The sequence below is a fragment of the Eucyclogobius newberryi genome, unplaced genomic scaffold (genome assembly GCF_026437365.1).
Source record: "Eucyclogobius newberryi isolate DKJ021-1_F unplaced genomic scaffold, fEucNew1.0.hap1 SCAF_1, whole genome shotgun sequence".
Taxonomy (NCBI): Eukaryota; Metazoa; Chordata; class Actinopteri; order Gobiiformes; family Gobiidae; genus Eucyclogobius; species Eucyclogobius newberryi.
The window spans coordinates 27,455,926-27,526,938 of record NW_027315723.1 but is presented as its reverse complement, the minus strand read 5'-3'; the positions used below and the strand labels follow the sequence as shown (position 1 = coordinate 27,526,938).

The following is a 71,013-nucleotide window of genomic DNA, read 5'->3' as shown; positions in this document are numbered from 1 at the left end:
GCCAGCGAGCGATCAGAAGCGAGCAAGTGGCTGGAGCAATATCCGTCCAAAACCAGATTCAAAGTATTTGTACTGCTTCTTTTGGTCCTCGGGTGAGTTTAGGTGTGACAGGTGGCCACGGTGACACGAGGCGAAAAGAACAAAACACATGCGATGACTTGAAACATCTGTATGCGATAATAAAGTAATAAAGTAATGAAGCTAAATGTTTTTTCCCTTTTCAGGTATATTGTAAAAGCAGATGTTCGGGTGAAAAAGAGACCGCTGTGTGCTGTCTGCATCTTTATTATTATCTTATTTTATGATTATTTAGGAAGTGCACTGTTAGCATGCTCATGTTTGTTAGCTTTACTGCAACGGCAAAGCTCATTCTGGACTCAGAGGTGTGGAAAGTGCTTAGAAACTCATCAATAATATACACGTGGAGCTGAAGATTCAGGCACAGCACCTTTAATGACCAAAAACAATAAAATAACTGTTTGACTGACTACATATTGCATCATGTCATTACTCAATACTCTTAATGCAGCCGAATGTCCACTAAGCTACTCCAATAACTCCACTTCAGATGTTTCACAAAGACATTTGATCTCTTTGCAAAGCCTGTGAATGAAGTAAATGGCACGTTTGCATCATTATCGAAAAAAAATTAAAAAAAAGTCTACTAAGCTACTCCAATAACTCCAATTCAGATGTTTTCAATAATGATGCAAACGTGCCTTTTACTTAATTCACAGGCTTTGTAAAGTGATAAAATGTCTATGTGAAAATAAAACATTGATTAATCTCAACTAATCAGTTATTGAATTCATCGTTAACTAATTTAGTAATGGAATAAAGGTTAACAGGGCTATACACGGGTTCCAAAACATGTCATGAGCTGAGAAAATACGTTTTATGACTCAAATTGAGCCGCACTTCAAGGAAAATGACACTGGAAACGTGTAAATTGAGTGCATCTGACGAAAACACTCTATTGAACATAAACGTGCTCCACCAGGATCCTCAACCGGCTTCATCTGGCTCAACTTGAGTCAAAATCCAAAACATTGTTGTTTTCTGACACGCTGCTATCAACACTGGGGATGTCGTGGATGTTGTTGGAGATGTAAAAGTGCCGCGCAGGGCAAAGGGAAATAAAAGCTTTTCTCTCTGTGATCCAGCTGTTCGGTGCGTCCCGGGCCTGGAATGTGCTGCCATGAGAAGAAGACATTCATTTGAGGATTAGGGCGCAGACTTTGGACACTTGAATGAGGAGCAGCTGACAAGAGAAGAATAAAAAGCTCCAAACCGCAGCGCGAAGAGATGTGGGCGGTGTGCGCGGTATCAAAACAAAGAGGAAAAACTCCCCTCGTTGCATGCAGGCTGACGCAACACAAAAGGTTTTCAGGTGTAAAGACGGCTCAGATCAAAGAGGCCGTGACGTTCTCGAGTGTTTTTGCAACGAGCGACAAACACGTGGAGCCAGATGCAAAAGTTCACCAAAGTTTCCAGACGGTTTTTGAGTTGCAATGACGTGTAATTAGTTGAGCAAAGAAGAAAAAGACAGAATAAATACCAAATTCTGCGTTGTTTCTATGGTTGTTGTAGGGATGGTCAGGGCACGGGCACAATTGTGACTGTTGTTGTGAGGGTTTTGAGGGAAAGTACCGTATTTTCTGGACTATATGTCGCAACCGCAAAACAATGCATAATAGAGAAGAAAAAACATATGTAAGTTGCACTGGAGTGTGAAATGCAGTTGCAAGTGTGGAAATAACAAATAATATCACATATAAGTCGCTCCAGAGTATAAGTATATGAGTACAGATATAAGTATAAGTCGCACCCCGGCCAAAACTGTGAAAAAAGGTGCAACTTATAGTCCAGAAAATACGGTACGCAGTTTTGAGACAGTCTAATCGATGGTCCTCCTTTCACTCACTTCAGAACCAATGAATAAGTGGATATAAGAGTTAGAGATTATTATTATTATTAGAGATCTCACGCAACAAGTGTCGAGCCCGCGTAGAATAATCTTTTGATCTAGATAATAATATTCAGACGATATTATGTCGAAATGTGTTAAAACGTGTCTTTAAACATTTTTGTTGAGGTTTAATTATCAGACAAATGTGAGCTCTCTGTAAAATAAATCACAACAAACGTGCAGAAATATCACTTTTCTAACATAACGTTTTCAAACAGCACTTTTTGTGGCATTTTTTACAATAAATGATGTACTTGATATACAAATCTTGCATATAAAAACAATATTCTCGATATTTTCTAAATTATAAAATATTGCCCACCTAAAGAGTGCAAAACTCTAATAACACTTTTGTTGTTAAGAAGGTTATGATATGATAATGATCAATAAAAAGTCATCTATTATAAATGATATCAGGCAAAATACTGTCTTGTTCTTGTGGCCCACATCTTGTATCTAATCTCATCTTATGGAATGTGTGTCTCGTCCCAACACTATTAACTAACATTGTGTACATTGCAGCTAATGGAACAAAAATAGCACTGACCTAGACATGGCTAACGATTTAAGTATCACATGTTCATCATTGCTCACTACGACCAGCGCCTGAGACGAAAGAAGTCAAAGCGTTCCCATTTATTCTATTTTTTTTCGCACATTTCGCACGTTTATCCTCGGTCCTTGGCTCACCGCTTCTCGCGTAAACCTCCATGATTTCCACGGACCCGTACACAGAGCTGCAGCGATGGCATTTGACCAACGGCTTCAATAGCAAGTAACGTTTGGCACATTTGCAGAGAAAAAAGGAATCTTCAAAATCCATAAAGTGGCAGTATGTGTGGTCTGCTGCTGAAGGAGGGACGAGGGCCGGTGGATTTCCCGGAGCTCGCGCACGCACACACACACACACACACACACACACACGCGCATGACACACACACACGCACGCACGCGCACACGCGCATGACACACACACACGCACGTGCACACGCACGCGCACACGCACGCGCGCACGCGCGCACGCACGCACGCACGCACGTACACACACACACACACACACACACGCACGCGCGCACACACACACACAAACACACACACACACACGCACGTGCGCACACACACACACACACAAACACACACACACACACACACACAAACACACACACACACACACACAAACACACACACACACACAAACACACACACACACACACACAAACACACACACGCACACACACAGTACAGTACACTGACAGCAGGCAGACATGGCAAACTGGACTCCCCTTGTTCTCACACTCGGTGCCAAATTGGGGGAAATTCTTCCAGTGGCAAGTATCAATTACTCACTTAAAACAAACACCCACGGCTTTTGAATATCAACAGGGTGCGTGCGTGTCTCCGCTGCGTGGCATCTGATACAAGGGAGGACCACACACGCGCCGCTACCTCCGCCGCATCACTTCTTTCCACTTGTTATGATTTAAAGCTCGACGTACGGAGCGGTTCGGGGTTTTCGCTTCGAACCACAGCGGGGACTGTCTTACGCCCGTGTTTAAAAGAGAGTGACTTTGCTTATTTTGAGTTTACAGCTCGTATTGAAGTGAACACCGGCTCCTCGAGCTTTAGAATCCTCAACTGACCAAAACAACGGTAAACAAGGAGCCTATCGGGATGTTTTAAGTCTTGAACAATACCTTTTATTTACTGGTACTTCAAAACCGCTTGACTTAATTTCTACTTATTGCAATTATAATGTCAACAGCTGGAATAGAGGCACACTTACTATATGCCCTGAAACTAGAGGGTTGCCGGTTTGAAAAAAACCCTCATTCATTCCATTCAGTACATTCAGTCTGATAACTAGAATAGACAAATTACATAATAATGAGATCTGTTCACATATTCAAAATAAATGCGATTGACAAAAACATCTGGCGGTATGTTTCAGTTAATAAGTGGGTGTTTAACTGCTGTAGCAATGTGGTTTTTAAAATAACTCATCTTTCATATTTTCATTTGTGTCTTTGGTGTATTATTTTTGCCCTTTTTTGCATAATGTTCCTTGTCAAAACCTGTGCAGTGTGAAAAATCAGATTACTCCCATCAGACGTAACTGTACGTGACATTCCAATAATCCGATTACCCCAGAAATAAGATAATGATCCGATTTTTGGTGCGAGCCTCTGTTGTGTACTTGGATAACAAGTGGTGACGGCCCCACAACAGGAGGACAAGCAAACGTAATAAAAACACATGTATTTTTCTTCATTATTTTGATTCCATTACAACATGTAGGTATGAAACAACATTCTAGACAAAGTGATGCAGCAGAAAATGCCAATATGTTTTTAATTGGACCCATAAAAGTGATTAAAATGAATTGGTAAAACATTGATGAACAGATTTGGGACCTCGATCAAACAGAAGCGACACATTCCTCGTGCCAAAAATATGATAAAATATTGGCACTTACGGATCAATGAATGAATAAACAAATCGATTCTTGTTTTACGTGTGGTTTAATGTGTAGATCGCTGGCACAGATGATAATATAGAGCTGTGGAGGAGACGATCAGTGTTGACGTGCTACAGTTTTGTGTTGAAGTAACATTCAAACACAAACCGCTCCAGCTCCACCTCATTCATTCTGTTTGCTTTGATTATTACCCTCGTGTTGTTTGTTATAAAACTATAAATAACATTCATCAACATGATTCGTTGAGCGTTTCCATAACTGCTTTGAATGTCCATAGCTCAGGCATGTCCAAACTACGGCCCGGCGGCCAAATGCGGCCCTCAGACTTCCTGCTAAGTTGGTCCAAACAACAAAAAGAAACAATGTCAAATGAAACATTTCGAATGATTCACTTTGTAATTCAACAAATTCAACATTGTCGGGTTGTCTGTGGCCTTCTGCTCTGAACAAGCCACAGCTGATCTTGTTTTTCGGTCGACAAGTGTATACTATAAACGATGCAAATTCTGAACTAAAGCCTTCCATTCCAACATGCGCTTGTACACTTTGATTTTTCAGCATTTAAATTTGAAAGGTGAAATTGGCCTAACCTGAGCTTGTGATTACGCTGGTGGCCATATAACCCCCAAGAAACTATAGGTTAATGTGATGTAAACTACTTGTGGAGCCTCCGGACCACACATTCAAAGTAACTGAATATGCGAAAAATATGATGAAAGTTCCTTTGCTTTGAGAAGAACAGCATACAATTGTGGGCTGTTTTGGAGACACTTACAGTTAAACACCCCTTTCTGCTTTTATGCAACTTCACAACATGGCCTCTGAAGAGTTCTGAAGAGCCAAAATCCAGTTGTTGTTCCGTTCGGCCCTTTCTGGCTTCGCTGGTCGACAATCATTCCAGCCAAATGAGATACAACTCTGTCCTTGGAAGCGTTCTGCCAGTTTGAGCTCCAAGTGTCCATAAAAAACGCCTTCATCCCTCGTCCCGTACGTACATGACTGCGCATTTTCAGACAAGACAACATGATAGCAGGCGATGATTGGTTTCAGATCGCCGTAGAGCTCAAAAGTGCGAGAAAACCCACCGGCAATATGGGCGTATAGTGGAACCGACGCGCACGTCGGCAGCTCTGCAAGCTTTAACAAGAAGCTTGACGTCTCGAAGTGGGAAGAGAATTGTGCGCAGGAGTCAAAAGGCTAACTGCAAATCGAAAACATGAGGGCCTTGAAGATGTGGAAGGGAAGAAGGCACTTTGATTTGTCGGTGTGTTGACAGAGCAAGGACACTTTATCAAAACTCTTCCTCCCACTGGCTCCTGATGCAGCTCCCAACGAGACACAAACTGAGGACACGCACTTTATGGAGAGAGAGAAAAGTTACAAACGGGGGAGAAATACTGTGCTGGACAAAAGGTGAATGAAAGAACGAAAACAAGAAGAAGCATATTCACTCATGCACTGTCTGGTGGCACGCTCACAGCTGCCCTGGGGCTGACTGACAAAGATGTGGCTGCCATTTTGCACCAAGACTCTTTCTGTTCACCCCCATTCACTACAGATCTTTTAGTGCATGGGTAAATGCTCTTACAAAGCTGAAGTACCTATCTTAAATCTTTTTGAATGAGTAAATTCAGTGCATCCCCCAGTAAGTGTGTTGTAAAAGCAGTGTAGACTTCACTACACCCTGTCGTTGTCTAATTAGGAAACATTCCATCGATTGCAAACTGTATGACGTTTGGGGATGAGAGCTGTGGAAGACCCGTCCACCTTGCTTTACTTTTCCGTCTGAAAAAGCTGTTCTAAAACTGTACTAGTGGCCAAAAAAACAGGCAATGTGAACTCCAGCGCTGAGTCAAAGGGTTTGTGAGAGCGAAGTTAGACAGATTTAAACATCTACTTCCTCCTTTCACTTAAAAAAAAAAACAGCTTTAAAAATGTATATGATGTAGACAGATTTCCCCTCTGTGGGACAATAACGTATACCTTACCTTACCTTAAGAAGTATACTGTGAAACCAGATGTCAAAATGATACAGTCGCACTGCTATAACTAATCTCTGGACCCATAGTACTACATTTTTAACACCAAAGATAAACAATTCTGTATTTGTCCAGTGAGAGCATTCTGCACAGTACATTAGTCCATTTCTGCTCATATAAAAGAAAACTCTTCTCTATAACCCTCCATTTTCTATTGCAATTAGAGTGTTGAAATCACATCCAGGTGTCACATAATGACCACAGCAGCCTTTAGCTGAACCTCACTCCCGACATACATCCAAAGCAAATAAGAGCTCTTGCGGTCGCTTGGTCAGGGACTGATTTGCAAACAGGACCAATGGGAGGTTAAAGAAATCACAGCGAGGCTTTTAAGCATGAGAATAAAGACGCAGCCGGGGTTTTCATATCAACATAACCAGAGTCAGATGGAGAGGCCGAGGCATCAGTAGCACACGCAGGGGACCAGCGAGAGCTCAGGACACCAGGGTCTCCCAACGCTTTTACTCATGCTTTTTTCACATCAATATTAACCGTTTTTTAAGGCATATGTGTTACTAAACCGGGGCTGCAAGTCTTAGCAAAGTCAGTACATTAGTAGTAGTTATAGCAGTAGAAGTAGTAATTTAAGTAATTCAAGTTAAAGTTGGGGTACATGATTTTCAAACCGCAAAAGGAGGAAGCATGTATTTAATTCTAACTTGTTTCCAGCCCTCACAAAACCTCGTTAATATAGATATAAATACATTTTCTGGTATGTACATGGCTTTAGAACTGCTTTTTCAAATAGCAAAGTGAAGCTGGGGCTCAGCCAATCAGAGTGCTGCTTTACGGGTCTTATGTTTACGGGTTGGCAAAAGATGAGATACTTTATTATTAGATGCAGAGAAAGATACTATTACAGGGGGGATAAACAAACTGTCCTCATTTACAAGAAAAGGGGCCCCTCAGCTCTATAAATAGTACAAAGGTGACAGTGAACAGCAGTTGCTCATCAGAAGTGAATGAGAATTAGAATCTGGCCCACAGTGACAACACAAACAGCTACCTCCCCTGGACCTCTGCTCTTCCAATTAAACAGCATTCAGATCACTTTTCACTGGGAACCCTCTCGCCGAAGGGCCCCATAGGCTTCAAGCAAAACTCTAATTTCCTCACAAATCCCGTGCAACAATATTAGTTTAAAACCAGAAAAGCACTTTACGTCACCCCCAGAGAAGCCAGGACGGCCGTGAGTGACGGAAATCCTGGAGAAAAGGAATTCAACACTTAATCCTGGAGGCAGGGGAAGGAGCGTAGAGTTTAATGCGGACAAACTTCCACATCTTAAACGTGCAGGATAAGAAAGAGGAATGAGGGGGTCAAACAGCAACTAAACACACACTAAAATACAGTTGATAGGAAACAAAATGCAGTGTTGTCATGGTGCCAGTTCTATACCAGGTTAATCACATTTGCACCAGCGTGAAACCAATGCCTGATCAATATGCAAATCACGGCAGATCGAGAAAATGGAAAACTTTAGGGGGAAATCCAAAGGAAAAGAAGGGAAAATGTTACTTTGTTCTTGATGTTTAGCTGACAAGGGAGAAATGTTTCCCAAGTGGGCCACAAAACTTGAATATTAGTCTGTGATTGTGATTTTAGTGGGCTCAGCATTGACCACTCACTGATCCAGAAGCTCTTACAATAAAATGCATCGTCTTTCACTGTGAACCAGTCTGTTGCATCACTTTGCCGTTTCGTAATCACTAATGTAAAGGAGCCAAAAACTTGCAGAGGCTAATTAGTGGCTGGGAAAATATAATACGAGAAGTGCACATAAATGTCGACAACAAAAAGGATACATGGGGAGTTACGGCCAATGTAACCTTCTGAACCGATTCCTATTGTAGGTTAAAATACACGTGAATACACGTGAAACCAAAGGAAAATCTCCTGATGTGAGAGCTTACTGTATGTAAATGCAGGGTGTGGAAGAAAACTGTCTTTTTGATGAATTTTTACAGTCAAACTTGGGCTTCAGAGGCGCCGAGTTCAGTAGTTGACCAAACCAAGCCTTACTATGCTCTCGTAAGCTTTGTAAAACGATCATAATTCACTTAGCTGGCCAATTCAATGACTGATGCAACTTCCCTTTTTTACCTCATGACTCATTTTAACTCGGAGCAGCCACTCGACAGATCTGAAATACTTTGCACACACTTGCACAATAACCAAAATCAAAAATTGGGAGTAAACGGGGAACAAAACCTGGACTAGACCCGGATTAAACCAGGACTGAAGAACTGAACCGAACCAAATCTGCATTAGGACTCAAAGTGGGCCAGAACCAGGCTCAAACCAGGACGTGGAGTCGGGATGTCGCAGTATCGAATGTCAGCGTTGCGGTTTATGTGAGCAGAGACCTCAAACAAACAAACAAATCATCATGAGCAAACAAATCTGAAATCGGCTTTCTTTCACAAGTCTAATGTTGTGACATAAACAGCCAGATTACAAAGTACTTAACATGCAATTTGACTTTGTTGCAGTATAAATTGAAGTGAAATGACTCAGTGTTGCAGTTTACGATTCACACAATTCACACTTTGAGACCTGAATAATTGCGATTAATCGAATATTCTTGAGATTCTCAGCGTGACCGTATCCTTAGAATTTAAAAATACAACTGACTATAATCCTGTATTTCTGAAACTGTGGTATTATTATACTTAGAACATATTTAATCAACAGAACGTCAGATTTGAAAGCCTGGTACTGTTCCATACGACGACTCCAATGCATTTTCTATGACAGAATTACTTCTATTTACACACAATACGGGTGCAGGTTAGCGATATAAAAAACTATAAAATTCCGGGTCAATATCAATCAAACTGCTAACAAACCGTACATGAAAACCCAAACTACGCGTTCACTTTTACTGTAGTAATTTTGCTGACCTCACAATGAAGGGGTCCTGAGTTCAAAGCAGAGAAGTCCAGACTCTTTTCACCAGAACTGTGTGTGTTATTGTACCAGGCCTGTGTGTGTTATTGGGCCAGGCCTGTGTGTGTTATTGTGCCAGGCCTGTGTGTGTTATTGTACCAGGCCTGTGTGTTATTGTGCCAGGCCTGTGTGTTATTGTGCCAGGTCTGTGTGTGTTATTGTACCAGGTCTGTGTGTGTTGTTGTACCAGCCCTGTGTGTTATTGTACCAGGCCTGTGTGTGTTATTGTACCAGGCCTGTGTGTGTTATTGTACCAGGCCTGTGTGTGTTATTGTACCAGGCCTGTGTGTTATTGTGCTAGGTCTGTGTGTGTTATTGTACCAGGCCTGTGTGTTATTGTGCTAGGTCTGTGTGTGTTATTGTGCCAGGCCTGTGTGTTATTGTGCCAGGCCTGTGTGTGTTATTGTGCCAGGCCTGTGTGTGTTATTGTACCAGGCCTGTGTGTTATTGTGCCAGGCCTGTGTGTTGTTGTGCCAGGTCTGTGTGTTATTGTGCCAGGCCTGTGTGTTATTGTGCCAGGCCTGTGTGTGTTATTGTACCAGGCCTGTGTGTTATTGTGCCAGGCCTGTGTGTTATTGTGCCAGGTCTGTGTGTTATTGTGCCAGGCCTGTGTGTTATTGTGCCAGGCCTGTGTGTTATTGTGCCAGGCCTGTGTGTGTTATTGTACCAGGCCTGTGTGTTATTGTGCCAGGCCTGTGTGTTATTGTGCCAGGCCTGTGTGTGTTATTGTACCAGGCCTGTGTGTTATTGTGCCAGCCCTGTGTGTTATTGTGCCAGGTCTGTGTGTTATTGTGCCAGGCCTGTGTGTTATTGTGCCAGGCCTGTGTGTTATTGTGCCAGGCCTGTGTGTTATTGTACCAGGCCTTTGTGCAGCAGAGTCGTACCTTCGCTTCAGTGTCACACATGGTCAAATGCCTGAGACCCGTCTGCAGCAGCTGAATGTACTCTGAAGTCACAAACAGGGCGTGTGTGAGAAATTCTACTTTTATCTTGGTCCAGACACAGACTGTTGGCTTAAGGAATACATTTTTCTTGTGACCTCAGAGCGGGGTTTTGGTGGATCAAAGTGGACCGGACGAAATGTCTCTACAATGACAGAAAATTGTGAAAATGAATGTTTGGAAAAGTACTTGGAACACTACAAATGAACAGCTCTCGGGGCTTAATCCAAATCTATATTGTCATAAAGTAAGCTTGTTGTGAGTTATAATGCTGACAGACATTCATAAAGACACACATTTTCAATCGATACATTCTAGTCATTGAGCAAACTGCTGCAGCCTTTGTAATCCTGCCAATGCTAATGGAGGAGGCAGGCTTTTGCTACGACACTTCCAGTCTGTTTATTTATTGTCTGATTAACAAGTCACAATCAAACATCCAAAGCTGAGTATTAAAAGGTTTATAACACATTTCAGAAGATGGGTTAAAAGCTGTGACAAAGTTTAGGATCAAAACGATTGATTGTGGGCACCTCTCAGTAAGAAAGAGTGTGAGGTGGTGATTAAAGCCAGGCCTGCTGCTTGGACACCTCTGGACTGGATTTTCCAAGAGCAAGTGACTTGGCGCCGAGGATCCTGGGTATTTTCCTGCTCCTTCTCGGCTCTGGCACAGGCCTAAATAATAAAACTCTTTTTACTGAGCGACCCTGGGTTCTGTGTGTACAAATACAAGGCCTTCATGTGTGTACTTTTACATGACCAGTCGCTGTAGGGTTAACCAGCAGCAGACCCACTGACCTTCCTCTGAAACATAGGCCTACTGTAGGATCATGTTTAGCTTGAAAATACACAAAAGCAGCACTTGCTCCTTTTGTTTTTTATTTAGCTTCAGTTGAACAGAATTTATTCAACGCATTCACTTTTGAAGGAGTAATGGTATTCTTGTATGTATTATCATGGTACAATTTTGTTGGGAGGATTAGTCGGTGGTTCTAGTGTTTAATGACAAAAATGTACAAAAATGTAGCTTATAGTTAGTGACATCAGAACCCACTCAATAACATAACAATAATAATAAACTGAACAGCCGAATTCCACATCAAATTTTAAATCTACATCAAGGGCCGGACTGAAATTATAAATGTATTAAAAATACAAAAAAAAAAATTGACAAATTTGACAGACTTTGGATTAAATTGGAAAGTTACGCTGGACCACATTTTTAGGACTATTTGCAGATGTTTAGATGTTTCTCTCCCTGTATCTTGTTTCTGTTCTGTTCGTTTGTGTTACATATAAAAACTGGAAAATATATACCTATAAAGTTAGTTTGACAGTTACAGCAAAGCAAAGTACTTTTCAACAAAGATTTCATGTCAGAATATATTACGAAACTGTAAAATAATGTATAAGTTATGTATAAGAGTACTTTAGTCAATACATCTCTAATATATCTCCTTAATGTTTTCACTAGGTTTTGATTGGAGTTTAAAGGGACATTTGGAGATGTGTGAAAGTCGAAGTCATGACAAGGCAGCAACAATGAGCCATTTCACTCTAAAACACATAAAAAGTCAAATTATGTGTAAAGTACTTGTTAATCTGGCTGTTTATGTGACCTTTTCATTCAGAAAGTTTGATTTCTTAACGCTGGACTCGTGAAAGAAAGAAATTAAGGATTTACATGCTGTTAAGTCATTGTAAATATTCATAAAGTCATGATGTTTCTTCTCACAATAATTGTAGCACTAAAATGTGACATGGTGACATCCTTAAGCACGAGTAAATGCATGAGGGTTCTTCATGGGTGAATAGCTCCAGCACTGCACATGTGATTGTGTGTGTTTTTCTAATTGCATCATAGAGTGCGGCGGGAGTGCGGCTTGAGAAGCTGGTGAAACGTCCATTGATGGCGAGTGTGTGTGGAAGTGTGTTTATTTAACTACCGAGCAGGTTAATCTGGAGCTCACAGCTGGTGCCAAGGCCCACAAACCTCCTTCTGATCCTGCTGCCAGCTCCCGAAACCAGAACACCTCCATCTCCAGCCCGGGGCGCTCCTCCGACTAAAGGTAAATCAAAGACTGCACTTGTCATAAAACACAGTAAAATGTTCCATATGGGCCTGTACTCATTATAATGTGTCCGTGACAGGAAACAGTGGCCCTCTCACCTCCAAACGCCCGGACACTTTTACGGCCGCCGAGGTGTGGAGCTGTGCTGCAAAAGCCAAAACAGTAGCTGAAGAAAATGAAGTGATTTTTCCATTTTAATACCAGGTTAAACCATTTTCCTCTGAACAATAAAAGCCAAAACAATAGAGGAAATGAGTCCAGGATGGCTGTAGCTAACCAACGCAACCGCAACACAACATAACACAATCTGAGGGCTAATGCAGCCACAGATCACAGTAAAATAACAGTTAACAACAATGAACGGTGCACAATAAGATCAGAATGTAATTGTGTAGTGTACATTGTATACAACATAAACCAACAATCATGATCAGGCCACACCATTAGAGTTTTATGCATACAACACAGATTGTTTTCAGAAGACCAATGATGAAAAGTCTCAGGATTACAAAGTTAATCGATCAATATATATTCCTCTATTCATAAATATGATAAATGTTAATAACTACATTTGTAGGTTGTTGTCAGTGCATAGGCCTTTTAGGTAAAATGTACTTTTATGAGCTTTTAAAAATGTTTTAAACAGTTTTCCCTCATTGATTTCTCAAAGATGTATTTTGAGTAATCTTGATTTGTCCTGCATCTGAGTCTTGAGTGCTCAGAAAATTTCCATTTTCACCTACCCCCTATCCCCCCCACTGCTCTGTACTCACTTTATATCATTCAAAAGATTCAGACGTGATACGTGGAGGGTTTAAAAACAGTCACACACACCACTTTTCAGAAATAAAAACATGTAAATGACAATCTGGTGCGTGTAGTGAAACGTTATTGAGAAGAGGCGGAGCTTATCAATATGGGCGGCGCTTCTCAGGACGTCAAAGCACCTGTTTCTATTATTAAGCCATTTTAAATCAATGTTGTGGTTTATAATGCAGAAAATGTAAAACATGATTTGATACAAAAGACGATTCGATTCATGCGATAATCAATATGATCTGCAATATATCACACATTTTTAACAAACATAACAACTGCATTTCTTTGATGAACCACTAACTTAATATGATCCATTTCATAAAACAACAGTGAATATATCAAATGTACTGCATAAACATGTTTTAAACAAAATTGTAGCACTGTCACAAAACAATTTAGTAAAATACTACTACTACTACTACTACTACTACTACTAGTAATAACTACTACTACTACTACTAATACTACCACTACTACTACTACTACTACTACTACTACTACTCTTTAAATCACTTTGCCCAACAGGTGTTATGGTTGATCAAATATCACGTTATATGTGTTTGCACGTCGTTGTTTAAACTTTTCGACTTGTTACTGCTGCACTAAGCAACTCGAGCTTGACAACTACAACTTTGACACAATTTGGTGTTGTTGACCACCATCCACAAACTGCGGTGCGTGCCCGGGTTGTCAAACTAAATATAGTGCTGGTGAGGCGGCTCTGCGGCTGCTCTACGGCTCCTCTATGGGTGCTGCTGCTCTGTTGCTGCTCTGTGGCTGCTCTGCGGCTGCTCTGTTGCTGCTCTGCTGCTGCTCTGCTGCTCTGTGGCTGCTCTGCTGCTGCTCTGCGGCTGCTCTGCGGCTGCTCTGCGGCTGCTCTGCGGCTGCTCTGCTGCTGCTCTGCTGCTGCTCTGCGGCTTCTCTGCGGCTGCTCTGTGGCTGCTCTGCTGCTGCTCTGTTGCTGCTCTGCGGCTGCTCTGTTGCTGCTCTGTGGCTGCTCTACGGCTCCTCTATGGCTGCGGCTGCTCTGCTGCTCTGCGGCTGCTCTGCGGCTGCTCTGTGGCTGCTCTGTTGCTGCTCTGTTGCTGCTCTGCTGCTCTGCGGCTGCTCTGTTGCTGCTCTGCTGCTGCTCTGCTGCTCTGTGGCTGCTCTGCTGCTCTGTTGCTGCTCTGCTGCTGCTCTGCGGCTGCTCTGCGGCTGCTCTGCGGCTGCTCTGCTGCTGCTCTGCGGCTTCTCTGCGGCTGCTCTGTGGCTGCTCTGCTGCTGCTCTGTTGCTGCTCTGCGGCTGCTCTGCGGCTGCTCTGTTGCTGCTCTGCGGCTGCTCTGCGGCTGCTCTGCGGCTGCTCTGCGGCTGCTCTGCTGCTGCTCTGCGGCTTCTCTGCGGCTGCTCTGTGGCTGCTCTGCGGCTGCTCTGTTGCTGCTCTGCGGCTGCTCTGCGGCTGCTCTGCGGCTGCTCTGTTGCTGCTCTGTTGCTGCTCTGGGGCTAATCTGCGGCTGCTCTGCTGCTGCTCTGTTGCTGCTCTGCGGCTGCTCTGCGGCTGCTCTGTTGCTGCTCTGTTGCTGCTCTGTGGCTGCTCTGCTGCTGCTCTGCGGCTGCTCTACGGCTGCTCTGTTGCTGCTCTGCGGCTGCTCTGCGGCTGCTCTGCGGCTGCTCTGTTGCTGCTCTGCGGCTTCTCTGCGGCTGCTCTGCTGCTGCTCTGCTGCTCTGTGGCTGCTCTGCGGCTGCTCTGCGGCTGCTCTGCGGCTGCTCTGCGGATGCTCTGTGGCTGCTCTGCTGCTCTGCGGCTGCTCTGTTGCTGCTCTGTTGCTGCTCTGCGGCTGCTCTGCTGCTCTGTGGCTGCTCTGCTGCTGCTCTGTTGCTGCTCTGCGGCTGCTCTGCGGCTGCTCTGCGGCTGCTCTGTTGCTGCTCTGTGGCTGCTCTGCTGCTCTGTGGCTGCTCTGCTGCTGCTCTGCGGCTGCTCTGCGGCTGCTCTGTGGCTGCTCTGTTGCTGCTCTGCGGCTGCTCTGCGGCTGCTCTGCGGCTGCTCTGCGGCTGCTCTGTTGCTGCTCTGCGGCTGCTCTGCTGCTCTGTTGCTGCTCTGTTGCTGCTCTGCTGCTGCTCTGCTGCTCTGTGGCTGCTCTGCTGCTCTGTGGCTGCTCTGTTGCTGCTCTGCGGCTTCTCTGCGGCTGCTCTGTGGCTGCTCTGCTGCTGCTCTGTTGCTGCTCTGCGGCTGCTCTGCGGCTGCTCTGTTGCTGCTCTGCGGCTGCTCTGCGGCTGCTCTGTTGCTGCTCTGCGGCTGCTCTGCGGCTGCTCTGCGGCTGCTCTGCGGCTGCTCTGTTGCTGCTCTGCTGCTGCTCTGCGGTTGCTCTGCGGCTGCTCTGCGGCTGCTCTGCGGCTGCTCTGTTGCTGCTCTGTTGCTGCTCTGCTGCTGCTCTGCTGCTCTGTGGCTGCTCTGTGGCTGCTCTGCTGCTCTGTGGCTGCTCTGCTGCTGCTCTGCGGCTGCTCTACGGCTGCTCTGTTGCTGCTCTGCGGCTGCTCTGCGGCTTCTCTGCGGCTGCTCTGCTGCTGCTCTGCTGCTCTGTGGCTGCTCTGCGGCTGCTCTGTTGCTGCTCTGCTGCTGCTCTGCTGCTCTGTGGCTGCTCTGCTGCTCTGCGGCTGCTCTGCGGCTGCTCTGCGGCTGCTCTGTTGCTGCTCTGTTGCTGCTCTGTTGCTGCTCTGCGGCTGCTCTGCGGCTGCTCTGTTGCTGCTCTGTTGCTGCTCTGCGGCTGCTCTGCGGCTGCTCTGCGGCTGCTCTGTTGCTGCTCTGCTGCTGCTCTGCTGCTCTGCGGCTGCTCTGCGGCTGCTCTGCGGCTGCTCTGCGGCTGCTCTGTTGCTGCTCTGCGGCTGCTCTGCTGCTCTGCGGCTGCTCTGCTGCTGCTCTGCGGCTGCTCTGCGGCTGCTCTGTTGCTGCTCTGCGGCTGCTCTGCGGCTGCTCTGCGGCTGCTCTGTTGCTGCTCTGCGGCTTCTCTGCGGCTGCTCTGTGGCTGCTCTGCTGCTGCTCTGTTGCTGCTCTGCGGCTGCTCTGTTGCTGCTCTGCGGCTGCTCTGCTGCTGCTCTGTTGCTGCTCTGCTGCTGCTCTGTTGCTGCTCTGCTGCTGCTCTGTTGCTGCTCTGTTGCTGCTCTGCGGCTGCTCTGTTGCTGCTCTGCGGCTGCTCTGCGGCTGCTCTGTTGCTGCTCTGTTGCTGCTCTGCGGCTGCTCTGCGGCTGCTCTGTTGCTGCTCAGCGGCTGCTCTGCGGCTGCTCTGCGGCTGCTCTACGGCTGCTCTGTTGCTGCTCTGCGGCTGCTCTGTTGCTGCTCTGTTGCTGCTCTGTTGCTGCTCTGCGGCTGCTCTGCGGCTGCTCTGTTGCTGCTCTGTTGCTGCTCTGTTGCTGCTCTGCGGCTGCTCTGCGGCTGCTCTGTTGCTGCTCTGTTGCTGCTCTGTTGCTGCTCTGCGGCTGCTCTGCGGCTGCTCTGCGGCTGCTCTGTTGCTGCTCTGCGGCTGCTCTGCGGCTGCTCTGCTGCTGCTCTGCGGCTGCTCTGCGGCTGCTCTGTTGCTGCTTTGCGGCTGCTCTGCGGCTGCTCTGCGGCTGCTCTGCGGCTGCTCTGTTGCTGCTCTGTTGCTGCTCTGCGGCTGCTCTGCGGCTGCTCTGCGGCTGCTCTGTTGCTGCTCTGTTGCTGCTCTGTTGCTGCTCTGCGGCTGCTCTGCGGCTGCTCTGTTGCTGCTCTGTTGCTGCTCTGTTGCTGCTCTGCTGCTGCTCTGCGGCTGCTCTGCGGCTGCTCTGCGGCTGCTCTGCGGCTGCTCTGTTGCTGCTCTGTTGCTGCTCTGCGGCTGCTCTGCGGCTGCTCTGCGGCTGCTCTGTTGCTGCTCTGCGGCTGCTCTGCGGCTGCTCTGTTGCTGCTCTGCGGCTGCTCTGCGGCTGCTCTGTTGCTGCTCTGCGGCTGCTCTGCGGCTGCTCTGCGGCTGCTCTGTTGCTGCTCTGTTGCTGCTCTGTTGCTGCTCTGCGGCTGCTCTGTTGCTGCTCTGTTGCTGCTCTGTTGCTGCTCTGCTGCTGCTCTGCGGCTGCTCTGCGGCTGCTCTGCGGCTGCTCTGCGGCTGCTCTGCGGCTGCTCTGCTGCTGCTCTGCGGCTTCTCTGCGGCTGCTCTGTGGCTGCTCTGCTGCTGCTCTGTTGCTGCTCTGCGGCTGCTCTGCGGCTGCTCTGTTGCTGCTCTGCGGCTGCTCTGCGGCTGCTCTGCTGCTGCTCTGCGGCTGCTCTGCGGCTGCTCTGCGGCTGCTCTGTTGCTGCTCTGTTGCTGCTCTGGGGCTAATCTGCGGCTGCTCTGCTGCTGCTCTGTTGCTGCTCTGCGGCTGCTCTGCGGCTGCTCTGTTGCTGCTCTGTTGCTGCTCTGTGGCTGCTCTGCTGCTGCTCTGCGGCTGCTCTACGGCTGCTCTGTTGCTGCTCTGCGGCTGCTCTGCGGCTGCTCTGTTGCTGCTCTGCGGCTTCTCTGCGGCTGCTCTGCTGCTGCTCTGCTGCTCTGCGGCTGCTCTGCGGCTGCTCTGCGGCTGCTCTGCGGCTGCTCTGCGGCTGCTCTGCGGCTGCTCTGCGGATGCTCTGTGGCTGCTCTGCTGCTCTGCGGCTGCTCTGTTGCTGCTCTGTTGCTGCTCTGCGGCTGCTCTGCTGCTCTGTGGCTGCTCTGCTGCTGCTCTGTTGCTGCTCTGCTGCTGCTCTGCGGCTGCTCTGCGGCTGCTCTGCGGCTGCTCTGCGGCTGCTCTGTTGCTGCTCTGTGGCTGCTCTGCTGCTCTGTGGCTGCTCTGCTGCTGCTCTGCGGCTGCTCTGCGGCTGCTCTGTGGCTGCTCTGTTGCTGCTCTGCGGCTGCTCTGCGGCTGCTCTGCGGCTGCTCTGCGGCTGCTCTGTTGCTGCTCTGTTGCTGCTCTGCTGCTGCTCTGCTGCTCTGTGGCTGCTCTGCTGCTGCTCTGCTGCTGCTCTGCTGCTCTGTGGCTGCTCTGCTGCTCTGTGGCTGCTCTGTTGCTGCTCTGCGGCTTCTCTGCGGCTGCTCTGTTGCTGCTCTGCGGCTGCTCTGCGGCTGCTCTGTTGCTGCTCTGCGGCTGCTCTGCGGCTGCTCTGCGGCTGCTCTGCGGCTGCTCTGCGGCTGCTCTGTTGCTGCTCTGCTGCTGCTCTGCGGCTGCTCTGCGGCTGCTCTGCGGCTGCTCTGCGGCTGCTCTGTTGCTGCTCTGTTGCTGCTCTGCTGCTGCTCTGCTGCTCTGTGGCTGCTCTGCGGCTGCTCTGTTGCTCTGTGGCTGCTCTGTGGCTGCTCTGCTGCTCTGTGGCTGCTCTGCTGCTGCTCTGCGGCTGCTCTGCGGCTTCTCTGCGGCTGCTCTGCTGCTGCTCTGCTGCTCTGTGGCTGCTCTGCGGCTGCTCTGTTGCTGCTCTGCTGCTGCTCTGCTGCTCTGTGGCTGCTCTGCTGCTCTGCGGCTGCTCTGCGGCTGCTCTGCGGCTGCTCTGTTGCTGCTCTGTTGCTGCTCTGCGGCTGCTCTGCGGCTGCTCTGTTGCTGCTCTGTTGCTGCTCTGCGGCTGCTCTGCGGCTGCTCTGCGGCTGCTCTGCGGCTGCTCTGCGGCTGCTCTGTTGCTGCTCTGCTGCTGCTCTGCTGCTCTGCGGCTGCTCTGCGGCTGCTCTGCGGCTGCTCTGTTGCTGCTCTGCGGCTGCTCTGCTGCTCTGCGGCTGCTCTGCTGCTGCTCTGCGGCTGCTCTGCGGCTGCTCTGTTGCTGCTCTGCGGCTGCTCTGCGGCTGCTCTGCGGCTGCTCTGCTGCTGCTCTGCGGCTTCTCTGCGGCTGCTCTGTGGCTGCTCTGCTGCTGCTCTGTTGCTGCTCTGCGGCTGCTCTGTTGCTGCTCTGCGGCTGCTCTGCTGCTGCTCTGTTGCTGCTCTGCTGCTGCTCTGTTGCTGCTCTGTTGCTGCTCTGCGGCTGCTCTGTTGCTGCTCTGCGGCTGCTCTGCGGCTGCTCTGCGGCTGCTCTGCGGCTGCTCTGTTGCTGCTCTGCGGCTGCTCTGCGGCTTCTCTGCGGCTGCTCTGCTGCTGCTCTGCTGCTGCTCTGCTGCTCTGTGGCTGCTCTGCTGCTCTGCGGCTGCTCTGCGGCTGCTCTGCGGCTGCTCTGTTGCTGCTCTGTTGCTGCTCTGCGGCTGCTCTGCGGCTGCTCTGTTGCTGCTCTGTTGCTGCTCTGCGGCTGCTCTGTGGCTGCTCTGCGGCTGCTCTGTTGCTGCTCTGCGGCTGCTCTGCGGCTGCTCTGTTGCTGCTCTGTTGCTGCTCTGCGGCTGCTCTGCGGCTGCTCTGTTGCTGCTCTGCGGCTGCTCTGCGGCTGCTCTGCGGCTGCTCTACGGCTGCTCTGTTGCTGCTCTGCGGCTGCTCTGTTGCTGCTCTGTTGCTGCTCTGTTGCTGCTCTGCGGCTGCTCTGCGGCTGCTCTGTTGCTGCTCTGTTGCTGCTCTGCGGCTGCTCTGCGGCTGCTCTGTTGCTGCTCTGTTGCTGCTCTGTTGCTGCTCTGCGGCTGCTCTGCGGCTGCTCTGTTGCTGCTCTGTTGCTGCTCTGTTGCTGCTCTGCGGCTGCTCTGTTGCTGCTCTGCGGCTGCTCTGTGGCTGCTCTGTTGCTGCTCTGCGGCTGCTCTGCGGCTGCTCTGTTGCTGCTCTGCGGCTGCTCTGCGGCTGCTCTGCGGCTGCTCTGCGGCTGCTCTGCGGCTGCTCTGTTGCTGCTCTGTTGCTGCTCTGTTGCTGCTCTGCGGCTGCTCTGCGGCTGCTCTGCGGCTGCTCTGTTGCTGCTCTGTTGCTGCTCTGCTGCTGCTCTGCGGCTGCTCTGCGGCTGCTCTGCGGCTGCTCTGCGGCTGCTCTGCGGCTGCTCTGTTGCTGCTCTGTTGCTGCTCTGCGGCTGCTCTGCGGCTGCTCTGTTGCTGCTCTGCGGCTGCTCTGTTGCTGCTCTGCGGCTGCTCTGCGGCTGCTCTGCTGCTGCTCTGCGGCTGCTCTGCGGCTGCTCTGTTGCTGCTCTGCGGCTGCTCTGCGGCTGCTCTGCGGCTGCTCTGCGGCTGCTCTGTTGCTGCTCTGTTGCTGCTCTGTTGCTGCTCTGCGGCTGCTCTGCGGCTGCTCTGTTGCTGCTCTGTTGCTGCTCTGTTGCTGCTCTGCGGCTGCTCTGCGGCTGCTCTGCGGCTGCTCTGCGGCTGCTCTGTTGCTGCTCTGCGGCTGCTCTGTTGCTGCTCTGCGGCTGCTCTGCGGCTGCTCTGCTGCTGCTCTGCGGCTGCTCTGCGGCTGCTCTGTTGCTGCTCTGCGGCTGCTCTGCGGCTGCTCTGCGGCTGCTCTGCGGCTGCTCTGCGGCTGCTCTGTTGCTGCTCTGTTGCTGCTCTGTTGCTGCTCTGCGGCTGCTCTGCGGCTGCTCTGCGGCTGCTCTGTTGCTGCTCTGCGGCTGCTCTGCGGCTGCTCTGTTGCTGCTCTGCGGCTGCTCTGCGGCTGCTCTGTTGCTGCTCTGCGGCTGCTCTGCGGCTGCTCTGCGGCTGCTCTGCGGCTGCTCTGCGGCTGCTCTGTTGCTGCTCTGTTGCTGCTCTGTTGCTGCTCTGCGGCTGCTCTGCGGCTGCTCTGCGGCTGCTCTGCGGCTGCTCTGCGGCTGCTCTGTTGCTGCTCTGTTGCTGCTCTGCTGCTGCTCTGCGGCTGCTCTGCGGCTGCTCTGCGGCTGCTCTGTTGCTGCTCTGTTGCTGCTCTGTTGCTGCTCTGCGGCTGCTCTGCGGCTGCTCTGTTGCTGCTCTGCGGCTGCTCTGTTGCTGCTCTGTTGCTGCTCTGCGGCTGCTCTGCGGCTGCTCTGCTGCTGCTCTGCGGCTGCTCTGCGGCTGCTCTGTTGCTGCTCTGCGGCTGCTCTGCGGCTGCTCTGCGGCTGCTCTGCGGCTGCTCTGTTGCTGCTCTGTTGCTGCTCTGTTGCTGCTCTGCGGCTGCTCTGCGGCTGCTCTGCGGCTGCTCTGTTGCTGCTCTGTTGCTGCTCTGTTGCTGCTCTGCGGCTGCTCTGCGGCTGCTCTGTTGCTGCTCTGTTGCTGCTCTGCGGCTGCTCTGCGGCTGCTCTGCGGCTGCTCTGCGGCTGCTCTGTTGCTGCTCTGCGGCTGCTCTGTTGCTGCTCTGCGGCTGCTCTGCGGCTGCTCTGCTGCTGCTCTGCGGCTGCTCTGCGGCTGCTCTGCGGCTGCTCTGCGGCTGCTCTGCGGCTGCTCTGCGGCTGCTCTGTTGCTGCTCTGTTGCTGCTCTGTTGCTGCTCTGCGGCTGCTCTGCGGCTGCTCTGTGGCTGCTCTGCGGCTGCTCTGTTGCTGCTCTGTTGCTGCTCTGTTGCTGCTCTGCGGCTGCTCTGCGGCTGCTCTGTTGCTGCTCTGTTGCTGCTCTGTTGCTGCTCTGCGGCTGCTCTGCGGCTGCTCTGCGGCTGCTCTGTTGCTGCTCTGTTGCTGCTCTGTTGCTGCTCTGCGGCTGCTCTGCGGCTGCTCTGCGGCTGCTCTGTTGCTGCTCTGTTGCTGCTCTGCGGCTGCTCTGCGGCTGCTCTGTGGCGGAGGATGGATCAGTGGGAGATAGGATCGGTCGCACTAAGAGAAATGACGCACTTCACTGTAATGTAGTGACCGAGCCAGCACATTAAGAACTCTGATCCGCAGGCAAAATCAGTGCTGCTCATGGGCTCGTTCAGCAAAAAAATACATCTCACGTGATTACACAAGAGACAGTGAGAAGTTATTAATCCAAAAATGACTGGGCCAACATGAAGAAGGTGTCTGAATGCAGCCAAAACACTGTTACTCGTAAACAGTGGAGGAAAGAGACTGTGTGTGAGGAAGGCCTGGGCTGCAAAAGGACGTATCGAACCCTCGTTTTTACTGAGTTTGCACCTTTATTTGAGACATGTGAATAATGACACTTAATGGAAATGTGTCCAGAAGTGTAGATAAGAAATGGCAATGAGACAAATATGGATTGAGGCGATGTGGATGCAGAATGCTTTTAACAGCCAATTTGTACTGGAGTAAAAGCACTTTAGATGGACAATAATGTACACCATTACAAGTGCAAGTACTGCTGCCATAACTGCACTGAAGTCAAAAGTACACATGCAAAATATAGTATTACTTTTTAATGCATTTTGGATCAATATTTTCAACTAAATTAGAGAAAATAGCCAACTGACAATTGAACGTTGTTGCTGCATTATTCTCTGAACTATGACCAATCAGAGCAGGCGATGCAGTGTGTGTGTGTGTGTGTGTGTTTGTGTTTGTGTGTGTTTGTGTGTATGTGTGTGTGTGTGTATGTGTGTGTGTGTGTGTGTGTGTGTATGTGTGTGTGTGTGTATGTGTGTGTGTGTTTGTGTGTGTGTGTGTATGTGTGTGTGTGTTTGTGTGTGTGTGTGTGTGTGTTTGTGTGTGTGTTTGTGTGTGTGTGTGTGTGTGTGTATGTGTGTGTGTGTTTGTAAAAAGAAGCAGATACAGCCGTGAGATAACCGTGCACAGGATTTTAAATGTAACCTAGTACAATTACGTGGCTGGAATTAGATAAGATAAGATATTCCTTTATTGTCCCACATGGGGAAATTTCATTGATTGAATTATCCTCCTATACAGCTAAAAGTCCAATGAAAGTATAATGAATTTGAAAAAAAAAACAGTAACTTACTTACTTTCCACTTCTGCTCCGAGGTTAAAGAGTAGAACAAGTTCAAAGAAAGCTCGTCTTTAGATGCTTTCATTTTTGGCAAGTTGGGATATTTAAATCAGTCATCCAAGGGTTAACACAAGCACATTAAAATCCTATAAGGATAAATAAATAAAATGGCAACAGTAGGAATAAGAATATAACTCACTAACAGCATCTTACTTACTGCACCTGAGGCTGGAAACAACTGATGGTAAGAAAACCACACACATAAATCAAGAAGGAGGTCAAACAAATGCTATTGTTATTGTGTTTTTTCAGTCATATGGGAAGTCTGCCTCTGCAACATAATCCTAAACTTTGCATTACCTGAGTTTACAGTCGCGCACAGATTGATGGCTGATCCCAAATGTCAGAGAACCAAGAAAATGCTAAATATGAAGTGGGCCACTAGCGGTGGACTTAGTGCTCAGATCAGTCATTGTGGCGGCAGAAAACAATGAGCTCATCAAAGAGTGTGTCAGATGGGAAATGCTCAGAATACTGGAGCGGGACCAGCGTGAGCTCAGCGCACAGGCCTCCAGTGCGTTCAGCGTTTATCTTTGCGCCAACGGAGACAATCAAGAGCGCGACTGACGCAATCCACGCGCTTTGTCCAAGAAGGAGAAACTAACTATGATCAACTGGAGCTGCGCTTATTCAGGTTATTCTGTGTGTGGCGCAATGTCTCCCCCGTGTGGTCAAAGAGGGCATTACAAGCGTGGCCACCATGGTGTATGCATTTCACATACATAAGGACATGTATATATTACAAAGAAACACTAGTTTGATGGTAAGAAAACACTTTAATTACTAGTAAATCGCTAGTAAATGTGATTAGTGTTAACAGCTATTTTACATAATTACAAGTGTTGCAGGTTAAAACTTTATGAACAGTGCTGGGGCCTTTCTGTGTGGAGTTTGCATGTTCTCCCTGTGTCTTCGTAGGTTTCCTCCGGGTGCCCTGGTTTCCCCCAACTTTAAAAACAAGTGTGCTACAATATGCTCCTCCTTCAGTGGGACTTAATCAGCCTGGCCAGGGACGACAAGTGGAAATGAGCATTTGAGCCATAATCTGGTCTCTCCTGATACAGTCAATGTATTCAGCACTGTCCCTGTCTCAATTAACTTTAACTCATAAGTAATCATTATAATCAAATGTATAATTATTAATCTTTCCAGTTCAAATATACATTTATAACTACAAATATTTCACAGATTTGGTCCAGATTTCTGGCAAATCCAAATACTTACACTGTTAGTAAAAAAAAATAAAACACAAATGCCAGATTGAAAAAAAGGTGAAAGTGATTGCACTGTTGTTGTAACAGAGAGCATCATTGGAGCTTTTCATTTACATCTTTTCTTCTTGGAGGATTATTGGGGAGGGCGTGCTGCTGTTTAGGCAATCAGGAGTTTCCTATGATGAAAAAAGATAGTTCATTTAATCTGAAGGCTGCAAATATTACGCACGCCAATATGACATAACACTGAAGTGAAATGAATAACAAGGATAATTCATCTATGATGAGCTTTTTAACTCTCTATCAAACCCAAGCACATTTCTGTGGGTTTAGTTTTAGTACAAATTTAGTAGCATGCATTTTACTGTTAGCAAAAAAGCCGGGGGATGTTAATGGCAACAATTTTGCAGTTTATGATTTATTTTCATAGTTAATATTTTGTTAAGTCACATTTCAATTGGTCTTAAAAATACAAGGATGGATAACAATGTGTCAATGATGAGGATTCAACAATCATGCAAAGAAAAAAGCAACATTTGATTGACAGAAGCAGTGCGCCTACCTTTACACAGCAGCGAATCGCGCAAAGATTTGAGTGGATTTGTGTTTTTTGGAAGCAGAGAGGTTTAGACTATTCTTGCGAGAGAGGAGGGGGTGGAGTCTGCTTCTGCTCTGTGATTAGGGTCGTGGCTCCATAGTCCTGTCCATAGGCCATCTGTCCCGCCGCCTAAAATAACACCTACTGATCACTAAGAGGCCGTGTGGCTCTGGAGGGGCGGACCAGAGTCCAGTGGTTAGACAGACACCGAGTGTCAAGTGTTAGCAAACAGTTTTTAATCAACTCAGGGTTTGATTCATGATTGTAATGTGATTGTAATTTTAGAACAATCAGTCAAGTTAAATGAAATATGTAGTTCAGTTCAAAAAGTGAATCACATCTACATATTCTGCAGAGCCAGGATTAAATGTTTGTGTTTTACTGTGACACTGATGTCCACAGTTAATCTGTGCAAACCCAAGACTCCTTTTAAAACAATCCGATCCTTTCAAGGAGTCATTCCTCTCAAAAACAAAGTAATTCCTCTGTGAAAAATATAAAATATTCTTTATTACATATGACATAATCATAAACATTACAGAATAACTGCATTCCTACAGAGGCTTGAAATAGTACAAAATGTGTCAGTATTTTGAATTGAACTACAGAAATATCATCAATACAACATTTATTAAGTATCAAATTTGACATTTCATTCATGAAACATATTTACTAAAGTGAATCAAACTGAATAGTGCTTCATAAAGATAATGAAATAAAAGCATACTTACTGCAGCTTTGGCCGTCCTGTTTGCATTTTGTCTGCGAAGATCGGACTTGATAAAACCTATAAAGATCAGATTAATCTATAAAAGATCAGGAGCAAAAGAGACAAAAGTATCTTGCTACTAAGCCTCACCCTGACTGAATAGTAACACAGATCCAAATGTTAGTAACCCACCTGAATTTATGGCAACTAAAAATTTTCTCTGGAGTAACAAAGGTCGACCAACAGATGGCGCTGTTGTGTAAATAAATACTTCCTTCTTGTTTGTGCTTCCTCTATTAATATTGTGTTAATAAAGAATGTTAGTTCATTTTCAACAGCCCATTTCAACTGACTAAATTAAGATGCTTTGGTTATTTCATAACCAGATGGAATCTGTGCCTTCAATCTCATTGTTTTAGAGTCTTGAATGTAGAAACTCCCCGCTGGTGTCTTTGAGCTGAATAACGAGAACAGTGAGTCAATTCAATGACCTTTGTCACCACAAAAGCCTCATAAAAGCTTGTATTTCTTTGAGAACAGAGTTAAGCGCTTCAGTGACTAATGGACATTTAAAAAGTTAAAGATTGGACATAATGGGTTCAAGTGGTTTTCTATCCTCAGCTAATGCCCTAATTAATATCCTAATATCAACTAAAGGTCAGATGATGTAGAGGCTGCTCTCACATTCAATAAGATGTACGTGTACGCAAGCGACAAAGTAAACATTATTAATCAGCTTCAACATGTAACTAAGAAAGATTACATAATGGCCCGCTGCATTAGTCAGAAGAGGAAATACATATACTTTAAAAAGGTTTACAGTTTGGGTCTCACCCGTCATTACTGTACCAATCAGAAGAAACACGCAGAGGAAGATGTTTCCTGCCAGTGTGCCATAGGTGTCGATGATCTTACCCTGGCTTATGGTGAAAATAATGCCAAATACCTGGATGTGAAAAGCATGTGGTTAGTGAAGTCCAACAAACCCCGCTGACAACTGGCTCAATTCATTCCTAAATATCTAGCTATCTTATTTAGTTATAGACAGTGTTCTCATACGTGTCATATTCATCCACTTCAGTCAGTTCCAAATACATAGTTTATAGTAGTACCTGAGCAGAGCAGTTGAGGAGGCCTGAGGATGTGCCCTCACACTCTGGGTATGTCAGTTCCACCGCAAACTCAAAGCCCAGAGGCAGGTAACCCGTCATGAAGAAACTGGAAAAACAAAAGAGTTTAATAACATGGGCGTCTTAAACACACATAATAACACTGCAAACAAAGATTAAGTCACAGTGCATATTCAAGATTGACCCGCCATTCCAGTTCAAACAAAACACAAACCGGTTTTAAGGATGTCCTTAATAACACAACCAAAACTGGGCCAATCTAATAGTTGTAAAATAGAAGCATATAAATAGAAACTATAAGCATTTATTCACTTGTATTCACTTTGTAACTACACATTTTACGCTTTACACAAATGTGTAAAGCGTAAAATGTCTAGGTAAAATTTGATTTTAAAAATGTATATCCAAAGTGTATGATATTAGATTATGGAATAATTTTACCGTCCTTCACCCGGGGCCCCTGAGGCAACCACTGGTCAGGAGCAGTGGTCGATATGAAATTAGACATTGGTAATAGGGAGTGTCTACAGAGCCGCGGTGCGCGGCCGAAACTGCTAGGCTATTTGACCACGCCGGGTTAGGGTTAAGGTTAGGGTCAGGGTTAGTGTTAGGGTCAGGGTTAATGTTAGGGTTAAGGTTAGGGTTAGGGTTAAGGTTAGGGTCAGGGTTAGCCATGATGCTATATGGCCGTGCCGCGGCTCCTGAAACTGCTGGGCTATTTGACCGCGGCTCTGTAGCCACGGCCTTGGTAATAATATGCAGTAATGACAAACATGCATTGACGGAAGGATCTCTGTCCCAGTGACCATCCCCTACAGTGAAGTTTGTTTGTGAACAGCCCACACCACACAGAGACAGAAACAGCCCAATATCTTTATACATGAAAATCGTTTTGAATACATAAGGTATTCATTAGACACAAACTCATTTCTATAAAACATTCCATTTCTCTAAAAGACACTTTTTCAAAGGGTAATATCTCGTTATTGCACATAAGATCATGTATGGGCTGATTTCTTACATTTATTGATCACTTAGGCTGTTCACACACAGGATAAAAGACAGTAAGTTTAATAGTAATGCAGACAGTACCCAAGGGCTCCAGCGGTGACGAAGACCACCCAAAGGTGCCCCAGGTTGAGGGTGGCAGCGTAGACAATCATCCCAACCAGAGACATGAAGTACACGGCGAGCGTCGTCTGCCTAAAATCACACACCAAACAAACTAGTACAACAGATTTAGCGTGTACGTGTATTCAAAGCTAACCATAAACTTTAATCCAAGTAAGAAACAAACTAAGACGCCATAGACCACAACAATTTATGTCCTGGTTAACTGCTAAAGTGAGGTCTTACTACAAAAAGTGTGTTTGTGCGGCATCTGGGCAAAGAAATGACAGGCTGAATAAGAGTATTTGATCCCTTTTCACTAAAACATAAATACACAATTACGTTTTGTCATTACTTTATATGTATCCTGTCACTTATTCGTTATTACGTATTTTCCGGACTATAAGTTGCACCAACCAAAAAATGCCTAATAGAGAAGAAAAAAACATATAAGTTGCACTGGAGTATGAAATGCAGTTGCAAGTGAGAAAATAACAAATAATATCACATATAAGTCGCTCCGGAGTATAAGTATATAAGTATAAATATAAGTATAAGTCGCACCCCGGCCAGAACTATGAAAAAAGATGCAACTTATAGTCCGGAAAATACGGTATATGCATTTCACAACACATAAAAGACAGAGCATCAGCGACGTACAGTTAAGCAGAAAGAAGAGCAATCTTACAGTATCCACCCTCTCTTTCAATGCACACTTGACACTGACCGTTCAATATATTACATTGAAGTCTAATTAAAGTGCAATGTGCCGGGTGATGTGTAGAAACAATGTACAGTAAACACGCTTTCATCCACTGCAATGGACGCCCCGGGGGACACCAGAACAATAAAGAGGTCAGCCGGGTCACGACTCCCGGCACCTGACAAAACAATGGCCGGTCCCTGGAGCAAACATGGAACTGCAGTGACGGTAAACAGAGTGTGTGGTTCCCAGGTGCAGCTGCAGCGAGCGCGTCGTACTTGTACGTCTTGGTCCGGTCCAGCCACACGCCGCAGATGAGCGACCCCACCATTCCCGCGATGACTATAGTTAGGCCTATTCTCCCGGCGTTCACCTCTTCCCCCTGGAGGTCGAATAACACAGAGCGGTCAGGACCCGGTGCAACGTGGCGATAGCGACGAGTGCAAGAACTCACGGGGTAATGCTCGATGATCATTCGGTTCAGCAGGGTGCCCACAGCATAGAAACAACCCACATTCAAGCCTGGGAATAAATGCGTAAAAACAGCTTTAGAATAGTTGTAGTGTTATGCAATGTTAAACAATGCGAGTCGGGGTTAGATGAGTCCTCAGCTGATTGGAGTTGGGTCGACTCAACCTTCAGGCCGACTTTCCAAAACAAAAAACCCAAGGACTTCTATAAAAAGGATCGGGCTGAGCTAAATACCTTTTCACAGTGTTACTTAAAGAGTTATGCTGCAGGGCTTAAAGCAGCACAGCCCAAACAATGTGGGTCAACAGAGAGAAACACTCACAGCTGCTCTGAAGTGAATACATATTTCATCTTGTTTCGTTTTTTTTTTTTTTTTTAAGATTACGGTAAAACCTGAGAAATGTACTTGGGTGATAGTTTCTTCATCTGTCCTGGCACTAAACAGCAGGTCTGGAGTGTGGCGCTGGGATGTGGAACGATTGCGTGTAAATCGTCCCGTGTTTGGAGACTAAAGGTCGGCTTCTGAACACGTGAAAACAAAAAGTAACATAATCTAGAAAAGATGTATGCAAGTATTGATTGAACAGATGTCGGCTTTATTAGGCCACACGTGAACTTTGGACCCTTCTATGACACATGCACTTATGTTTTTGTTGTCGTGTATGCATTATACTGTTTTTATAGCGTTATACTGGGGAACTTCCTTGATTATGGTTGATATGCAGTGTATACATGATAGTGACCATAGGTGATGATGAGCAGGATGAAGGGCTTGTTGCGCAGCAGTCTCAGGATGGAGGCGGTGTAGGAGTACTCCTCTGGGGGGATGCTCCGGGCCACGGCCTGGGCTTGTGTGGGGGGCAGTTTGGGACGCTCCTGGAAAACTGGGAAAGGAAGAAGGACAGTTTTCAGCAAGACTCACAGGCAGAAATGTCACAAAACAGTTTTTATTTGAAACCAAGTTAATGATAAAACGCATTTGTGTCTGTGTTTTGACTCCACTGACAGGGAGCAAAGTTCTTAAAGGCATTTTTTCCACTCAGAACTGACTGTGTGACTGGATTTGTAAAGTAAGAATGTCCTGAGATCTCAATCGGTGAATACTTGATCTGATGTTCCACAAACTTGATCAAATAATCTGGCAAAACACCAATGAGAGCCCTATAAATAAGCAAAAAGGCATCCAATGATGGCCATCCTACTTCAGAGTATAAGTGACCGTGGTGAGATCTGTTTCCTTCTCCTGTAATGAACCTTCATGCTGATGATGAGTTCAGAGGTTTTAAGTCATAAACATAATTGTCATTCATTAACATTTGAGTAATCACTATATCACAACTGTTGATGCTGCAGTAGCATAACTGCATTTCCAGTTGAAAGGTATGGCAATTTTTTTTTGTTTTTTGACCAAGATTACACAAGTTATCCTAATGTATAACACCCTGGGAACTGTGCTAGAACTGTATTCAGAACAATTGTGACCAGTTGACAATTAAATAATTGCATCATTTTCTGGACAATACAGACTCTAAAACAGACGCCAAAAGACCTTTTACAAACAAAGACTTAGTGACTTTATCAGATCAAAATTATTATTATTTTCATTTTCTTCAATCTGAATCTTAAAATGTCAATGCTCCACAGGAATAGTGTGTTTAGCAGTCGACTATTAAATGAATTATTAGTGGCTATTAGAGTTATTAGAACTGTAAATGCCACAAAGAGTCGGGGTGAAGAACAATGAACCAATTGTTGTTGAAAGGTTATCATTTTCACCAAAAAAAATGTTTATGATTATCTCACAAGACATTTGTGATTTTAAAACAGCAAAGAGCTCACTTAGCATGAGATTCTTACATTTACAACTCGACTGTTTCAACAGTCTTAATCTATGTGAGACTGGTTCAGGTCTGGATCCTGAGTGAAAAGGATGGTTCACTGCTGGTGGTACATGGACTATTTTCCTGCTACTTTATACTGTATTAAGATGAGTGCGCAGGTCTGCATCATGTTTAGTTCTACATCTCTTAAGTTCTGGTTTAATGCGTAAACTAGAACTCAGCCCCTAGAACTATAACACATTTAGTTTAAACTTGGATTGAATTATTAGGGTGAAAGCTCTACAAACTGCTATTGATTGTTGGTTACATAATGTGATTACAGTTACATACTGTGATTGCTTGTTACATGGACTGTGTAAAGGGCAGCAGCCACAGTACTTTTTGCACACAGTGGGACTCTGTCTGCCCTGTTGACTCATAGGTCTGTAGCACAGATGGGCCGGCCAGCAGGACAACCCTCACACATGGCACCTGGCATGAGCGTGTCCGAGGGTGTGTGCTGCGAGTGGATGTGTCATAGCATCAAACTACTGCTGCCAAGAGGTGTAAAGCACTGCACGCGCTCTGCACAAGAGCATATCTTTCACAACAAGGTTCTCATTTCTACAGCATAATGGTGGACTCAGTGACTGATAAACGCCGAGCTGACAGTGTGAATGGTGCCACGGCCTTACTACGGAATGCCCTCACAAGCTTCCTTTTGTAATTCTGAATGCATAACTTTTAGCCCTTGAACCCTCCCCCACAGCACAACAGCTTTTTATTAAGCTGTTTTGGACTGACCTGACCAACTACATTTCTCCTACTAAACCAAACATGGTGTTTGTTGTACTTTGCTGATGAAGTCTTTTATGTCACCGCAACAGCAAGACAATAATTCTGCTGAATTATGCTGATTCCTTATCCTTATCTTGTGACCAGTTTCCCGTCTTGCACAATAGCGGTCTTTCTGTCATTCTTGGACTGTGTTAGTGACTTGTTCAAGATCCAGTTCAGGTCAGCACTTTTGCTTTTGCCAGTCCACTCAAAGGGACCATTTTGTTGTGTTCATATCTGATGTAAACTAAAACCAAGCTGAACTCTCCAAACTTCCATTTGTTGCGACCTCAAAAAGGTTGTGATAATGGACATTGAAAACATGTTGACAGAAGCAAGGGTCATTTCACGGTGTGTCTTCATGAGCAGGAACAAGCCTGGATTAGTTCTTGATCTCAAACCAAAACACCTTCCACTGTGTACACGATTTAGGCCGCAGTTATTTTATTACTTGGTTTACGGATTTTTTAATGAAATATATTGGACAGGCAGACGGAATATAAATATAAACATAATTTCAATTTCAAAAGATGTTTTCTTCCGGGTTTACCCAAAACGCACCACGAGACGAGGGGGGGGGCTCTTGTCTTTTGACTTAATACCGCTTTTTACATTTCATTTCATGCTATTTTGCTTTGTCGGCGGTACTTTATAAAAAAAAGAAATTATATTTATTTTATTTATATTGTATAAATCAATAATCTAAGTGCGGCGGATCCGTAAACCAAGTAATAAAATAACTAAGGCCTTAGCTATAATAAAAAATAATCAATTGTGACTGTAAACTGTGTTGTAACATAGACTAATTGCTTAATATGGAATACTGTATGTTTTCCCATAATCTTTTATTTGAATTGGGACACTGCAGTATTTGAATGGCACAGGCAAATGTTATTTTTGTAGAAAATAAAGTTAATTAGTTCTTAAACTCATACCAAAGATGACCAGTACAAAGAGTAGAGTGGCCACGCCTGCCGTGATGTAGAACATGATGCTGATGTAATACGCCAGCTCCGTCTTGTCTTCAACGTTTGGGACGAGAATGGGAGGCACCAGGAATCCAATGGCGATCCCCAGCTGTAGAACAACATATATCGAATTAAAACACAATAATAGCCAACTTACAGTTTAATTATGTTTACCGTATTTTCCGGACTATCCCCGGCCAAATCTATGTAAAACGGTGCGACTTATACTCCAGAGCGACTTATAGTGATTTTATTTGTTATTTTCACATTGGCAACCACAAGAGGGCGCTCTAGGCTCTAAGCGACGCAGAAGAAGAATCTGCACTTCCTCTTCCTCTGGAGTTTGTGGAGTTGTTTAGAAGTGACACAGAGGAGGAAGAATTCAGTGGATTTAGTGATTTGGGGTAAAACTGATGCTTTGGTAAACTTGTTAGCATGTTCTTTATGCTATAGTTATCTGAATAACTGTTAATATGTTACGTTAACATACCAGACACTTACCACAGTTCTGTCTGTGCCTCATGTAGCTGAAGGTGTTAGCGTTAGCATACGTACACCTATTCACCATGTTCTCTCATCTGTTATTATTTTTAATTGCATTTCAAGATTAAATGTCTGTTCTTAGTCATGGATTTTATCAAATAAATTTCCCCCAAAAATGCGACTTATACTCCAGTGCGACTTATATACGTTTGTTTCTTTTCTATTATGCATTTTTTGGCAGACTTATATACTCCGGTGCGCCTTATAGTCTGGAAAATACGGTATATGATGAATTATTATTTAAAAAACAAAACCTATACTGAAGTTCTTATTAACTATTTTAAAAGGAACATGCTATTGTAAATTACTTTCCAGGGCCCAGACAGAACAGAAGTGTAGCAGTACAGTACACGCTGTAAGTAGCAGCAGTTACTTGTACATTACATGTACAAGGGACATAAAAGTGTGCAGTATCCTCGTGCATGGACTTTTTGATCTGCTCAAAATTCAACCTATTGTTTATTGTTCTTAGATTTCAAATATGAACAGACTTCTTAAACCGATTATAGGTTTCAGTCCAGGGGTAATGCAATCCTTTTGTTCTTTCACACCAGGACACAGGAATCTCTATAGGACCGAGCCTCAAAAAAGCTCCGACCAGCCAGTTCAAAGATCCCTGCATGAGCCCCGGCGTAGATATACAAACCTAACGCTGATATGCATCGGACATTACCGTGAACACACCTGATTTCCAAGAACTCCAATACAACAGGCAGTGGAAACTTCCTCGTCTCCAAACCAGACTGACGCGATGTACGAAGGGATACCGAGAATGAACACCGTGGCAACCGAGCAAACGAACTGCCCAAAAAAGGCGACGGGGAAGAAGTCTGGACCGGCGCTGGCAACTTTGATCCACGCGCCGATGCAGTTGAACGCGGCGCCGAGAAGGACGACTTCCCGCACCCCCCGGCTGTCCAAAAGCCAGAGGACGGGTAGAATGAGGGGCACGTAGGTGAGGAGGTAAAGGAGAGACAGCCAGTCGAGAGCGAGCGCGTCGACACTGTAAAAGCGCATGAAAATATTGCTGATGATGCTATACTCGTGCCGCATGAAGCTATTGCTGGCAGACAGGGAGGCAAAAAGGAAAAGCATGACCCAGCGCCGATGATAGAGTTTAGTTTTAGCCTTGGGCATGAGCTGGGTCAAGTCACCGTTAATAGTCTGAATATCCAAACAAGAGCCAATGGAGATGCCGAACGGTCCGGGGCTCCACTGAAGAGAAGCAAGACCAGGAGCGATGTCCTCAACTGCCTTGGACCTCCGTTCTTTTTCGCCGCGTTGGGGATTTGCACGGTTGTCCTTCAAGTTATTGTTCCGTGGCATTTTGAGCTGTCCAAAAGCGAAGCTGGAGGATTGGAAGAGGAGCAAAGAGGAAGCCTGAGCGTAGTCGCAGCGGCGTGGTCCGAGCTGCTCTTCCAGGGAAGTAACAAAAGGCTGATGTTACATTCCCATGTGATGCCACTGAGACTCCACTCTGACTCTGAGATCCACTGATTATAATCTGCAGCAGCGTGAGGTGTTAATAAAGAAGAAAGTACTGAACGAGTGAACGTTAATGTGTGTCAGGTGAAATGCTGACTTAATAAGACGGTGAGACACTAGTTTGGGTTCGTGGTGGTCGATAAGTCTAGAAAATTAGGACAAATGTTGGAAGTCAATGATGATGTCAATATGTAGTGAAACTTCCCTCTCTTTGGCTTTGTTTTGTTTTCGAAATACTTTGTTTTATAGCCTAATAAAAGAGCAATGTGTCATGATGACCGTGTTTATGATCATGAATGAAACTTTCCCTTAGAATGACACACTTTAACATTAATCGCATGAGTGGACTTGGTTGATACTTGGTTCTGAGTCGTTCAACAGTGACATATTAAAGCATTAAGCAGTAACAGGGGACATTTTGTGCCACATTTTATCTTAATTCTAGATACAGTAAATAATAGGAGAGCACATAGTGACAACATGGAAGTACATTTACCATATTAAATACCACTGTTTCTAAAAAGTACAAACAAAAAATGTTTCCACCATAAAAGGCGTAGAATGTGTCATGATTGACCAAATAATTGAATGATGCTAAATTGTTAAAGAAAAAGAAATAGGAACTGTGCTCATTAGTTTTGTTTATTGCAGTTTACTTTCTTCTATTGTTGTATCTATCTTTTAAGTTATGCTTCAAATAGAACCAGCAAGGGCTTAATTTTGAAGGGTTTTTATCCTAGTAACAGGGTGGACATCTCTGGGACACTTTAATTTAAAATGAAAAACGTTTTGATACATAAAACATAACATTAGGTGAGGAATATTATGTTAATGACTATGCAATACCAGGGAAATTAGTATGGTTTTTTTACTTTAATAAGTTATATTTCTAACTGAACTGGCTCAAACATGAATGGGGACATGCATGCATCTTACATCCTCTGAAATCATTATTTAAGAGGGTATTTAAAAGTAAGTACTTCTGTTCATGTGTTATAGTTATAGTAGGAGTTTGAGTAAATCAAATATACCAGTCGTCTTTTCTAAGGACCATTCAAGAGTACACACCTCTCAAATGCTATAGAATATACATTGATCCCAGGCAGGTGACAACACACAGCATGTTGAATAATATAGTTTAAACCAGAGAAAGCTCGTGCGTAATTACGCAGACGCGCCTCTCGGGCGCACCACGTGACCACGGCTGTCAATGGAGTTACAAATACACTTCCAGGGTAAATAAGTGATGCACTGGATGGATATTTAACATGCCCCACTGACACCCCCTGTTACCTGGTTCCCAAACACCCCGATGGAGCAGGCGGTGGACACCTCCTCCGACCCGAACCACACGGACGCGATCCTGGAGGGCATCCCCAGAATGAACACCTGGGCCAGGGAGCAGCAGAACTGTCCGAAGAAGGTGACCGCGAACAGGTCGGGCTTGGCGCTCAGGACCTTCACCCAGGTCCCGGCACAGTTCAGGGCCGTGGCCGCGAGCGCCACGACCCGCAGGCCCTTCTTGTCCAGGAGCCAGGCGACGGGGAAGATGAAGGGGATGTATGTGAGCATGTAGATCATGGACATCCAGTCTATCGTGAAGGCGTCCACGCTGTAGAAGTGCATGAAGATGTTGTTGATGATGCCGTACTGGATCCATTGGAAGGAGTTGCAGAGGGAGTAGCTGCTGAAGAGGAAGACTATGAGCCAGCGCCGCTTGTACAGCCGCGTCTGGGGCCCCTGGTCCCGCCGCTGCTCCGCGTCCTGGAGACACGCCACTTCTGCCTCTTTGGGACGGTCCTCTTCATTCTTGGCGCCGTTCACTTTGGTGTCCGCATGCGCCTCCTTTTCACTCATAATCCCGTCACGCCGCGTCTTCTTCTTCTTCTCTGGATCAACACGTTTGCGCCACAGTTGCGGTGGGAACTTTAGAACGCATTAGCGCGCGTGGACGCAGTCGCCTCCTCTTATTGAACCGCTCGCGCGCGCTGGACTTCAAACGCGTCTGATGGTGTTTTAAGTTCCACTTGAAGTTCCCCGCGTGCTCCGGGCCTTCACTCCGCGCGTTCCTGTCCGATCTTTCCGGTCATGAAGCAGAAGTTTGCAGCAACAGTCTTTTTGTGCATTTCTTTGAGCGTCTTTTCTCTGTCTCTCTCTTGCAGATCGTAAGGACACGTGTGCCGCGCTGTCCCGTGTCCCCCCCTAAAGCTCTGGACAAGTCGGGCCAACGGATCGAGGAGGTCCCAGGGCGGAGTTTAAAAGAGGGAACTGCGCCTGCAAGTCTTTCGTAAGCTGCTGTCTGCACACGCGAGACTGCAGGCGTTTTACAGGCGTTTTACAAGCGTTTTACAAGCGTTTTACAGGCGTTTTACAGGCGTTTTACAGGCATGGCAGGGAGAAAAGTGATAGTTTGTGATCAAAAATGTAGTTTGTTTTATGCATGAGCTGGTAACGATATAATATTTTGTCAATGCAACAGGAATGAGTTAGAATATCTGTAAAATGACTCACAAAAGAGCAGAAATATCACCTTTTATACCCTTATCTGAAACACTTTTTTATTTTCATTTTTATATTTAATTAATCAGCTCTTTTTGAAACTTTTTGTCACTCTAAACAATAAAGACTCCAACAAAACATTCACAATATTAGCTATTTTTCGATATCATATCCATTTCGATTTAGAGGTAACATTATGCATCTAAAATGACACTTGTTTGGACATTAAAAAACACACAATTGTAACAGTTTGGGGAGTTTGACGTAAGAATAAGGAAAAAATAAGCCTCCATCATCACTGTAAACATGACTTTTTATTATTATTCGCAGGTTAAATCCATCATGTTCAAGCACAGTACTTATAATTCAACATAATACAATTCGGTGTGATCCCTCATTCGTGTTCCAGCGTAAGAAAAGGGTTTAGGTGTAGTCATCTGGACACTTAAATCTCTTTTTCTCCCACGAACATAACAATAAAAATCTGTAATATAATCAACTATTTAAAAAGGGGGGAAAAAAGTAGGCATTTTGCTGTGCTTATCAACACTGCCCCCTAGAGCCTGCACACAGATAACATCTACAACAGTTGCACTCTTTTTATCGAACGCGCGCAGAGGAGCCCACCCCGTCTACTACTGGGGACTAGAAAGTACACGTGAAAGTACACAAGATCGGGCGCGAGGCTTCACATTCAATAAATAGGCAATAACGCATCTTCTCGTACAGTAACTTCAAAACGTCAGCGCTCCCCGGCTTCGGTCGCGTCTCAACCTTTGTACATTCTGCTCGTCGAAAACAATCAAATCTGTCAGTGGCTCCTGAGCAAAAAATACAACAACAACACATAAAAATGACACAAACTAGACAGCGTTAGAAAAAGTTGTGCGACACTAGTGAATCGCTTACAAAAATACTCTCTTCATACAATAAATGTCTCGCATCTCCCTTTGTAAACATAAGACTGGCGCCCGCTCGATACAATCACGGATCAATGACACGGATAAGCAGAACACATTTGCGTTTCACCCGGTTACAGTTTGCGTGTGTGTGTCTGGCGCTTGTCGCTCCGCTGAGGTCATCTGTTGGGGGTGGTCGGAGTGGGAAGGTCAGTGCTGGTAGTGTGAGACGGCGATGTGCTGGTGGTAGGAGCCGTGGTGGGCGGGGTAGATGAGGTCCGGGGTGGTGGGGGTCAGGCCCGTGCACAGCGGCTCGTGGCTGCTCAGCACGGACGACAGGTACTTGGCCTCTTCGGTCAGCTGCTTCACCTCCTTCCTCAGCGCGTCGTTTTCCTTCTCCAAGTTCTCGCTCTCCTGGAAGAAAGTTGAGGGAGAGGAGAGGATTAGGGTTATCGCGATGTCAGCGGTACGATTATTGGGAGAAAAAACATCACGATTTAACGATTATTCGCGATTGTTGAGACTGTGTGACGAAACGATGGGGAAATCTATCATTTTCATTCATTCCCGTGGTCTGACGTGTTACTGTTTCTCAGGTTTGTGACTGGCTTTACAAAACTGAACGTTCTGAAAGACAAAATAAAATGTGACAAAAACAGACCCTTTTTCATAGTTTTGGCCGGGGTGCGACTTATACTCCAGAGCGACTTATACAGTATGTGATATTATTCATTATTTTCACATTGGCAACCACAAGAGGGCGCTCTAGGCTCTAAGAATCTGCACTTCCTCGACCTCCGGAGTTTGTGGAGTTGTTTAGAAGTGACACAGAGGAGGAAGAATTCAATGGATTTAGTGATTTGGGGTAAAACTGATGCTTTGGTAAACTTGTTAGCATGTTCTTTATGCTATAGTTATCTGAATAACTGTTAATATGTTACATTAACATACCAAACACTTACGACAGTTCTGTCTGTGCCTCATGTAGCTGAAGGTGTTAGCGTTAGCATACGTACACCTATTCACCATGTTTTCTCATCTGTTATTATTTGAAGTTGCATTTCAAGATGAAATGTCTGTTCTTGGTCCTGGATCAAATAAATTTCCCCCAAAAAATGCGAATTATACTCCGGTGCGACTTATGTATGTTTTTTTTCTTCTCTATTATGCCTTTTTTGGCTGGTGCGACTTATAATCTGGAAAATACGGTATTTGTTAGGCTGTATATTGAATAAAAATACATAATTTTGCCTTACGATTACATTGTGACCTGAATAATTATGATTAACCTAATATTCTTGATATCCCTTGTTAGGAATTACATTTTATTTTTATTATATATATATATATATATTTTTAACAATATAGAGCAAGTGAGTGCAAAAGTTTTTCCTCAAGGGTATGAAAGCTAAGTATACAGCTACAGACCATGTGAACCATTCAGATTCAAAGTATCTGAAATGTTAAAGATCCAGCAAGCTTAATATCAGGTCTGTCTCACGCCAACAAGTTAGTTAGTGAGTGTATAACGGTTGAAGAAGCCTGAGGGCCAAGAAAAATTGGTCTGAGGGCCAGATTTGTCCTGTCCAATGTGCAAATCTGAGCGCTTCAGAAAGACTTTTGTCCAATGTTTAATGCTGACTAAATGTTTATTGCACTTTTCTGTTTTTTGACTGTTTGGATGAATTAATGTAAAGTAAGATAATAAAGGGGAATTTATGAACACTGACAGTGTGGAGTGACTAAAACAGGCCAGGAAAACAGAAAGAAACTGAACATCTGATAACAAAATCTGACGTGTGATATATTTCTGCAGAAAAAAATCACGATAAACAATGATTGAAACTACCCTAAAATAGAATAATCCTTGTAAACCTTTTTCCAAATGTACAATATCATCAGAAAACATGAGCTGCAATAAATAAACAGGACAATCAAACCCTGAAGTACTTAGTGTCTGTAGTGAGCTCTGTAAGTTCAACTCTCTGCAGCTAAAATCTTATTGTATACAAAAAAAAATAACATGAAATTTGTCACAAGTGCAACAAGAATGTACACCAGATAAATATTGAGCCCTAAAATACATTGTTCAGTCTTTCATTTGCTGATATATAGTAATTATCGATGGTCTAAACGTTCGTAAACTCAAATGCGGCGAACGTCTCTTCACAATAATCATTAATATCGCGGGGTTCTGTCACACGATTAGCACCTGTGAACGCGTCTTCGTGTTCTTCCCCACCTTTTCTTTTTGAAACAATCTCTTTGCAAACATTCCACTGTCTCGGGCGACGCAAAGGTCACAACACTCCGCGAAACAGACGGGCCTTTACGGTCACAGAGGCTCTGGGTAAACCCCAAGCGCTCGTGCGTCACTCGGCCAAACGCAGCCCACTTGCTCGCCGCGCGTTTACAAGAAGTGACTGCCGCATTTCTCCCCTCGCTCGGCCCACGGCGCACAACTCGAGCCCTCACCAGAAAACTACTACTGAGGAAACAGGAAGCCGGTCTGGTGCCACCGCAAGGGAAGACAAAAAAAAAGAAAGCCTTCCTGTTTATCGCGCAGCACGATTAGAGCAAAGCCGCAGTGTGATGACTTTAAAGCGCGGCACGGGAAGACGTCTTGTGTACTTCCCACCGCACTCGGCGTTTTCACGTCGATCTTACCGAGCTACGAGGAACAGCAGCTCTGAAGGAAACGCACCGACGAAACTAAATCAGGCCACAGTCAATGCGTTACAGGCATTTTAATAAGCAGCTGTGCCGATATCTGAACAAAGTGCTAGTTGATGCATTGTAAAAGTTGTAGTCATCATCGCCTCGCTGCGTCTCTGGCGTGCCGAGGAGGGATGCCCACACGTGCTAATTTATTCCTGTAGCTCACTGACTTCGACCGGCATCCAAGTGACAGCAGAAGCCATGACACATTGCCACATGGTCAGGTAGCGCAGAGTAATTATAGTGCGGTCCTATTCCGAGTGGTTTGACGGTTGTAACGTAATGTATTTAAAGTGGTGGCGCGTTTTGTTGTTGTTCTTCTTCTTACCAAATGTAGGCTGTCTGCTTTCTGAGTTTGTCTCATCCTGCTTTTCTGCGCAGCAATTCGGTTCTTCTCTCGCCGCATCACTTTTTTAACGTCATCCGAGGAGCCCTGGAGCGACAAACAACAAACAAAAAAAGAGCTTTATTTAGACGGTTGCATTTTGGTTGGTCGTTTCGTGACAGGTGCACGTTCGCATCACCTCAGTTTTACATGGAAGGGCCGGGTCAGGGAGTGGTTGAGTCACGGCTTATAACGAACCTATCGCTTCCTAACCGTTTGATTATGGTACAGTAATAAGTAATCCATTCGACAATGCTGTGTCGGTTATGTGCATCGAAGACAAATATGGAGGTCAAAGGGAAACTGCAGCAAGACAAAAAAGCGCCCTAAATGAATGAAGTTAGGAGAAACTGTAATGTAATCTTGAGCGGCGGAGTCATTACTGTACGCACGTGCAAGTCCGACACACTGTGTTCCTGACACTTGCCCAGTCATTCACAGTTTGCCCCCTCAAAAGAGACAATAGCTTCGCTCTGGCTCGGCGTGAGATCAATCGTGCAACTCACAAAAGACTACACATTGGGGTTGAATAATAACTACGGCCCATGTAAGCATTTAAAAACGCTCGCTAACGTGTGAAAAGTAATGGAAATGTACAACCGAATGTGTGCGTGTTGAAGTGAAAACAGTACATCAAATGCGTGTTGAAATAGTGGACAGCACGGACTCACCGCTCGACTTGCAGGTGATGGAGACTTGTAGCTTGTGTCGTTGCTATCGGAGCCCTGTGCCATCGCCAACCTGCCCGCAAGCGCTCGGTCGTTCCTCGCACTTCTGCTTTGTGCCCGTGTGTGAGAGAGAAAGTAAAGCCCTGAAGGTTTTGCCTGGGCTCACCACATGAATGACTCTCTTAAGTCTCCTCTCTGTCTTTCTGCGCCTCCTCCTCCTCCTCTCTCGCTCTCGCTCTCATGCTACCTATCTCTCTCCATCTGTCTGCGTTTGCCAAATAAGTTTTGATGCAACTTCTGGTAAAAGGAAAGAAGAAAAAAAAGACTTGCGTTACCTTGGAAGTCACATGTTTAGTGGAAAGTCTGTAATCTGGCAAATTCTGCTGAAATAACGCATTGGTTAACAGGTATTGTGAGGGCTTGTTAGTAAAAAGTTATCTTCATTTAATTTCATCATTTTGACCGAGTAACTTGGGGATTCCCTCTTCCTCTTTCTCAACTCGAGTCAAGTCAAGTATGTTTCGGCCTAATCCCCGAGAGACAAGTTGCCATCCCAAAACTCCACATATTCAACATCACTGTTTAGAAACGCTTACGGTAATTTCCAGAAAGCGTAGTAGGTTTTTCAGTTTGGCAACAAAAACAAAAAAAATGTTTTTAATTTCGAAAAAAAATCCCACGCTTTCAGCTATTTAGAAGACTACATCTGATTTTAGAGCTCGTAGAGTTTGTTTGTCCCCATCGCGAGGTAGCATTTGGTGTTGCAAGATTATCGCATAAAAAAAAAATAAAAAAAATGGACCAAAACAGCTTTGCTTGGCTGAACAACCCACCCACACAAAAACATGTTCTTCCATTGCAGGAATTTTGAAAGGCAAGGGCAGGCGGTTCTAAGACTTGGCATTTACCAGCGTCCAAAGCGAGTTGATACTGTAAAGAGAGCGACGGAGAGAGAGAGAGCGCTGGAGATAAAAGACACGACAAAACAAAAGAAAGAAAACGGTCACAAATAAAGTGTTGCTATATTATTCTTCTGGTGGATCACTTGGCATAAACATAAGTGAGTAAGTATGTTCCCCTGATACTGCTGCTGTGGGCCAAGCAGTGACACAGCTTTCACTTTTCAGGTCCCAATGTTTAGTCCAGGCAAATCCATCAAAAGGACTTTAATGTTTATGGAGAAATTAAATCAAACTGCGCGTGAGTTCTCAACTTGTGACTGGATCTCTGTGGTGGAAGGTAACGTAACTAAATAAAAAAGTAAAAGTACTGTATTGTACCATTTTTAGTGATCTGTACTTTGTAAAGTAAATTTGACAGGGGAAACTGTTTCATGACATTTCAGTCCAAACTGAACAGAAATAGGCTCTAAAATTGAGCAGGAAAGTTGCTGCTAATGACCAAAAAATCTGGACAATCAAGATTACAATTTGACGCGTTAATAATTCTTAAAATCTGTGTGAATTAATTCTGAACATGCATGTAATAGTGTACCTTTACACTTACAGTACATTTTGTATATGATAATAAGTCTTCTTCCACCACTGCTGATCTACATGAGCTTGGAGCCTGACGCACATCTGCTGAATCCCAGAGGCTGTCACAACCTATGAACACACCAAAAACAAAAACAAGGCCATCAGTCTTCAGATTCACAGTGGTGTCTGGTGAGGTTGTACCAGTCTCTCCCAGCACCAAAGTAACATCTCTGACATGTTAGTGATATGAAACATCTTGTGGGGGCAGCATAATATTCAAATAACACCACATACTGAACTCTCTTTAAACAATCTATGAACTAACAAGTAAGCATGAATTAACATTATTGACTACATTTACTGTATATTAGCATTAGGTTCAGAAGCCCCTTATGACGAGTGCTACAGCAAGGCCAGTTACGTCGCCAGGATTGGCGGTAGCGGGCCCCCATCCTAGAGCTAGGCCTGGGGTAGGTGCTCGACGGCGAGCGTCTGGTGGCTGGGCCTTTCCCCACGAGGCCTGGCAGGGCGCAGCCCGAACGAGTAACGTGGGGCCATCCTCTCGTGGACCCACCATCTGCAGGAGGATCCGTAAGGGGCCGGTGCAGAGATATTTAGGCGATAGTCGACGGCAGGGGACTCGACGACCAGATCTCCGGACACTTAAGCTAACTCTGGGGACATGGAACATCACCTTGCTGGGGGAAAGAGCCTGAGCTTGTGCGGGAGGTTGAGCGATACCGACTAGATATAGTCGGCCTCACCTCCACGCACATTTCGGGCTCTGGAACCCATCTCCTCGAGAGGAGCTGGACACTCGGGCTGGTGTGGGCTTGCTTAAAGCCCAACAGCTCAGCCGCTACGTGTTGGAGTTCACCCCAGTGAACGTTGCATCCCTACGCCTTCGTAGGTCTTTCCAGTCACTGGACAGTGCACTGACCGGGGACGTCGTTCTACTGGGGGACTTCTACGCCCACGTGGGCAATGACAGTGACAACTGGGGAGGTGATCGCGAAGAAAGAACTCCCCGATTCTGAACCCAAGCAGTGTTTAGGTATTGGTAAAAAAAGTGTCTTGCACCGCCTATCCATAATAAAAATCATGTTCAAGCACAAGGGTGTCCGACAGTGCACGTGACACTAGGACACCCTAGGCCGGATCAATGATCAACTTTGTGGTTGTGTGATCTGACCTCCGGACGGGAGCGCTTCTCCCATATCCCGGGGGAGGCTGGGGACAATGAGGGCCATGTTCTCGACATCGATTGTCAATAAGGGTAAGTAAGGGATGCCATCAGGCTGAAGAAGGAGGCCTATCTGACTGACAGAGGACTCGGAGGCTGACTCGTCCATGACTAAAGCTGAAGTCACTGAGGTTGGTGGCAGGACTACGGGGGGGATGAGATCTGCTCTTAGTACCTTAAGTCTCTGGATGTTGCAGGACTGTCCTGGTTGACACGTCTCTGCAACATCGCATGGCAGTCAGGGACAGTACGTCTGGACTGGCAGACCAGGGTGGTCCCTCTGTTCAAGAAGGGAGACCGGGGGGAGTGTCTATTCCAGGGAACTGGAGAGGAGAAAACGATTGATAGTCGAACCTCGGATTCAGGAGGAGCAGAGAGGTTTTCGTCCAAGGTTCATGGTAGTTTGCTCAACCAGTCCACATGTATTTGTGGATCTGGGGAAGGCTTTTGACCATGTCCCTCTGGGTGTCCTTTGCGTGGTGCTCCGGGAGTACAAGGTCGGGGGCCCTTTACTCAGGGCTGTCCAGTCCCTGTATGACCGGAGCAGGAGCTGTGTTTGCATTGCCGGCAGTAAGTCAGACCTGTTCCCAGTGCATGTTGGACTCCGCCAGGGCTGCCCTTTGTCACCGGTTCTGTTCTTAGTTTTTATGGACAGAATTTTTAGGTGCAGTCAAGGGTCGGAGGGTGTCCGGTTAACAGGAGCTCGGCTGTTTGCAGACGATGTTGTCCTGATGGCTCCATCAAACCCGGACCGGCAACATGCACTGGGACGGTTTGCAGCAAATCCGTTCCAAATCCGAGGCCATGGTTCTCAACAGAAAAAAGGTGGCTTGCCCTCTCCAGGTGGGTGGGGTGTCCTTGCCCCAAGGGGAGGAGTTCAAGTATCTCGGGGTCTTGTTCACGAGTGAGGGAAGGATGGAGCGTGAGATCGACAGGCAGATCGGTGCAACGGCTGCAGTGATGCAGTCGCTGCATCGGACCGTTGTGGTGAAGAAAGAGCTGAGTCGAAAGGCAAAGCTCTCGATTTACCGATCGGTCTACGTTCCTCCCCTCACCTATGGTCATGAGCTTTGGGTAATGACCAAAAGGACAAGATTGCGGATACAAGCGGTCAAAATGATTTTCCTCCACAGGATGGCTGGGCACTCCCTTAGAGCTCAGTCACACTGGAGGTTCTCGGAGTAGAGCCGCTGCTCCTCCACGTCGAGAGGAGCCAGCTGAGGTGGCTCGGGCATCTGTTGCGGATGCCTCCGGGGCGTATCCCACTGTAAGAGGCCCCGGGGAAGACCCAGGACACGCTGGAGAGACACCTCGAGATCCCCCCGAAGGAGTTAGAGGAAGTGTCTGGGGAGGGGGAAGTCTGGGAGTCCCTGCTTAGACTGCTGCCCCCGCGACCCAGCCCATATGGATGGATGTATTAGCTTAAGTATTAATGAATGGATGTATTAGCTTAAGTATTAATCTAAGCTAATACACATAAGTATTAGCTTGAATACAAAAGCACTTTTATTAACATTTAGATTTCCTCAGGTGAAGTATTTACATGGTAACTAAAATATAGCAGCAAGTGGAGCTCCAAATTTTTTAAGGCAACCGGAACTAGCCGGTTGGTTTTGTGAAAAGGGCCAAGTTCATCCACTCATCGTGCTATTTATGGTCTATGGTTCATCCATGTTAAAGTTACACCCCCAGTTAGTACACCACATCCTGACACTCACATCTGTATTTTTGTATGTATAAAATGTAAACTGTGTGAATGCGTGTACGGTGCTGTAGAGTGTGGTACAAGGAGACAAACTTACAAACTGCAAAAATGGTAAGATTGGGTTTGCAGAAGAGGCAGAACAATTGCCAGGTAAGAGTTGAGAGGAGCATCGGTATATGACTTATATGACACTGCAATATCTATGGTCACCTATGCAATGCAAAACATCATACTTTAATCTCTATCTTAATGTAAAGTTGTAAATTTAATGTGATGTTTTATAGCTGGGATTTATTGCAGTCGTCAAATACAGAGTTAGTTCATGTAACTTCTAAGGACCTTCAGAGGACTGTTTATATTTGACTAAGTAAGGCCAACAAAACAAAACTAAAGAGATTAGAACATCTAATAAATATATAGATTATATATAGATTATGACAATGTGTACATGTGTTATTTTTCTATTAGTCCACAGAGAGGTGCTGTAGTGCTGCTGAGCCAGGTGTAGGAGGGGTCGAAATTGGCACATTTATATAAAATATTGACCCAGTTGTCATGTGTATTTTAATCACTATGAAATAAAATGGAAGATTTAACAATGTAATAGGCCAATGGATTGATTGATTGATTGATTGAATCATAGGCCTGTGGTGGCCTATGATCCCTTCTCTTCAATCTCTCACTCTTTGGCCTATGGCCTAAACATCCCATAAGAACATGAACACAAAGTTCAAATTAATATAAGTTTTGAGTGTAAACATGTTTGTAATTCAACTTTTTATTGTGTTTATGGAAAATTATGTCAAGAGGTCATACTCACTTTGTCAAAGAACATAATTTTAAACGTATCCTAAATGGGAATAAACACTTCGCTGCCAAAATCTCATAGGCTTTTAGGTGCCTTGGACCTTTAATGACTGCATTTTGCACCAGTCCACACCTTTGTTAGTTTGTTTGTTTGTTTGTTAAAATTACTCTTTAAACGTTTTGAACATAAGTTTTCTCACCTGGTTCTAGCGTGACCTCTGCAACCTCAAAACTTTAGCCCGTGTCAAACTCCTCTTTGTGCTATGATCAAAACATGATAAATTAACAAAATATTTAGCTTTATGATAATTATGTAGGCTTTGAATTGATGGCTAAAGTAATGAGTATTGCTTGTTAAATACCCATGTCAGGCCATACAATTTTAAATGAAGTGTATGCATGTCAAACTTACATAGTGAATGGGGTAAAACAGAACTAAGGGAGAGTTGTTTGGACTGTCAGCCTCTCACCTGGTTCCTCTTCCATCAGAGTACATCTGTGTATCTGTATCTCTCACTCTTTGTGCATCAAAAAATACATATTGCATTATGCAGCATTGGATTCACATTCATTCATTCTTCTTCCTGTTTTTTCCCTTAGCTGGGTTGATTTGTTTTTTAAACCTAATAAAAGATGATGTTAATGTTACTGTCATGGTGACCAATGAATGTTATACATAGGACTAAAATAAAAAGGCAATTATATATATTTCTTACAAAAACTATTCAAAAGAAAAGCTTAAAAAGAACTGATGGATTAGAAGCAATGATCACGCTGCAATGTGTCAGACATGCGCTGATACTGGTGACGTTGAATAAAGTGAACAAGACACGCACAGCTTAAACACCGAGGAGCTCGTGGCGGTTCTTAAGTTTGTGAGAGTTATAATTAGTTGACTGGACTGGCTAAACGACAGGGAATACCTACCGTGACGTGAATAAACGATCAAGTGTGTGAGAGCGCGCTCGTGTCTGCGCCTCTCGGGCCATATGTGGGCCAAAGGGACACCACCGGGACCGCCCCTTGGAGCGCCCCTTGGAGCGCCCCTTGGAGCGCCCTGCGCACGAGCTTGGTGTTGGACCGTACCAACTGCGGGGGATATTTTTGTATTATTTTTCATATATTTGTTCATTTGTTTGTTATTTGAGTACCATGGATCTATTATATTATCGGTGAGTAGGTATTACTCGTTTCACGTTTATAGCTAAATAAGTTTGGGGCTTTTCTAAAAACGCTCAAGCCCCCAAGCCGACCCCCACTCCGCAGAAGCTTTAAAACCTGCCAGGAAACGCACGTAAGTCCGACTGTAAATATGAAGCTGGACCTACAGCCCAACCTTCAGCTTCTCAGGGTGTCATCACTGTTGTGGGCCTTGTCAGTAGAGGATCCTGTCCCACCAAAGGACATCAACCAGGCTCTAGGGGAGTCAAACAAAATATAGAATAAATAAAAACTGATTTGTTAATACCATACCCTTGTGTTAATTACACTAAAGTGGAGGCATTGCTACACGTGTTTGTGTTCAGAATTCTGTTCTATGGTACAAGATTGTATATTCAAGTGTTTTGAGTTCCACCATTGAGCCAGCCCATATTTTATAACTCGGAAAGTTGTTTAAAAGACAAGACAGTTTGAGAACTTGACATGTTTTTAATCTCTTTAAGACAAGACAATAACTTGCTCATGGAAACACATTAAAAATCAGCCTGTTAGAATAAAACAATAAAGAACTTTCAGAGTCGTTGTCGTCATATATAAAAAAGATATAGTTGTAGTCATCTGGACAGTTTTTAGAAAAATAAAATGTTTCGACTCATCTAAGAGTCATTCTCAATCCTCTTGGATGAGTCATTCTCAATCTGCAGAACGTCTTCGTTTTTCTAAAAACAGTGTCCAGATGACTCTACAATGGAACCCTGCCTGGACGAATGCAGGATTACACCGTCTCAGAGGAGTCCATCTCTTCAGTTTCTGGGGATTAACTGAAAAGGAAAGAGACGTTAGTGCGTAGAGTAAAAAGTGTTGAACTCAAGTGTCACATGAGTCTACCTGGACTGAGCTTTGGTCCACTTTAGTGCGTGTCTTGGTGGTACAGATGTGGAAGGATGGTAGAACGAACACCCCACTCGTTTACACTGTGCAGCAAAGCGGCAGGGCTGTCGAGGAGTAAAGAGGTTTTAGTATTAGTATTTACCATCAACAACAGCGTACATTATCATAATCCCAACTGTACCTTTGGATGATAAAATGGACAGTCCATTTTGGTGCAGTCTGGGAAAAAGCGACACACAGAAGTAGTCTGCACTGGTGGCACTGGGAGAATATATAATTTAGTTAAGACTAACACTGTGGGAAAACACATAATAAACCACACTCCAAAACGTGTGATAAAAGCTGTGTTAATGAACCTGGTCTTTGAGGAGGATTGGCTGTACTTCTTCGGCTGACGTGCGTGAAAGGACAGTCTGGCTTTGTGCATCTGGCGTCATATTTACAATTTGGATGGATGAAAAGGCATTTATCTCCAAATTTACAGCTGGGAAAGGTCCTACAGAAAAATTAAGACATGAAAAATGAACATGATTCATGTAGATATTGCAACAGATCTGGTTGACACTTACTTGCACTTTGTCGTAGGGTGGTGGTATGGACAGTCGTCTCCGCTTTTGCAGGCCGGCCAGAACTTGCAGCGTTCCGAAACCTTTTGTCTTTTCACTGGGACGTCCTCGGTTTCCATATCTTCATAATCCATCATTTCATCTTACAAGAAAACATGAAAAGACATGTTAGTTGACAAGAACATATTGCGAAGGACAGTGGCTATGGAATCCTACGATGGCTACGAAGTCTCCTTCCACTGGTCGTCATGGTTACCCAAAATGTTTAGTGGGACAGAACAAATAATCAGTCAAGTTGCAGTTTGTGGAGCAAAAGTGAAAAAAACAAAAGTTGTAAACTAGACAGCGTGCAATGGCAACAACAAGCCATTCTACATAACCGAGGGACACGGAAAGTAACTCCGAGAATCAAACATAGATGATCTAAAAAACAAACTTTGAATGACAAAAATATGACAAAAGATGCGACATAGGTGACAAAAAACGGGTCGGTACGAGTTAATAAAATTCAAGAAAGAAAGCACTACGATAACCAACAGTGACCATGTTATTAATACAGGAAGTAGAGCAGAGTTCTAAAATTGAATCCGCCCCAAAGCCACATTACACACAACTGACACAATTTTCAATCAATTGGCAAATCAATTAACAAAATAAAAGGTGTTATTGGGGATAACCTTTTACAGCAACGCTTTGATTTGAGCTGAAATAAAGTAACTCTTCATAGACAGTTGTGAAATTACATCCATGTTACCTAGCAACCTCACTGTAAATATAATATTGAGATTAATGCTGTGCCGGCAGTTCCTGTACAGGCCTTACAAACACTTGAGTCATTTGGAGGAAAGGGAGAATCCCTGGGTGAGCTCAGTGCTTACGACATGGAAGAAGCTTATCAAAACATAAATTAAACCAAGATGTTAAAATCATAAACTGGTTGGCTTATGACCAAGGTTTTAAGGCAAATGGCACCAACCAGAGATTTATAAATATGGATGACAAAAAGCATACAAGTTTTTTTCTACCAGATTGTAAAAGAAAAACAAAGCTTTGATATGTTGAAGGAATCCTTTGGCTTGGAGAACCAAGACTTTTAGGTATTTACAAGGAGTTATTATACTCAAGAAATAAAACAAAGTAATGATAAGTAATGATGATTATAACCATTGGACTGAAATCCGTATTAAGGCATATAAATCAGAACTTCCAATGGGAATACATAAAATATAGCCGCAAGCGGCAATGATCGGCCCTCGCCACGCCGCCGCCACGCCGCAAGAGGAGGGGGCGCTAACGCGCCCCAATTGTCCTTTTATTACATCTACTGCTGAATCTGTGACGCTGTCACATCTTCTCCCCTTTGTTTTACCATCAAAAAGCTATTTTATTTTGAATTCTTGGCAAAATGTGCGGCTTTGCCGCACAGACACCGTGACTCTTAGAATAAAAATGTGGATAACTTTTGATGGTCCACCCCTGAAGATGAGTCTCACCAAATTTCAGGTTAATATGTCTAACACCCTAAGAGGAGTTTGTGAAAGTCTAAAGTGTTCCATCCAGGCAAAGTGGCTGTTGTTTTAGTAAGATTTTATATAATAATTTATTAAAACAAGTCAGGCTGTCAGGGGCCAGGGGGGCCCTCTATCTAAAAAAGTTTGGGGCCACCCAGCAATTTCAGGGGCCCACAAGCACACGTTGCATCATAAGAACAAGATACAACAAGTTGTTTTAAACCTTGTTCCTAGCATGTAAAACAATTTAAAGTACTTTTATCTGTTATTTGAAGAGCACAAATACTGAATTCCTATAAACCAGAGATCATGATCTTTAATACTGTTTAATTTAATATAATAATGTTTCTTAGATACAAAATAAATACTGTTTACAGCATTTGACACAAGGAGATCTTGTGGAATATATAAAATCACAGCCTACAAAATAAACTACTAACATATATACATTGCCCCGATGCTAACAACTCCAAAGGGGGCGGGGCCCTTGGATACTGCCACATTGACATTGTCCCTAATGTGCAAACTACAGCTTTTGTTGCAAACAACTTGACTGAAAGACGGAATAGTGGACTGAGTAGAGATTGACGGCCGCCAACCTAGATATCATTTTTGGCACAAAATAAGACCGGGCCTTTCCGAGTACATCCGAACACAACCGAACGCAGCGGCCAATCAGATGGCCTCTTTCATCAAAATTAGACCACAGACACCGCTCGGCCAATGAGAAGCGAGAATACTGCGAAGTGGCATGTCTGTCAAAACGAAACTTAAGCGATGAAGATGCCCCAAATATGGCCAAATTACTAGTTAAATCTTGATTTTTTTCGAGGAATTTCAATACAGGGGCACGGCGGGCCCCCTCCTACTTCAAACCCGGGGCCCGCCGGCAATTTGAGGGCTTACGGGCCCCGGGTCCCCGTCTATTTCCCAGCCTGCAAGTTTGTCATCATATGCACATCGTGTCCAAGTGACAGCAGAATAGTGAAATGAGAATTTTCTAATGGCAAAAAGGCTGGCAATAATATATTTTGCTAAATTACCGTCAAGCGTTGGGTTTTTCTGCAGTCTCTGAAGGATGCTGACTTGACTGGAGCACTCAATGACTCCGTCCCTTGGAGGAGGTCTAACATCGTCCATGTCCATTTCCAAACCTGTGTAGTTTCCCCCTGGGCTGGGCACACCATCAAGTGTAACTATAAACTTTGGACTCATAGATTCCACCGCATCCTTACTGTAAAAAGACAGCCATTTTAATCAAGTACGGCATGAAACAATATGTTCTTATAACCCACTGTAAGGTACGATACCTGGACTGGACAGTGCGAGGCGTGGCTGAGGAGGCATCCTGTGTCCTGGCTGACAGCTCTTCTAGTTGTGGTTTACTCATTATAAAAGAACGAGTATCAGGAACTCCAGCTACTTCCAGAGCTATAGATAATTTGACATATCACCACATGGTTTTATATGAAGCATACACAGAAAATCTCACCTTGTGCCTGTACTTCATTGCGCTCTCTTGAATCCATTTGTAGACGTGATGCTAAGGATTTGGCGGGAGCTGCAGAAACAAGTTTATTCAGAAATAAACATGAAACACTGTTTGAACAATAACAGTTGAGAACACACACCAGTTCTAGACTGAGGTGGTTCTGAGGAGGAGTAAGCTCTGGGGGCCAGACTGTGGAGGTGCTCCTGCACCAACTGAATGGCTGCTGTCATCTCCTCACTGGTGGACAAACGTGTACGAGGGGCAACAGGAACAGTCTGACGCTGTGGGACTGTTCAAACAAATACAAAGTATGAGAAGAGGACAACATTATTACAGTAATATCTACACTACGTGGCAACATACTTGGTGTGTATGCTGTGGTTTTTGTGATGGAATCCTGTGCTTCGGATATGGCCTTGAGGATTAGATTCCTGTTAGCTTGTTTAGCTGGCGGTAGTGTAGGTCTGAAAAACAAATTTATCAACAATAAACAAAGTTTATCATAGAAGAGGCAAACATGTGAAAAGATGACTGACTTGCGCTCTGTTTTGGAGGGAAGGGACACACGACTGGACAGTCCTCTGCTGCCATAGTGTGGGTCATCATCTTCAACATCATCATCACTCTCCTCATCTGTTCTGCTCACTCGCACCACTGAGCTTGCAACTGGGGCTTTACGTTTCCGGGAGTCCTCTGTCTAAACAAGGACAAGAGTATATATTATAAATTTGACCAACTTATTTATGCAAATAAATATGGACAATTTCACACCTTGCTGACTGTCGTTCTGGATGACCTGCTGCTCCTGCTCTCCACATGTCTGGAGTGTGATTCTGCAGAACTTACTGAGGAGAACTTGCTTTGACCTGGTCTGTAGATTTCAATTGTAGGTCTGCTTGATGAACTGCGTGTGCGACTGGAACTGGTGCCCATTTCCACATGGTTTTCCGAAATCAGGTCATCATCCATGTCGGGTTTAATATCTATAACAGCCTCAGAAGGAACCAACTCCACAAGAGGTTTCACAGCAGATGTAAGCCTTGATGAAGAGCCTCTCCTTACAAAACAGAAAATATGCTTTAGTTTGTGTTGTTTCAGAGTGACCCTTGCATAAATTAGTCTATCTATTTACCTGCTTTCATATGCAGAACTGGATACTCGTGCTTCAGACCGAGAACTGGAAACTGTCAAAGATTTAGATTCCTCTACTCTGCTGCCTTCAGAGGAGCGCCTTTTACCAGCAATCGCACCACTGTCTGACTCCAGCTGATTTTTTGAAGAGCCGGGCTCTGAAATACAGATAAATGCAAAGAAATTGCATGAAACAGTCTATTGCAGGATACCAACACAGCTTGTTATCAATGGGCATAATAAAGTGTAACATATTTAATAGTTTGGAGACTGCACTGAAAAGGCTGACTTACCAACTGAGACAGATCTTAACTTCTCAAGAACACCATGTAACCTACAAGGAAACAGGTCAAGTCAGACACAGAATACAAATGTGCATTACTAAGGTGTCGGTGATAGAATTTAATGAAATTCAAGTATTTTTGACATACCAGGCAGTGAACTTAATAGTGTTGCTTCCCAAAAACAGGGACAAGTCGTCAGCCATCTGTTGGGATGTTTTCTTGTTCGCGACCATCACCATAATGTAGTCAGGAAGCTCTTCATCTATAAACATGGCCCAAAAATATAAAATCAAACTGACTTGAACTTATATACCTTCTTTTCACAACAGTCTATCCTCACCGATATAAGCCCCGAGCTCCTGCAGCTTGCCCTTGATAGCAGCCTGAAAAACAAGTGTAATATGATACAAGTTGGCAGCTGCATAAACCAGAACCAACACACTTATATGAGTCAAGGAGCTGAATAACTTCGTTTAGAGCTGGTCAAAGAATATCATATAAGCTTATACTGTTTTTACTCTGGCTATGAACAAATAACATCTAATACTCTGCAAGCTAAAAACATGCTAACATCGTGCGCCGACTTACACTGGCGTGAAGGCGCATTGAAACGTGCTACTCACTCTTATTTTCTTGCTGATCTCTGTCCCGATCTCCATCTTTCTGATAAAAAATAAAACAAAGCAACTAAGTATTTTATAAATGAATTGTTTCTGTTGTTGCGCCCATAGAACTAAAACATGAACTGGAAGAGGAATCCAAGATGGCGCTGTGACGGTCTCCACGGCAGGTGCTCTGTGCGCATGGGCGCTGCGAGGGCGCGTGTTGCCCAAAACATATTTTCTTCCGCATTACTTCCTGAATCGGGGCTAGCGCCTCCCACCGTGGTGACGACACATCCATGATGCTTTGCGCGACGGGAATGAGCCGACAACAGATCATGGAGCTATTAAATTATCGAAGCAGATCAACAGCATTTTATTTTTAATTTCAGAGTCAGAAAGTGTTTATTACCATTATCAATGAACACAATTCACAAACATAGGAACTTGTCTTGGTGATTTGATGCAACATAAAAAAAATGAACAATGAAAAAGAGAAACACTTTAAAGGTCCCATAACATGCAAAATCGACTTTTCAGAGCTTTTAACCTTCTTACATTGCTATTTGTGCTTCATATATATACCCAGAGTGTTTTTTTGATTGATTCCCGCAGTTTTTAGCTATAGTACAGACTTTATCCTTTCCTCGGATCTGTAAACTGACGGGGTGGATGCAAGACCGCGTCATACCCACAGGCACGCGTCATCATAACCCTAACCCTGTATGACTGGAGCAGGAGCTGTATTTGCAGTTCTGCAGTCCTGTTCCCAGTGCATGTTGGACTCCGCCAGGGCTGCCCTTTGTCACCAGTTCTGTTCATATTTTTTATGGACAGAATTTCTAGACGCAGTCAGGGGTCGGAGGGTGTCCGGTTTGGATCCTGTGGTCCACAGGATCTCATCTCTGCTGTTCGCAGACGATCCTGACGATGCAGACGATGTCCTGATGGATCCATCAAACCCGGACCTGCAGCATGCACTGGAACGGTTTGTAGCCAAGTGTGAAGCGGCTGGGATGAGAATCAGCACCTCCAAATCCGAGGCCATGGTTCTCGACCGGAAAAAGGTGTCTTTCCCTCTCCAGGTGGGTGGGGTGTCCTTGCCCCAAGTGGAGGAGTTCAAGTATCTCGGGGTCTTGTTCACGAGTGAGGGAAGGATGGAGCGTGAGATCGAAAGGCGGATCGGACTGTTGTAGTAAAGAAGGAGCTGAGTCGAAAGACAAAGCTCTTGATTTACCGGTCGGTTTACATTCTGAAGGGTTCAACCTATTACCCTTACAGAGCGTGTTCACGCATCGAGGGGAGAGATGACCATGAGTCGTCCAATTCAAGTCCAGAGAGTTTATTGCTGCCTAACAGAGGGGTCTAATACAGGCGCCTGGGTCTTAGAGTCAGCAGATCAAAAGACATTACATAACTCAGGTACCCAGTACTTATAGTCACAGAATATGATTATGCAATGTGTGCGCGGACGAAGTCCAGGTCACGAAGTCCCCACATGTTCCGGCCTCGCTCGTACAACTTCACAGGATGTTCCAGGGGGACTTTGAAACTGTTTTCCCCGCACAGGTTTTGGGGTTGCTCACGCAACTTGTATTTATCCACCGCTCGCTCTGCTAAATTTCCACTCCGGGCAGAAGAATGAAGCGATAAATGAGCATAAGTAACAAACATAGTAGCAAAATCAATATACTTCAGTTCCTGCCCTCACCTATGGTCATGAGCTTTGGGTAAAGACCAAAAGGACAAGATCGCGGATACAAGCGGTCGAAATGAGTTTCTTCCGCCGGGTGGCTGGGCGCTCCCTTAGAGATAAGGTGAGGAGTTCAGTCACACGAGGGGAGCTCGGAGTAGAGCCGCTGCTCCTCCACGTCGAGAGGAGCCAGCTGAGGTGGCTCGGGCATCTGTTCCGGATGCCTCCTGGGCCCCTCCCTCGGGAGGTGTTTCAGGCATGTCCCACCGGGAAGAGGCCCCGGGAAGACCCAGGACACGCTGGAGAGACTATGTCTCTCGGTTGGCCTGGGAACGCCTCGGGATCCCAGGAAGTGTCTGGGGAGGAAGAAGTCTTGGAGTCCCTGCTTAGGCTGCTGCCCCCGCGACCCGGCCCTGGATAAGCGGAAGAAGATGGATGGAGAAGATGGACCTTGATCATAACCAGTCAACCAGTTTAAGGTTTTAACATCTTAGTCACTTACCCAACTTGATAAGAAGCCCCTTCCTTCCAAACCATATCGTATGCTTTCTCCACATCAAAGAGAACTGGAATAACGTTTTCGCTGTTGGTCTTGGCTATTTGGATTTCAGATTCTAAACATAATACAGAATCCATGGTCCAATAGGTTCTTTTCGCTGTCCTTACAGTTCTTCGCACAACTGCATGAGCTTTCTTGTGTTCAATGAGGGCATCCATTGTGTGGTGATTCTTTAACTTCTTAAATGCCTTATTTCTTGCCTTAATAGCTTTATCACATGCTTCATTCCACCATGGCACATTTTTCTTATGGCCATCACCTTTTCTTTTTGGGAGTGTGTCTTTCGCTGATTGAGTGATGACTATTGCATTATTTAGTTGATCCACCTGAGTCGATTCTCCTTCACGCAAAACCATACGACAGCCATCAGTTTTCCTTTGGAAAGCCTCCCAATCTGCACTTGCCAACTTCCACCTTTGGATCTTTGTCCCTCTGTCCACGCAGCTTTCAATGCAAACTTTAGTGGGATAATGATCACTTCCAAAGGACAAATTATTAAAAACTTCCCAAATGCTAATGCCTGCTATCTCCTGGGCATAAGCGTAAGATATATTGTACTTTCCACATTGTTGTTCACAATATTGTATCTGCCCATCATTTAGACAAACCAACTTTCTTTGCTTGATCAAATCTTCTACCAAAAAGCTATTTTTATCTGTACTTTTACCATCCCGCAAAGTGCTGTGTGCAATAAAATCTCCACACCAAATGGGTTTTCCTTGAACATCCTTGCTGATACAATTTAAAGTATCTAGTGTTAGCTTTTCACATGGGTTATAAAAGTTAACAACATAAGTTACAATATCATTACTAAACCACATTCTAATAGCCATAGCTTCTAACGTTTTACCCACATTGAAAACAATGCAATTAAGGCTATTTCGAATACATAGCTACACCCCCAACGCTTCTTCTTTGGTGTTTTACGGCGGTTGGTATCCAAGTGTTACCGCCACCTACTCTAGTTGTACGTTTAGACTTTATTTTTTTAAACTTTATTCTTCAGACTTCATTCTTTAGACTTCAGTCTTTAGACTTCATTAGTTTCTTACCCTGATGTCGGTGAAGACCCTTGATCTGGGAGACAGACTCAGCCGTTCACAAAAGAAAATAGGACAATTGAATCAGAGTTTTCACGACTCGACTGAAGTCAACTGAACTCAACTCGTGAATGAGTTCTTGTTGTTGCTGTTGTTGCTGTTGCTGTTGTTGTTGTTGTTGTTTTTGTTGTCCTTGCTGCTGCTCCGGCTGACAGACAACTGAAAATGTGCATTTATTGCCGTCTACCTTATTCTTTAGGAATTATTCTTTAGACTTTACCTTCCTTTCTGCCTGTTGTTGTTGTTGTTGTTGTTGTTGTTGTTGTTGTTTTATGGGGGTTGGCATCCGAGTGTTGTATTACCGCCTGCACAGACTCGTGAATGAGAGGATTTCATGTAAAGGAGGGTGTCCAAAGTGACATTCTAGAATCTTGTCCTTTATGTGCTGAATCCTGGCATCACGGTTACGGTTGTTATGCAAGAATACATGAGATTTAAGTGAAGCAAAAATGTGGTAAATGTGCTGGAGATCACAAGTATGGGAAATGTGATTGTGGCAGTATGGTCTGCGGGCAGACCGTGCCACTTAGGGCTCTTCCTATTGGCTAATCACTGGGGCCGTTGACCAATAAAAAGTTGATCAGTTTTGTCATTCATCCTCTGACCTCCTCACTTCCTGGGTCTGGGTGTGACTCCACGTACCTCCGCTCTCCAGTGCCGTGGCCAGTCACCTGGCGCCGCTTTGTTAACGTGTGATCTCTGCTGACTCAGGATTGTTGTGGTCTCGCTGTCATAGCCCCCCCCACATAGCCGTTGCCTTGCCCTGCCCTCTGTTGATATGGACGTCTGTGCCCTGTGTTTGTCCAGGTCCACTGAACTCTTAAAAGACTACACATCCATGCATAATGAACTGTGATACGAACTGTGATTACCTCTACTGAATAAGCCTGTGTTGTAAATGACAGTTATGTCAGAGGGGAAGAGCCTGAGCACAGCTTTAGCAAGTATGGGGCAAAGTTAACTTTTTAGGGTGTGTAACATTCAACCACTGGGGGTCTTAAGGACACTTCATCTAGCTCTAGGAGTGAGTATAGGATGAAGAGGCGGCTAGGAAGCTGTACCAGTTGGGGTGGATGTGTGTGTGAAGTGTTTAGGGCTGAGCAACCGTTGCCTTAAGGGAGGCAGCTCACTGCGCCCAAATGTCACCCAGGTCTGTGTGATCTGATTGAACCGGCCATGTCATTTCAGGTGCTGGCTGAGTAAAGTTGCCGTCAAGGCCCCTCATCTGCGTTGAGAGTGTAAGATGAGGTAGCTGTAGCGTACAGCTTAGGCGGTTGGAGAATCCGACTTGCGTCATTTTATATGGTTTTAACCTCGCAGAGATGTATTTGACAACCCTGTTCCCTTTCGTTTAGTTTAGTGGTTATAGTTGACTTGTGTGTACGAATTTGTGTGTGTGAGGCCTAAATATCGTCGGGACGCCGATAAAATGTTGGGGGGATAGATGTGGCAGTATGGTCTGCGGGCACCTGGCGCCGCTTTGTTAACGTGTGATCTCTGCTGACTCAGGATTGTTGTGGTCTCACTGTCATAGCCCCACAACGCGTGGTCCCGTGCAGCTAACGTGATGTAACCGAGTACATAAACTCTCTGGAGCGGTTGCCTTGCCCTGCCCTCTGTTGATATGGACGTCTGTGCCCTGTGTTGTCCAGGTCCACTGAACTCCTAAAAGACTATACATCCACGCATAATGAACTGTGATACGAACTGTGATTACCTCTACTGAATAAGCCTGCGAAAGTGTGTAATACTGGATGGATCTGTTTGACAAACTCAAAGAAGAGGACCATTTTTCAGACAACTTTTTAGACAAAGCCTTAATCCAATTCTGTTTCATGAAAACAATACAGGTAGGCCTAATTAATCCCATTGTTTTTTTTTAATAGTACTATATTGTATGCATAATGTTGTGTTAGTTTATGCAAGAAAATCACTGTGGTTTGCCCTTTGGCTTTTCCTTTTGGAAATGGAAATTTGGTTTGGTTTATTTAGGCCTAATATTTGTATTTCTATGTAACTTCAGCTCCCAGGGTTAATGCACTCTGGCTGCAGATCCTCACATGTTGGTGAGTTAATAACAATCTTACAATAAACATGTGATCTGTGGCCTCACATCCACCAGGCCTGGAAAACCACAGCCGATAATATTATGAAGAAATCAAAATATGAAATATACAAAATTAGTCAATTTAGTACCGTTTGTTTAATCTATGCAACAGTGCCATCTAGTGGTTAGCATGAAGCACTGCACGCTGAACTTGTATTTATTAAGTGTATTGTCTGTTTCCTGTATCCTCCATATTGCACGCGGTTCCACTCTTGTATGGTGGTAGAAATCATTTGCATCCTGTAACAAAACAAAAAAAGCTTTTGGTTTCTATCATATCTTTTATCTGTTTTTATCTCCAGCCAAAACTGTCCATGTATGATCAAAACAGAAGAAATGACACAAGACATATGGCAAACACTATATAGCAACAAAGTACATTGTTTTAATTGCAAAGATTAAGAAATAAAGGACCAGAATGAACACTCCAAACACCAAGTATGTTTAATTATGACATCATACTTTCAGAAAATGAATAACGCGACAGAATAACAGCGCCTTACAAGAAAGCATTGTTTCCCTCCTGAACATTTCTTCCATATTCATAGACCTGCAGTACAAAACCTGGTAAAACTGGAAAGATGAAACGTGCCACACTTCTTGTTCATGACCTCCTCTTCAGGAATCACTTCACCAACAATGGTTTTCCCTCTGTCAGGCACGTTCAGAAAAGCAGGCAACTCTTCCTCAGTTCGAGGCAAAGTATTGTCAAGACTGGGGGGTTCCATTTCTAAAAGGTTTGCAGTGCTAAAGTCACAATCGCACTATCCTCTGCCATCAAAGTTCCAATACAAACAACATTGTTTAGCCTTAAATTCTAAGGCTTGGGTGGTACATCAGAGTGATCGACTAAATGGACAGATTCAACACTGCTCTCCTCAAGATTCCGTTGTGTCTTTTACTTTCTTTTTGTTTTTTAAATCAAACTGCAGCATTGGCATCTTGGTTGTGTCATACATTTTCTTCAGCTACTAAATCTTCAGCTAAAGGATTTTCCTGTAAGTCGGTTAAATCCACTTCAAAATCAGAACTTTTGCCTTATACATTTTATCCTCCTGGAAAAAGGACTCTTTCTATGAGGTTTTTCTTCATACTCTTCTTTGGCACACTTTTTTCTGTGCATATGCACAATTGTCCTTTTCTTTGAAATGTAGCCACCACAGCTCAATTTTTCTGTGATTTCCCCGTTACATGCCCATTGTCTGAGGCATGATCGTTTTAGTTCTTGGTAAGCTTTAATTTAAATCTGATCAAAATGGACTTTTGACAGCTTGTTTCTTCTACAGTGTCCAAAGACAGCTACTCGATCTCCATATGATGGTCAGCTTTACTACACTGGGATAGATCTAGAGTTAAATGCACAAAACAATAAAAAGTATTTTGCATTAGTACGATTGGTCTGTGTGAGGCTTAAGTAAAACCATGTGCCTAACAGTTTCCACATGTCTTGATCTCAAAGATTCCACAAGCTCGTCCATCTTGACGTTTTTTGACTGAAATGAGGATGATAAATTAAATAGTAAACTATATGGCCTAAAAAACTTAATTAACATGAATTAACAAACTTAAAACGCTTAAATAAATATCAAATGCCTGGAAAGAAATACTAATTGTATTCATTTTAAATGGTATTGTATCTTGGTAGATTTTGGGCAAACATTTCTTGGGAAACTTGCCTCAGCCAAATGAGTTCACATCATAAATGTTGTTGGAGTCAGACAAGGGTGTCTGGTTTTATTGACATTATAAAAATAAATATATATAACAAAAAATGGATTGACGTAATGTAGCGTTAACAGTGGAGAGCTGCGTTCAGTTCAGCTAACGTGATCTGACCCAAAAACAAGGTTAACAAACAGAAACAAAAGACCACAATACAAAGGCAATCAACTGAGAAAGAGTTACCAAGCATCAAGGGCAACAAATGGGTAAAACCCCCTGTACAAACTACAAGCTCATGGATCTATTAAACTATTATAGATTTAGCTAGACAAAAACGGCGCCATGCTTTTCCATGGGTACTAAACGTATTAATTTTTTGTCCATAAACATGTTAACAAGGACAATAATGCAATTGTGGCATTACTGTAAAGTAAGTTTTATCAATCTAATAGAAATAACATTACATGGACCCAAAACAAGGATAATAAGGTCTACTTAGCATGCCTAGCCCCAGTATGTCAATCCCGAATTAGGGATAAACCATGAATTTATACATATGACATTTGATAAAACATACAACAATTATTACAATGTTGACATTTTCTGTTGACCTCAAATTTCAGAACGGGCCGGTTCCAGCAGTCTGTGTTTTGTGCTTGCATAACACAGACTGCTGTGTTATGCAAGCAGGTTGAAGTTTAAAAGTCCTAATTATGACCCAAAAATATGACTTTAAATCTAAAAATCAAATCAAAATTATGACTTTAAAATCGCAATTTTGAGATTAAAGCTCCAAATTATGACTTTAAAGCTCAATTTTTTTTTTTTTTAACTCCAAATTATGACTTTAAAACTTGAAATTATTAGATTAAAACTCAAAATTATGAGACTAAAGCCAATAGAAAATATAGTCATTTTACAGGCCAAACACTTTGAATGGTCTGGGCCGTGAGGGTGCAGTACCTCGGAGCGGCCACTACTCAATGTGCTGCACGGACAGAGAGCGCGTGCCTAAGAGTACATCCATGTAACTGAAGAGCAGTCACGTGACTAAAGGTAAGGATACCGGGCAGGGACATTCCTCAAATTTTGAAACCAGGAGTTTTTCAAATTGATATTTAATATTTAAAACTGTGTGTTATGGTGATCAAAAACAAGACTATAAACCTTTATAGTGCACAAGCCCAGATATTCACACAGTGAATGAGGTTTTGTCAAGAATGTAATTTAACCACACAAACCACTAAGCTATAATACACACTAGATGGCGCCAAAAACTAGGCCACGAAAAAGAATAATTCAATCAGGAACCAATAGTTGTTGACAAAACAGTGACTGGGATGCATGCAATGTTACAGTAATTGTATTGATTTTCAAATTGTTACATGGAGGCGTACAATGATGATGTTAAAGGCACTTAAAGTGTGAGCCAAGATTTAACTTTCCTCTTATCAAACACTTTATGGGTAATGATTTGTTGAGAGAGGTAATTATTGCTTCAGCCTCTTTATCGAAATAAAATGTAAGCTTTCAATAAAATATTAGCCTAATAAAGTCAGATTCCTGTTCCCCCAGGAGTTTCTACAATAGTTTTGATGCAGTATATATGCAATGACAATCCCACCTTAACGACACCACTGTGGACTAGTTGGTGCTTTACATTTATTTTTAAAGTGTCTGTTTTAGCGTAGATGCCTTAAAGATGAAAGAAAAATATGTTGGTAATTTGGTGGTTTTATTATTGGCCTAGTCATTGCTATTGACCTCAGTTCTGTAAAATCAAAACAACTGTTGCTGAAGTGTCTAACTAATGCTCAAAATAAGGGAATAGACATGAGCGAATACGGTTTATCGCCTCCGTCATAGCAGGAAAGAGTGTGACCAGGGCTTTTGTGGTAAGACCTGACACACACACACACACACACACACACACACACACACACACACACACACACACATGTAACTTCCCCTTTCTCTTAAATGGAGTCACATGCTGAGAAACTTCGCCGGAGCCGGTCAGCTGATGCGGCCTTTTCATGTTGCCTGTTTCTGACCTCAAGCCTCATCCTGCCATGCTTCTGCGGTGAGCATCTGAAAAGAGCGTATTACCTGTTAGTGTCACGTTACACTGCGGATAAGTCCAGATCATTCCCCGAGGTGCAGGAAGGGAGCCAAAAAAGGTGCACAAAGGGGTCCTCACAAAGACATGCACAAGAAGATAACTCATTGCACCTGCTCTGACAATATCCAGTAACCCAATCCTCACTTTCCTGGATAAGATGACACCTGCATGAAGAGGTTTGGGCAGCTGGAGAGGTAGAGAGCAGCGGAGAAAACATTCACCATTCCCTGAGCGGAACAGAGCAGTAATTACATGTAACTGTGGTGGAATGTAACATCATCGCTTACACTTGAGGAGGATTTACTTTTACTGCCACTCAATCGTGACCTGGACCGTTCTTAACAAACATGGATCAAGTTTGGTGACTTGAATTTCTTTTCTTACTTGTTAGTTTGTGTTATTTTGAGTTTAGTTTGCAACATCGGTGACGTGTTTTGCCAGTGAACACAATGGCCATGTTTGCGTGTCCACCAAAATCTGATTATTATCTGATTATTATCTGATTTCTAAACATTTAAGATGCTGTCAGGGCAATCAAGGCAAGCAGTGATTGACAAATAAACTCTAAAATTACACAACTATATAATATACGATATTTACATTGGTCAGAGATATATCCAAATAAGCCTGTTTTCCCCTCACTTCTGCTGCTGAAGCTTGGCTAAAGTCATGGTGTCTTTTAGCGGCCTCTACAGGTCACTGAGCAGTACTGCGCAGAAAGCTTGATTATATTTGCTCCGCTCTTTAAAATGAGCTTTTAGAACCGGAGCAGACAGCAGCTTCTGTTAGAGGTCTGAGCTCTGAGGACCACACAGCCTCAAACCCATGGATCTGTGCTCAAACCACGCTGAGTAAACCTGTGAGAATCTTGGAGGTTTGCAGGTTTTGCCCTGACTGAGCATGTGCAGAGGAGAAACGAAGCAACAGCAGCGCCAAGTTACAACAAACAAACCTAAAAAAAACTATCTACAAACAAGTTGTTGTTTGTAGCTAAGGCTCTGTTCACATGTCTAATGATTGAACAGTTAGAAATAGATGCAGTATTATAATAACTTGTGTATTGAATGGATCAGTGAAATAAGCCTATTTACTACATTCAGCTCACTAGGACACGAGGGACACTGGGGTTTGAAACTCTCCCTTGCATTCACTTTAGCTTGCAAATGTTATCTACTAAATATTGATGAACACCCCATGTGAGTAACAATCTGTGTTCTTGATTGTTCACACGTGCAGCTGTTGACAAGGGAAATTATGCAAATGTTAGATTCAAAGAGTTATTTTAAAATGCATTGTTTTGTCAAATACAGCAGTTACTGTGAAAATACCGGTCCATTGAGGTGTTTGTGACGGTCAGATTTATCTTGAGCATGTAAACACACACCAAAAATGATATCAAATTACAGCGACATCTGTTTATTCAGTTTGATTTCTCTTTATAATTGTGCCCAGTTTAAATCAGAGCCAGATTTGAGCCTCGAACAGCCAGATAAGTGACTCACTGAACTCACGGTAAGGTCTGTTCCTACACTCACTAGTGCATGTTTGTTCCATTGAATTACTTTGAACTATCGGCAACATTTATAAAGGGTCAAATCAGGACAATTCACCGAGCTAAGAAAGTGGTAGTCTGCTTTGGATTCTCCTCGTTAAAGTCGGCTATCATTTGTAACAGGAAGTTGCACCTTATTCAGTCACAGCGGCAGTAATGCTTCCAATGGCACGATGTTGGAGAGGTCACTGCACGCTCAGGGTTTACGGCTAGAAGCATTTGCACCTCATTTACATTCAGTGAAACAGTCCCATATTAAAATGATTCAGGCAATTACAGGAGCCGAACACCGTCCTTGGAGTTTTGCAACAGCGGGAGCCATTTCACGACGCTTAAGTGGATGCTTCATTAGAACATGTTTGACCTTGACAGATTTTAATTTGGCTTGTTTATCAAGCATTTATAAAAATGGTTTGAATAAGACTTGATCAGAAAATAGAAAAGTTATGAGGTGATATTTCTGGTGTTGGGCCTTGTCAGGAAACTTAAGGCTCATGTAGAGTTTAGCTCTCGGAGGCAAGTCAAGATCCAAGAGCTTTTAAAGGCAAAAACAGTTGGCTACATTTCTCAAGAATTACTTTTGGGTTTTGCAGGTTCATGGTGAGTTCATATTTGAAATAAAACACTCCACGTGAAGCGTTGTGATTTGACCTTTTGACCTTTACTCATTTAAACATATGAACATTTCCCTGACCGCATCTATATTGACTACAGTCGATTATATTGAGACGTGTTGAAATACAAGTCTGAAGGCTTCTAGAGAACATTAATGAATGAAGCATATTATTGATAAAAGACAAAAATGGGTTATTCTTTTTTTTTGACGTTTTGATTTAATAATGAGACTATCATTGTTATTGTTAGACTGTTATTGTCATTGTTATAAAAACTCTTCTTGTATGTGTTTTAGAATCTAATGTATTTCAGATAATGATTACTGTACAACTATCAAAATGCACTACTTTATTTTATTGTCGACTTGTCAGGATTTCTTGATTAATTGTTGCAGCCCCCCCTGATATTCTCATAGGATTCATACATATCATACATAGGCACATGCACGCACATATTTAAGTCCATATGCATCAACACTTAAGGTACACACAAACACACACATTATACAAGTACATTATACACACGTGCATGCAGACGCACACATGCACTTACAGTCATACATATAAACTGCCGCTCATATTAAAGTGCATTTTGGATTATTCTCTGAACAGATTTACTTCTTAAACTCTGGTTGATGTTTAAATAATCCCACAACAAGGTGCAGTCATTCATGACACTTTTAAATGCAGCTTGTTGGAGAACTCTCTTTTCTTGGCACGTCTCGTCCTTGGACCTGATTAAAACTGCAGCTGTTTGGCTCCAACAAGTATTTTCCCATTCAAATTGACAACATATGTGGAGTTCTTTTGTTTGATTTTCTTCCATTCGTGGATGAGGATGAGACTGTCAGTGTGTCCTTTGATAAGCAGAACTACTCTTGAAAATGTGTTCCTCAGTATGCAATTTGCTATTATAATAATTCTGAATAAATATTGCATCTTTTCCTTGACCTTTTACAACAAAGCATCTAAGGTCATCAGCTCAGAGTGTTGATTAACTCTGGTTTATTAGCGAGATGGCTGAGAGGAACTAATGCTTGTCATTGTGGAAATGAAGGCCTGAATGCAATAAGTGATTATGCGTGGAGCCAGCTGTGTGCTGTGTTTAGCCTTAATTAAAAGTGTTAGCGGGACGCCAAAATCTAGCTTTTATCAGTGGACCAGAGCTGCAGGACGGTCCTCAGTGAGGATCCCTGCTGAGCCCGTGTCTCATAATTATCATATGATTTCACATGCACCACTAATCCTATTCTTCATGTATTTTGAGAGATCTTTGGCACAAAGCTCATCACACTCATGGAACATCATTATTTTGGTTAATACCTTTGGCAGAATGTTCTCACTGTGGTGGCCAGGATAAGTCGTGGTGAATTTGAGTGTGGCTGGATTTAAAACGTCAGTGTTACATTATATTTGGGTAAACTGAAAACTTGACTGGCACGTGAAGACACTGTTTCTGTGGAAATGTAACTGACACTCACAGAAGAGAAATGAACATTGTGGTTCTCAAACTGTAGTGACACAGACTCCTGCAGTTTATGGATCTGTTTTTCCTGATCTCTTGTTATTTCTATTGTAGACTGGGACTTTTAAAATTATTTTTTTCCAAATAAAGGTGGAAATATGGTGCCAGAAGGCATCTAGATAGGAAAATACAAAACAAATAAAGTGTATTGTTGATGAAAATCAGAAATAGTTTATAGTATTTTGTGTTTGAGTCTGTGTATAGTCCAGATAACCAGTCCGGTCCAGATATTTGTGCATAGCTTTTCTGTTTTAGTCCATATTGCTTACTTGGTTTGTCCGTTGTGTTTGGAATACTTGTGTTAAAAATACAAAAGGGCAAAACTTCTTGAGTCTTCTTATAGTACATTTTTGCTTTTGTACTTTTTTCTTTTGGGTGATCGTTGTTTTTACGTAGTGTTTGATTTTATGTTGTTTTTGCTTTGTTTCTCTTTGTAAATAGATTAAATAAAATGCTGTGCTTGTTGTGTTCTTTTGTGCCTCAACCTGCATGTTTTCACAGTTCAAACAATCACAGCATTTTGTCAGCATAATACAATTTTCCTTCGACACTTTCTTTTGTTTCGACATGTGCTCTGCCTCTCTTTTGCATTAGAATACCAGATTCTGCAGACACCCACCAGCAGGACTTTTCCCGCCAACAGGAAGTGGAGCTGGAGGCGGGCGGTGGGTGTGATGCTTCTCTGTGGTGACTCACAGACACTCGCACAACTGTTTCTTGCACAACTTCCTAAACCGCAACTGTAACTTCAAGTCCACGTCTCAAAAACATTACTCACCGTTTTAATTTACAAGTGCAAATTGGTGTCACCCATCGCTGCCATTCTTTGTGGACGGTAAGGTGCGCTACTGTTGCCATGACGACAAATGGTGAGAATGACCTGGTTGTGAAACAAAAGCAGTGTGTACTTTGTCTCGCTGGATTAAAAGCTTCACACGCAGCACATGTGAATCAGCAGAAAGACACCGTGATGTCAGACGCTGTGTTGGAAGGAAAGGGTGAATGTGCAGCGCTGGGGGTCACGCCCGTGGTTCCAGGGGACAAACCCGGCCACGCCCGTGGTTCCAGGGGACAAACCCGGTCACCTGTCCCAATTTTTCCAGCCCCATAAATCCTTTTGAGAAGCATGATTGACCACATCATAAAAGAAAGCATGAACACGTTACATAACTTTGAAAGGGGATGTGTTACGTAAAATCCACTTAATGAGCGTTTAACCACGTTACAGCAGTGTCTCCTTATCATGAGTGTACTTAAAGTTGTATTTCGATTGATTAAAGCATCCATCCATGTTTGAGTTTATCCTGTTTTGTCCTGCAACTCAGGCTTAAGTGCTGTTTTCACCTTCCCCCTATCCCTGCCCACATTCCCTGTCGTAAATTGTGATTATTTGAAAAATGAATACGAGGGATATATGTTTGATTTGAAAATGTCACGTGACCACTTTTCAATAATAAAAACAGGTGGATGACACTGTGAAGAGGCGGAGCTTATCAGTTCTGCAGGTTTGAACAGGAAGTCAATGGACATGTTTCTATTATATTGTCGTTTTAGATCAATGTTGCCGTTTGCAATGAATGAAATGTAAAATGATGATCTACTTATGCTATAGTTCAATGCTAAATACATGAATGTCTGTAGTGTCAAGTCTGTTATGGATGAATGTTTTGAGACAAACACGACTCAGCTTCAAGACTTTATGGATTTCAACTTCTTCAGCCACTTCATTTCAAATATGTTATCTTTTAAAATTATTAATACTTAAGTTGCTTTGATTTTGTATATATTTTTAATCATTATATTACATTTATATATTTATTTATCTATTCATTCATGTTGAACTTTATAAGGATTGTGTATATTTTAGCCTGTAGCCTACTTTTTAAAATAGATTTTTTACATTTTAAATCTCTAAATTTAGAAACAATAGCTCACTAGCTCTTTCTGAAGTAATAAACTAGCCTTTTAATAATAATGATAATAAAAATACTAATGCTAATAATAAAAATAATAAAATAAATAAATAATAACAATAAAATAGATAAAGCATTGTAAGTAGTCTTTAGGTTAAATCTTTTTGTTTGGAAAATAACATATTTGCTAAATCCTCATGCAAACGTACAGTCCCCATGTTGTGTTTGAATGGAAAAAGAGTTTTTAAACCCTTAAACTTGGTTATTTGATCACAGATTCAGTAAAAACTTGTGCAACTGCATTTACATGTTTCACCACACGCATGTTGCTGTAAAACTCAGGGGAAGCCACAGATGTTTGTGACTTTCATTTTTCTTTTGGCCTTGAGCTTCCCCTCTCGACCTCGTCCTCTCAATTCATCAGTCGTCAGCACGTTTTCTCCCCGTAACACCAGCAGACCACACTATCTGCAACTTACACGCTCAAAACCCCAGCAACTTAATCTTGACTTATTTAATGATAAAGAGAACAAAATCCTTTTCTTGTCACACTCTCACAATAATCCCTGTAGTTCAGAAAGGCAGCTGTTAAAAGCACATACAACTTCACATAGAAAAAACTCCTCAAGTATAAGTTTTCATTTGCTGATTTAAGCCAGTCTTTCAGCACTTGCATTGGCCTTTAGCCTCCATAAGCCTTCCAGCTATAATTATCTACAGCGTGCAGTGAATGGAGAGGGCCTTGGGTTTCCAGATTAATTACATTTGCAGTGAGTTCAGAGCAGCTACAGTTGCTTGAAAAGAGCTGTCGGCCACACTACACCTGACGCTGGAGAGCGACTGTGCAGTTTGGAGAAGGCTTGTCGAGGTCTAACGATGGCTAAATCATGCAGTGTCGGCGCTGTTACATTTCCATTGTCGTTTACAGAGCAATAATGAGAGACATCCACGTTGTATTATGAGAATCTGTTTGAAATACATGATACTTTTCATGCCACGTGGCCTCATGAAGTTCAAGATCTACAGGTTAAACTTTATACTTGCTCAAAAGAGTACCATATTTTCCGTACTATAAATCGCACCTTTTTTCATAGTTTTGGCCGGGGTGCGACTTATGCTTATATTTATACTTATATACTTATACTCCGGAGTGACTTATATGTGACATTATTTGTTATTTTCATATTCCAGTGCAACTTATATGTTTTTTCTTCTCTATTATGCATTTTTTGGCCGGTGCGACTTATAGTCCGGAAAATACGGTATTTGTTTCCATTGTTTTAGTGTCAATTAGTGTCTTATTTTTGATCACTTTAAAGATTAATAGTGGTTGAAAGATTATACTCTATGTTTTATTAATGATAATATACATATATAATATTGTTTTTTTTAATACATCCCCTCTTAAAACCACAAATCCTCCCATCATTACAACATATCAGATTTCAGTGTTGCAACAGCAGAAGAATAAAATAAACAGACGGTTCTCTGATTGGAAATAGGAAATTAGATGATCTCTGGTGGTATATTTAGTTAGTTTGAAGAGTTTATTGTGCCTAAGTCGGGAGCAGAGTGCGAC

At 44.1% G+C, this 71,013-nt stretch overlaps 3 protein-coding genes across 4 annotated transcripts; all 3 read right to left on the bottom strand.

Moving 5' to 3' along the window:
• Window positions 1–23,715: 23,715 nt before the first annotated feature.
• On the bottom strand, window positions 23,716–36,419 carry flvcr2b (FLVCR choline and putative heme transporter 2b). 2 transcript variants are annotated; one of them, XM_072442065.1, is made up of 10 exons: window positions 35,841–36,419; window positions 32,487–32,628; window positions 29,638–29,778; window positions 28,878–28,945; window positions 28,702–28,805; window positions 27,703–27,813; window positions 26,593–26,698; window positions 26,315–26,426; window positions 25,503–25,558; window positions 23,716–24,349 (listed from the first exon to the last, which is right to left on the bottom strand). In XM_072442065.1, exons 1-10 carry the CDS (start codon window positions 36,402–36,404, stop codon window positions 24,284–24,286), a joined length of 1,470 nt encoding a protein of 489 aa, XP_072298166.1. In that variant the 5' UTR covers window positions 36,405–36,419; the 3' UTR covers window positions 23,716–24,283. The 2 variants fall into 2 exon arrangements, with proteins under 2 accessions (XP_072298166.1, XP_072298164.1); XM_072442063.1 differs by lacking the exon at window positions 35,841–36,419 and adding an exon at window positions 33,747–34,403.
• Window positions 36,420–37,508: 1,089 nt separating this feature from the next.
• On the bottom strand, window positions 37,509–41,920 carry batf (basic leucine zipper transcription factor, ATF-like). Its single transcript, XM_072442059.1, has 3 exons — window positions 41,720–41,920; window positions 40,992–41,096; window positions 37,509–38,359 (listed from the first exon to the last, which is right to left on the bottom strand). Exons 1-3 carry the CDS (start codon window positions 41,780–41,782, stop codon window positions 38,156–38,158), a joined length of 372 nt encoding a protein of 123 aa, XP_072298160.1. The 5' UTR covers window positions 41,783–41,920; the 3' UTR covers window positions 37,509–38,155.
• A 6,659-nt stretch (window positions 41,921–48,579) lies between these two features.
• Window positions 48,580–54,753, bottom strand: zc3h14 (zinc finger CCCH-type containing 14). The gene is made up of 17 exons (XM_072442058.1): window positions 54,609–54,753; window positions 54,326–54,368; window positions 54,133–54,247; window positions 53,995–54,035; window positions 53,703–53,859; window positions 53,342–53,627; window positions 53,107–53,267; window positions 52,934–53,034; window positions 52,710–52,859; window positions 52,571–52,639; window positions 52,389–52,509; window positions 52,122–52,312; window positions 49,571–49,709; window positions 49,358–49,497; window positions 49,183–49,262; window positions 48,999–49,105; window positions 48,580–48,931 (listed from the first exon to the last, which is right to left on the bottom strand). The coding sequence occupies exons 1-17, from the start codon at window positions 54,642–54,644 to the stop codon at window positions 48,928–48,930; spliced, it is 1,941 nt and encodes a 646-aa protein (XP_072298159.1). The 5' UTR covers window positions 54,645–54,753; the 3' UTR covers window positions 48,580–48,927.
• Window positions 54,754–71,013: the final 16,260 nt, after the last annotated feature.

Bases quoted from the DNA above. Each gene is read 5' to 3' on its own strand.
- zc3h14 (XM_072442058.1), bottom strand. From the start codon at position 54,644: ATGGAGATCGGGACAGAGATCAGCAAGAAAATAAGA. The intron at 54,036-54,132 runs GTATGTCAAAAA...GTTTCCTTGTAG, and splicing joins ACTATTAAGTTCACTGCCTG to GTTACATGGTGTTCTTGAGA. The intron at 53,860-53,994 runs GTAAGTCAGCCT...TCTGTATTTCAG, and splicing joins GTTAAGATCTGTCTCAGTTG to AGCCCGGCTCTTCAAAAAAT.
- batf (XM_072442059.1), bottom strand. From the start codon at position 41,782: ATGGCACAGGGCTCCGATAGCAACGACACAAGCTACAAGTCTCCATCA. The intron at 41,097-41,719 runs GTGAGTCCGTGC...TTGTCGCTCCAG, and splicing joins CATCACCTGCAAGTCGAGCG to GGCTCCTCGGATGACGTTAA. The intron at 38,360-40,991 runs GTAAGAAGAAGA...ACTTTCTTCCAG, and splicing joins AAGCAGACAGCCTACATTTG to GAGAGCGAGAACTTGGAGAA.
- flvcr2b (XM_072442063.1), bottom strand. From the start codon at position 34,388: ATGCCACGGAACAATAACTTGAAGGACAACCGTGCAAATCCCCAACGC. The intron at 32,629-33,746 runs GTGTGTTCACGG...GTTGTTCTACAG, and splicing joins TTGGAGTTCTTGGAAATCAG to CTGGGGATCGCCATTGGATT. The intron at 26,699-27,702 runs GTACTGTCTGCA...TTGTTTTTCCAG, and splicing joins GTCACCGCTGGAGCCCTTGG to TTTCTTCATGACGGGTTACC.